Source organism: Marmota flaviventris, chromosome 18, assembly GCF_047511675.1.
Source record: "Marmota flaviventris isolate mMarFla1 chromosome 18, mMarFla1.hap1, whole genome shotgun sequence".
Lineage (NCBI taxonomy): Eukaryota > Metazoa > Chordata > Mammalia > Rodentia > Sciuridae > Marmota > Marmota flaviventris.
This window is the reverse complement of record NC_092515.1, coordinates 2,451,276-2,516,636: the sequence shown is the minus strand read 5'-3', so window position 1 is coordinate 2,516,636 and position 65,361 is coordinate 2,451,276. Positions and strand designations below refer to the sequence as shown.

General features: G+C 57.9%; 3 protein-coding genes and 1 long non-coding RNA gene across 10 annotated transcripts in view; 2 read left to right on the top strand and 2 right to left on the bottom strand.

Moving 5' to 3' along the window:
* Window positions 1–4,941: 4,941 nt before the first annotated feature.
* Window positions 4,942–29,223, top strand: LOC114079841 (leukocyte immunoglobulin-like receptor subfamily B member 1). Its single transcript, XM_071604912.1, has 17 exons — window positions 4,942–5,052; window positions 5,208–5,243; window positions 5,410–5,697; window positions 5,835–6,137; window positions 6,337–6,633; window positions 6,903–7,202; window positions 10,973–11,023; window positions 11,164–11,298; window positions 14,720–15,171; window positions 17,577–17,704; window positions 25,039–25,214; window positions 25,284–25,319; window positions 25,482–25,766; window positions 26,644–26,922; window positions 27,079–27,129; window positions 27,811–27,858; window positions 28,213–29,223. Exons 1-17 carry the CDS (start codon window positions 5,019–5,021, stop codon window positions 28,434–28,436), a joined length of 3,123 nt encoding a protein of 1,040 aa, XP_071461013.1. The 5' UTR covers window positions 4,942–5,018; the 3' UTR covers window positions 28,437–29,223.
* Window positions 17,421–22,975, bottom strand: LOC114079821 (uncharacterized). Of its 7 annotated transcripts, XR_011705320.1 has the most exons (5): window positions 21,088–22,975; window positions 18,737–20,292; window positions 18,519–18,597; window positions 17,749–18,413; window positions 17,421–17,618 (listed from the first exon to the last, which is right to left on the bottom strand). It is a non-coding gene; the product is annotated as an uncharacterized lncRNA (long non-coding RNA). The 7 variants fall into 7 exon arrangements; XR_011705316.1 differs by having other exon boundaries at window positions 18,519–20,292; XR_011705319.1 differs by having other exon boundaries at window positions 17,749–18,597.
* Window positions 29,224–46,996: 17,773 nt separating the features above from the next.
* Window positions 46,997–61,341, top strand: Nlrp2 (NLR family pyrin domain containing 2). The gene is made up of 10 exons (XM_071604911.1): window positions 46,997–47,024; window positions 48,500–48,571; window positions 48,673–50,263; window positions 52,626–52,796; window positions 54,299–54,463; window positions 55,857–56,027; window positions 56,331–56,501; window positions 57,619–57,789; window positions 59,471–59,641; window positions 61,203–61,341. The coding sequence occupies exons 1-10, from the start codon at window positions 46,997–46,999 to the stop codon at window positions 61,339–61,341; spliced, it is 2,850 nt and encodes a 949-aa protein (XP_071461012.1).
* A 3,487-nt stretch (window positions 61,342–64,828) lies between these two features.
* The window catches only part of Gp6 (glycoprotein VI platelet), a 14,688-nt gene continuing 14,155 nt past the window's right edge, over window positions 64,829–65,361 (bottom strand). Inside the window, exon 8 of the mRNA XM_071604910.1 lies at window positions 64,829–65,070. Coding sequence (XP_071461011.1) covers window positions 64,829–65,070 — 242 coding nt within the window. The remainder of the gene's footprint in view (window positions 65,071–65,361) is intronic.

Below are 65,361 nucleotides of genomic sequence, written 5' to 3'. Positions count from 1 at the left end.
CTGCTGCCTTTACTAGGGGTGCAAGACCCAGGTGGCAGTCGACCTGGTTCCTGTCTGTCGTTAAGAGTCAGCGGAGTTCCCACAGGGGTCACCTGGGGGAGCAGCTTCTTAGCTCTCTCAGGGCCGTCGGCTACCTAGGGTTTCCTTGGTGAGGTGGCTTTCCTTAGAAGCATCGCGGTGTCCCCTCCTCCAGTGACCCTGCCCTTCCCAGCCGGTGCCCAGATTGTCTTTCCCTTCTCCAGTGTCGCACTAGTCTCCCGACCAGGAGCTCCTGTGGCTCAGCGTTGTCAAGCCTCTTGGGAAGTCCCTTGTTCCCTGGGTTGGCTGACTCAGGGGCAGAGCCCACTATTGGTCTTCTTGGCCCTTTTGCTTAGCCTCAATCTTTAAGTCCTGATCTTAGACTTCCAGCAAGCCAGTCTCACCAGCCTTAGAGTAACAGCCCTGGGCTTTAGGTTCAATGTCCGTGACCTCACAGTCATTGACCCCTTGTGTTTAACTGGGGTCTGTATTAGTACCAGAAGTCAGCCTTATATCCTCTCCGTCCTCTAAGTGACGGCTTATTAGCTTAAATTAACCCAGGTTGTGTGCTCTTGAAGCAGTACCTCTGCAAAACATTAACAGCCAACAGTTATAAACTTTACAAGGAAAATACAAAATGAAATTAACAAGAGTAAAAACATATTGAGTTTGTGTAAGAGCTATCTTGGATTTTGGCTGAGTTATACATTACATCCCTGTTTGAGGTTACAGAATCTTTACAATAAACATCAATCTTGGGCTGGGGTTGTGGCTCAGCGGTAGAGCGCTTGCCTCGCACGTGCAAGACCCTGGGTTCGATCCTCAGCACCACCTAAAAATAAATGAATAAAGGTATTGTGTCCAACAAAACTAAAAATAAATTTAAAAAAAACCATCAATCTTCTGAATGTAACTTCAAATGAGCTGACGTGGCCTATCTTGGAGCCATTGTCACATGTAGTAAGGTAGGAGGCAGAGCCTTATCTCAGGGAGGTGGGCCTTTTTTATAAATCTTAGGTAAAGTGCTCTACTTCTGAAGTTGATCTTTGTCTCTTCCTTAAACTTCATTTTACAAGGTTTGCATTCACTGTTTCCTGAGTCTATGTGAACATAACTTAACAGAATATAACATTACATTTAAAACATGAATCAAAAAAAGGCTGAGAGAGCTTTAACTTCCCTTTTGTGTGGAAAAGTGGTAACATGTTTTTATGTTTTACAATGTTACTTTTAAACAGATGAAGCCCTCCTCATTATCTTTTAAAAATGTGTTTGAATTTAAATTTTAGTGTGAAGAGTAACACAACATTGTATACATAACTTATTGACAAGAGGTTACTTTATCCAGCAATAAAACATTAAATGACATGAATAAATATCAACCCAATTTGTTATTTTTATACAAATTTGAGACTTTTGCTACAGGTAATTTTAGTTTGGAGAATACCAACGTGGCAAAGTGTTCTCATAAGCTTTTCGTTAGTAACTAAGTTTTACTTTCCACGTATGATGTAAAATCCATCGTGTATGATAACAATGATCATAGGTCTTCCTAGGTTAACAAAAATCTCTTCTACATTTAGGAAGAATGTTAATGATCAGAACTGACTCAGTCAAATGAACAGATATAAGACAGATCTTCTAATGATAGAATGGCCCCTTCATAACCATGGGCAAGTACTTATTGGTTATCTAGAGGGTAAACTTACATGAACTTCCATTTTATAAACTCACCCAACACTTAGACAAGGCTTACACAGATATAGTAATCATTTATGACTTTGAAACAGGTACAAACCCCTAAATCCTTTAAGACTAAGGCTCCCTGACTAAGGAAATCTAACAAATACAGGATATGACTTGGATAGATAGGAGCAGACCAATGTTCTGGACTTTGCTTCGTATCAGTACATTAAAGCTTAAATAACTGGCTGTGCTCATTAAAGCCAGTGAAACCGAATCCTTTTGAGATTTACCTTCTGTAGACCTCAGTGACTGACTCAGACATTGCACCTCGTTTACATCCTCAGTTTTGTCCTCTCACCTTGAACTTTAGCACCAGAATATTACTTTATCAGACAAAATGCTTTCTTACTCAAAACATATTTTTAACCTTCTAATTTTCTGTACTAAAATATACTTCCACACCTAGACCTTCCTTTGATCTCTTTTCGGCTCAGACCCTTTCTCCTGGTTCCTTTGTCCTGCACACAGGAGGCAGTGCCCTTGGGGACCTCCGACTCAGTGCCTGTCTCCTCATCACATAACTGAGTACAAGTCTGCAATACAGAGTCCCTTTCCTACATTTAAACATCATATAAGTATCCAGAACACCATCCAAAGGCCTGATATGACACTGAGACATCTACAGTGCCTCACTGGGGGGGGGTCCTTCTTCCTGCCCAGGGGGGTGTAAGCTGCCTGAGAACTTAGAGATAATTAGTGGAGACCAAAAGACTATAAGAAGTTATGTAAGTCCCCAAGAATGTCAGGGTCCAAAGTGCTTTAGGTGGCCATTTGGAGCCATTGTCTGAATCACATTGGGTCATGCTTGGTTCCTTCAGGTCTGGGCCCAATGGAGAAGCTTAGGGGGAGTCAGCAGACATCCCAAAGGGAGTCAGGGAGGATGCTGGGTGGACTTCCTCCCTTGGGGAGCCTGAGTACTAGGGGATGGAGAGCCCAGCGTCCTTGGAGTCTCCAAATCCCAGAGACATGAGGAGAGGAGGCTGCCCAGGAAGGGCCGTCACCATCGCCAGGAGATCCAGATGACCCCAGTGGAACCCCGCTCCAGGGGAGTAGAGATCAAGATCCAGTGCTGGGGCGGGGGGGAGAGAGAGAGAGAGAGGAACTAGACCCCAAAAAGGAGACTCACCAGGGAAGAGCCTGTGGGGGACCAGTGGCCAGAGTTGGATGAGTGCCTGAAGCACTCCACAGCAGCTGGGATCCCCGAGGGACAGCAGGGGCGATGGTGAGACGCACCTGATCCGCGTCCCGGCACCAAGATGTTGGGACAGAAAGCTCGAGTGCAAGACAGGGTCTCACACTGAGTATGAAGGTTTATTGACTGGAACAGCCCGCCAGGCTGCCCGTCGGGGGCACAGCAGTGAGCGTCACCAAATGGAAGCCCATGTATGTTTTGGACAAGGAACAAGAGCCAGCAGGATTGACCTTGGGAGCAGGTGGTTGGGTAACAAAGGTCTTTTCTGTTCAGGGGTCATGGGGGAGGGGTGATAGCAACAGGGAGTCTTAAGTCTCTTTTTCTGGCAGTTTATAAGTTTTGGTTTGGGGTTAAGATGGAGTCGCAGAACCAATTTGGGGTTCTGAATGTCTAGGACACCCGTTCACAATGATGTGGTATTTAAATGTTTATTTTAATGTTAATATTTAAAGAAAGAAAAGCATAAACATGTGTTAAGAATGGGGGACTACAGGGGGAAGGAAAAGGAGGTAAACACCACACACGAGGAGACCCTCAAGGAGAAGAGGGGGTGTGTCTGCTGGGGGCCCCCTTGTTGAAGGGGGGTCTCTGCTCTTCACCTTGACCTGACTCCATAACCACAGGTGGCCATTCACTGCTGCAGGTGTGACAGCAGCACACCCCAGGGGTCCTGGAGCGCCTGGTCAGTGGGCGAGCCCTAGCCCTGACCCTATGGGTCCTGGGGGTCAGCTCTGGGCCTGCTACAGGGGACATCGGTCCAGGGTGGGAACGAGGAGGCCTCCAAGGGAGTGTCACCAAGAGCCAGACACACCTCTCTGGGGGAAGCCAATGGCGCCTCCCAGACCTGCCTCTTCCCTGGGAGAGCCAAGGGGCTGGGTGGGGCCCTGGGGAGGGACACAGCTCCTGGAGGAGCCTTGAGTGGACACGGGGAATACAGAGGCACCCCCACCCCTCATCACCCATCTTCTTCTGGTCCCAGGAACTTCTAGGGGAAGGAGGCCCCCACTCCCAGGGCCCTTCCCTAGAGCTGGTCACTTAGGTGTGGTTGTCCATGGTGGGAGGGGGACATGGGACAGTCACACCCTGCCTGTTCTGGGACTAACCTGGCTTGAAAAACTGACACGAATATTTCAGAAAATAAATCCCAAACCAAATACTCAGACTGAGTCAGAAGATGAACTTTTTAAAAACTGACAGTGAATTCTGCTATGAGCTGACCACTCTGCTCTCACAGGGAGGAGACCACCAGCCACAACTGAAATGACGGCACAGCAGGTGGGCACAGAACTCAGGTCACTTAGTCACAGCCCTGCCCGGGAGGTTGAAGTCAGAGCCCAGGACAAAGAGCGGACTTCAGAAGTCTGAGTAGGACACAGAGGAGGCAGGACATCCACAGAGGACAGTCTCCAGGGAGACGGGGTGCTGCTGCCTCAGAACAAGAAAGAAGAGCTCACACAGGACCTGCTCAGCAGAGAAGCCCACACTAGACCAGGAGCCCCCAGGTCCTTCCCTGGCCCCTGCGTCCCTCTGTCCCCCACACGAGCTCCAGCTGGCTCACAGCCAGGTGCTCAGGGTCTGCTGCTCTGCGCCCACCTGCAGCAGGAACCTGCACCTTCCCCAGAGCACCTCCAGGGCTGGGAGACGACTGGCCCAGCAAGGACCAGAACCCTGTGCCCAGGACGGGCAGAGGGAGCCCGGGGAGGCCCTGGGAGGAGGACCAGCCCGGGTCACCCTCACCTGGAAGGGGCCGGCTCAGGAGGGCACCAGGGAGTTTGTGCTGCGTCCTGGCCCTGGAGGGACGAGGACAGGTCAGGCAGACAGCAGAAGGGGTGAGAGGGCAGCACTGCTGTCTGAGCCGCCTGCAGGGGGCCCAGGCCCACCCCACCCAGTCCTGGGGACAAGAGCCAGGCTCTGGGAGGGCAGTTCCCCTTCCTGTGGGCAGCTGATGTGACATCCCTATGACAGGCAGAACCCGGCCTCCAAGTGGCCACACCCTCTGTGTGTCTGTCCTCCAGCTCCGTGACCTCCTCCATCTGGACCCTGGGACCTCGGGGAGGAAACCATGACCCCCACCCTCACGGCCCTGCTCTGCCTGGGTGAGATGTGAAGGAGGGAGGGGACACCCTGTTCTGGGGGGACCCAGCCCACAGCCAGGCCCTGGCCATCAGGAGACCCAGGGCCCAGGAGGCTGTGGGGGGACAGGGCCTGCTCAGGCCTCAGGGGCTCCCCTCTCACAGGAAATCTCTTCCAGGGCTGAGTCTGGGCCCCGGGACCCGAGGGCAGGCAGGTGAGTGTCCCAGCTGTCCAGGTCCTCCTCCTGGGGACCAGGAGCCACCCTGGGCAGTGGGTGGAGAACAGAGTTGGGGGCTGAGGCTGGGGAGCCTGGAGGGGGCTGGGCTGAGGGCTGGGATCTGAGGGGCTGTGCTGGGACCCAGCCTCTGATTCCCTTGCAGGGACCCTCCCCAAGCCCACCCTGTGGGCTGAGCCAGGCTCTGTGATCTCCTGGGGAAGGCCAGTGACCATCTGGTGTGAGGGGCCCCTGGAGGCCCAGGAGTTCCGTCTGGATAAAGAGGGAAGCTCAGGGCCCTGGGACAGACAGAGCCCACTGGGGCCCAGGAACAAGGCCAAGTTCTCCATCCCATACATGACTGAGCACCATGCAGGGAGATATCAATGCCGCTATCTCAGCCCTGCTGGGTGGTCAGAGCACAGTGACCCCCTGGAGCTGGTGGTGGTGACAGGTGAGAGGACACTCAGGGGCCCCAGCCCCAGGCTCTGCCCTCAGGAAGGGGGTCTGCTCCCAGGTGTCCCTCTCACAGCCCAGCTGGGGATGGTGTGGGAGGAGGGAGCCATGAACACCTGCCTCCTTCTCTCCTAGGAACCTACAGCAAACCCTGGCTCTCAGCCCTGCCCAGCCCTGTGGTGACCTCAGCAGGGAACGTGACCCTCCAGTGTGTCTCAGGGCAGAGATATGACAGGTTTGTTCTCACCAAGGAAGGAGGACACAACCTCACCTGGACCCTGGACTCACAGCGACACACCAGTGGGCAGTATCAGGCCCTGCTTCCTGTGGGCCCCGTGACTCCCAGCCACAGGTGGACATTCACATGCTACGGCTATTACAGGAGCAAACCCCAGGTGTGGTCAGAACCCAGTGACCCCCTGGAACTCCTGGTCTCAGGTGAGGAATTCGCATTCTCATCCATTCGTTTTTTAAGGCAACTGATGTGTTCCTGGAATATTGAAGTGTCCTAGATAAGAGCCTAGAATCAGGGTCTCCTCACCAGAGTCCCCAGGAGTGAGAGTGACCTGCAGGGAGGACGGGGGGAGGCCGGGGGTTGGCAGGGTCCAGCCCTCAGCCCAGGCTCCTCTTCCTCCAGGGGTGTCCAGGAAGCCCTCCCTCCTGACCCAGCAGGGTCCTGTCCTGGCCCCTGGAGAGAACCTGACCCTCCAGTGTCACTCAGACGTCACCTATGACAGATTCACTCTGTCCAAGGAGGGGGCACTGAACCTCCCCCAGCGCCCTGCCCAGCAGCCCCAGGCTGGGCTCTCTCAGGCCGACTTCCTGCTGGGCCCTGTGAGCAGCTCCCACGGGGGTCGGTACAGGTGCTACGGTGGACACAGCCTCTCCTCTGAGTGGTCGGCCCCCAGTGACCCCCTGGACATCCTGGTCTCAGGTGAGGAGCCCAGAGGGTGCAGTCAGGGACCCAGACTCTGCACAGCCCTGTTGGGGAGCCCCAGGAGGTGATGGCCAGGGTGAGGTGTGGGGTCTCAGGAGGGAGAGAGACAGGAGGGGGCAGAGAGGACAGAGACAGGGGGACACAGGGACAGGAAGAATCAGAGACAATGAGACACACAGAGAGCACAGGGTCCTTAGAGAGAGGCCCTGGGGAGGTCTCAGCTCAGAACAAGCTGGGGCCACCCTCACCCTCCTTCCTCTCTCTAGGACAGCTCCCTGACACACCCTCCCTCTCAGTGCAGCCTGGTCCCACAGTGTCCTCAGGAGGGAATGTCACCCTGGTGTGCCAGTCAAACTGGATGGACACTTTCCTCCTGTGCAAGGAGGGGGCAGCTGATCCCCCCCTGCGTCTGAGAGCAGAGTACCGAGCCCCATGGTACCAGGCAGAATTCTCCATGAGAGCTGTGACCTCAGCCCTCGGGGGGACCTACAGGTGCTATGGCTCTCACAGCTCATCCCCCTACCTGCTGTCATGGCCCAGTGCCCCCCTGGACCTGGTGGTCTCAGGTGAGTGACCCTGACCCCATCCTATTTGAGCTCCAAGAGTCACTCTGGGCCCTTTCCCCTACAGAGCTCTGTGACATGAAGACAAGAGGGGAGGAGAGTGGAGGATCCCGGGGAGGGTCCTGCCCCCAGAGGAGGTAGAGAGTGGGGACCTCCCACTGTGGCATGTCCACTGCTCAAGATCAGGCAGAACTAGGAGCAGGAGGGATGGAAGGAGACCTGGTGACCCTCAGAGGGGGCAGGATGGAGACTGGGGATAGGAGAGAGACCCCACCCTCCCCTCCTGAGTGAGTCTCCATCTCAGAATCAAAACCTGAGGGTGTCCACCCCCAGCGCCCACTCCTATGGCCACCAGACCCAGGCTGGGGTGGCCCTTGGCAGGGCCCTGCTGAGCTCACCTGGTGGCCCATCTCACTGCCCACCTGGGACGTGGGAAGGTCCTGCACCTGATCCCTGGGGGACCCTGGGCTCACTGTCCACTCTGCCTCTGCTCCTCACCTCTGTGCTGCCCATGGCCGCCCCTGAACACCTCAGCACACTCGCCTGACTGAGGTCCAGCTGAGTTTCTCAGGTGATTTGTGGTTTAAGTAATTCTACACTTATTTTTGCTGGGAGTGGGTTGAATTTGTCATTTATTATGCAGAATAAGTTTTCATTGCTTTTTCTATTTAATTAACACAGACAGAACCTATTTTTGAGGTCTATGTGATGGGGTTTCCATTGTGTTTAGTATCATGTGATAGAAGCTCAGCATGTGGCCCAGGTGGACCTGAACTCCCACCCCAGGCATCCTCCTGCCTCAGCCTCACAGGTGGTTGGGATGACAGGGACCTGCCACCACGTCTGGCTCAATGTGATGTTCTGACACACATTCCATAAGGACCCCGTTAAGGCCACGAGCATATTCCTGCCACCACGTCTGGCTCAATGTGATGTTCTGACACACATTCCATAAGGACCCCGTTAAGGCCACGAGCATATTCCTGCCACCACGTCTGGCTCAATGTGATGTTCTGACACACATTCCATAAGGACCCCGTTAAGGCCACGAGCATATTCCTCACCTCGAGCCGTGAGCAGTGAGCAGTGGTCACTTCCTCCTGGTAGGGACATTCAGGTCATCTCTTCCTGCTGTTTGGAGGGGTCCCTTGTACTGTCTCAGCTCCAAGAGTAGAGTGGTGCCCGCTGACCATCGTCCTCCCTCCGTCCTCCCTCCGTCCTCCCTCCCGATGGGCTAATGGCTGTTCTTTCTAGTCACCTGTTCTGGGGGCTCAAGTTCAGACGCCACATGGGAGTGAAACACTGTGGAGTTGGTCCTCAGGACCTGGTTCCTCTCACCAAGAACGTTACTGAGAAGGGCCAGCTCCCGCGTGGTTTTAGGGCTGCCCAGGACTCCTGTGTGTGTGTGTGTGTGAGAGTGTGTGAGTAAGAGTGTGTGAGTGTGTGTGTGTGTGTGTGTGTGAGAAGTGAGTGTGTGTGTGTGAGAGTGTGTGAGTAAGAGTGTGTGAGTGTGTGTGTGTGTGTGTGTGAGTGTGTGAGTAAGAGTGTGTGAGTGTGTGTGTGTGAGTGTGTGTGTGTGAGAAGTGAGTGTGTGTGTGTGTGAGAGAGTGTGTGCGAGAGTGTGTGTGTGAGTGCATAGGTGTGTGTGAGTGTGTATGAGTGTGTGTCTGTCCATCTGAGCTGCCCTGAGCACTGCTGCCATGAGCCTGGGAGCCCAGGTGTCCTTTGACGTCCTGACGTCCTGTCCTTAGTGTCTTCCCAGGATGGTGCTGCGGGTGGCACAGCTCTATTTGCAGGGGGAGGCCCTGCACTGCTGCCCACATGGGTGCCCTGTCCACCCCACCCAGCTCCTCCCCTCCACCGCCCACCAGCACTGGCTGCTTCAGGCCCGTGACTCAGCCAGTCGGCTGGGCGAGGCGGCTCCTCAGGAGCCTCTGATGGCGTTTCCCTCTAGTGGACGATGCCCAGTGCCCAGCCCCTTGCCCTTCACGTAACTGTTGGTCACATGCGTGTCTCCTTCTGGGAAATGTCTGCTCAGGTCTTTGCCCATTTTAAACTGGACCCCCTGTTTCCGTGCTACTGAGACAGTGCAGACGGGCACCTCTGGTCAGATGCACAGGGGACAACTGCTCCCCTCCATTCTGCCGTCCCTCTCTGCCCCCTGAGGACCTCTGCTGAGCAGGAACGTTTCAGTTGGATGCTGTTTTTGCTTGTGTTGCCTCTGCTTTGGGCTCTTATCCAAAAGTCCCTCCCACTCCCACGTCCTGAGCCATCTCCTCTGTGTTTCCGTCTAGTGCTGCCAGAGTCTGACTTTAGATTTAATAATGTTAATATTGATCTTATTTAGATTTTGGGTTGGTTTTGTAGATGGTGAAGACCAGGGTCAGGGTTCCTCCTCCTACGAGTGGATGCTCAGTCCTCCACACAGTGGCTAAGGGACTGTCCTCTCCCATGTGCTCAGCTCTTTCCAAACACGTTGGGGGGGGGGGGTGTGCACTCGTCTCTGCCTCCCACTGGGTCCCCAGGGCTGTGTCTGGCTGAGCCAGTGCCCTGCGGCTGTGCCTGGGAAGTCTTTGCCCTGTGTTTTGGATCAGGTGGTGTAATGGCCTGGCTGTGTGCTTCTTGCTCAAGATTGTTTAGCCTCTCAGTGTCTTCTGAGGCCCCACACAAATTTGAGCATTTTTTCTATTTCTGGGAAGAATGTCCTCAATATCCTAAGGATTGCACGGAATCTGTCCATTTGGAAAACATTATTAATTCCAAGACACAAACAGGGAATGTCTTTATATGTATTGGTGCCTTCTGTTTACAGTTTCTGTGTAGAATTCTTTCCAGTGTTGGTTGAATTCGTTCCTAGGTCTCTTGTTGTTGTTATTTTCACCTCTTATGATGGGATTTCCCCCAATTTCCTGTTACAGAATTCACAATTGTCACAGACACCCCACTCAGTTCCTATGCTGATTGGAGTCTTGAAACGTTGACTGATTGGTTTTTTGGTTCTGACAGTCAAGGGGACTCGTCAGGGTCTCCCTTGTGAGGCCGTGTCCCCTGCACATAGCGCTGCTTTGGCTTCCACTTCATGAGGTGGGTGGCCTTGGTGGCCTTCTTGCTGGTTGTCCCAACAGGACTCCAGGGCTCTGTGCAGTAGAGGTAAGCGTGGGAGTGCCCAGGTGGCCCCAGGTCCTGGAGGGGAGGCCCCTGCTCTTCCTGTTGACAACGAGGTCAGCTGGGCGTGTGTCCTGTGACCTCACTGCGGAGTGGTGGACACCCACCTGACGTGTTGAGTGTTTGTCATGAAGGGAGGTTGAAGGACCCTGATCTTCCCCTCTGCCAATGTGAACGATCCAGTGCTGATTTGCTCAGGTGACAACTTCCCTTTGCCCCCTTGGGAAGACCCCCCGGGCACAGTGAATGGCTTGCAGTGTGACCTGAGCTCAGTGGGTGCTTCCCTGAGCATTCTGCACCTGCTCTCCAGGATACGCGTCTGCAGTGTGCTGTGGTGTTGTGTCCTTGTCTGGCTTCTTCTGTTTCAACGAGAGTTTCCCTCTCTCCTCCCTTCTTTTGCTCTAGCTTCCAGATACGAGAGAAAACACTCAGCCTTTGAGTTTCTGAGTCAGGCCTAGTTCATTTACCATGACCTTCTCCTCTTCCACCCATTTACCCGCCAACGACAGGATTTCTCTGTGGCCGAGTACAACTCCGTGGTATATGATGCCACATTTTCTTTGTCCCTTCATCTGTTGATGGGCACCTGCTGTTTTCCTGTTTCTTAGAAGCAGCTGGTGCCACCAGCCCCTCCCACAACCTGTCAGACCCCAGCACTGGTGAGTAAGGGGCACTGGGTTATGGGCTGTGCTCAGGGGTCAGTCCCATCAAGATAGGTGGGCGATCTGTGGACCTGCAGGGGTCCCTGGGGTGACCTGGGTCTGCACTGACCTCCGTGACCCCTTGGTCCCCATTGCAGCCTCACCCCACAGGGACTACACCATGGAGAACGTCATCCGCATGGGCCTGGCTGGCTTGGTCCTGCTGGTCCTCGGGATCCTGCTGTTTGTGACTCGGCACAGCCAGAGAGGGACCCAAGATGCAGGCAGGAGGTGAACATGGAGGGAGCAGTGCATCTCCCTGCAAAATGGAGCTGGGGGAACACACCTGATGCTCCCAGGAGACGGGGAGGAAGTCGGGTGTGCATCAGGAGGGTTGGCTGAACGCTGGGTGGACGTGGCTTCCAAGGGAGACGTCTGGACTGAGGCGTGGGGTCCTCCTCCAGGAGGTGGGGGTAGAGCCTGCCTTGGCCCTCCTCCCCTCACCCCAGGACCCTGGGTGCACCCACAGCCCAGGACCCCCACATGATTTGGACCCTCGTTCTCTCACCAGGTTCCTGTGATACATTTTCATAATATTAAAGGCCACTCTCCTGCTGTGCAGTATTGACTCTCTCTCTCTCTGAACATGGATTTTGATTAACTGAACCAAAGGAAAAAGATTCCAGATTTCAAAAGATGAGTCCATATGATATGTGGCACCCCCTGAGGGCCCCAGGAGCCTATGTCTTCTGCAGGTGCCACTCTTGGTTCTCCAGAGACCCCACTGCTGGGCGTTGCCACCTGGGGCTGGGGAGTCAGGCAGCCTGATGGTGTCGGTCAACCGCCCTGTGAAAGTACAGTGTCCTGATTTCTGCCTTTCCTCATGACCATGGGGTGTATGTCCCCTCAGTCACCTTCAGGTGTCAGGGTGGCCTCCTGGATCACGGGCTGGGAGGCCGTGGGTGGGATGAGGGGGGGGGGGGAACCATCATGAGGGAGGGGGAGCCCGCTGTGCCAGCCAGCATGGCCTCTGCAGCTCTGGGCACCTACGCTTCCTTCCCTTAGAGGTCGTGATAACTGATTCCCAATTATTTGGTGCATTTCAATAAAATTGTGAGTCCAACCTAAGAGCCAAGCAGCAGCCTTGTGGGGGGAGAATGGGGGACAGTAAGTCTTAGCATGGGAGTGGCGAGTGCGGCTGGCTAAGGAAAGTGAGGAGGTGCTTGCTGGCTGGTGAGCAGGAGGAGACACGGCCTGGGGAATCAGCCTGGGGACACGGTCACAGGTGACAGCAGTGGGGATCCTGTGGGTCAAATGCCATAAGGTAGAAGCCCACCTACAAAGAGACAGGCAGGCAGAGCTGTCACAGGGAACCGTCCTCTGTCCCAGACAACAGCACTACAGGTCTGTCCCCTGGGTGGGGAGGACAACAGGAAATCCCTCTCCAAACCACCACACAGAGGTAGCCTCAGCCGCCCTGGGGAGGGAGGACACAGACACCCAGAGCCCCACCCTCCAGGCCGAGGCCTGTGACGGCTGAGGCTGAGGCTGGAGGAGGCCTAGAGAGCTCCTTCCCACTCCCCAGTGAGCAAGGGCAGGGCAAGGCCAGCAGGTGAGGGGCCAGCTGGACCACGTGACAGGTGCCCTGTGCCACCAGCTGTGTGCGCGGACCCCGTGTACATGTGACGGCATGGGAGCTGTGACCCTGGGCATGCAGGGGCACCGTGTGTGCAGTGAGCTGTGCGTGGAGTGACCCTGCATGAGGCTGAGGGGAGCTGGGGTGCAGGAAGGCAGGGCATCAGGCCCAGCCCTGGGGACGCCCTCTCCCCAGGACAGTTACCACCCTGTGGCTGAGCGTCCCTCTGTGAGCAGCTGGGAGGCCTGGCTGGGTGCTGCTGGGTGACCTGCAGCCACCTGGGGGTCCTGATGCACAGAGCAGGTCCAGCAGGAGGTGGCAGCACGGCCCCTTCCTGGGCTGAGCACGGGTGGGACAGCCCTCAGCTCCTGTGTGAGGACCCAGAATGTCCTGCTAACTTAAAGGGACCCGGCTGCCCCTCAGTGGATGGGTCAGGTGGCCATGCCACCCTGGGTGAGGACATGAGCACACCTGATGTGGCAGTGAGCTGCTCCAGGGTCACCTCGCCCTGCCGGGTGTGGCTGCTGTCCTGAGCATGGGTGACGAGCAGCCTGGAGGGGTCCCCTGCAGTGTCACCTTCTGTGGGGCTCTCTCTCCACACAGAACTAGGCCCAGATGTAGCAGTGGACACAGGCAGGACGTATGGGTCTTAATATCTAAGGTCCCTCCAAACCCATGTGGTAAGTGGTCACCATGGGGGGGGTGGGGGGGGGACTTGAGGGAGTGACTGAGCACGGGGCTGTGTCCCTGTGCCTGGGGCTGGTATGGTGCTGAGGGGAGCTCTTCCTTCTGCCCTTCTGCAGTGAGAGGAACCCCACCGGCTGCACCCCAAGGGCAGGCTGGCCAACTCCACGTCCTCTTGCAGCAGAGCGCTTGCAAGTGTCTGTTCCTTCTAGAAGCCACAGGGCACTCAGGCCACTGTGAAGGCTCCTCCCCAGAGCCGGGAGCTTTCCAAGGCCTCCTCCCCTCCTCCCCTGCTCCCCTCCTCCTCCCTCCCCTCCTCCCTTGCTCTCCTCCTCCCTTTCCCCTCCTCCCCCTGCCTCCCTCATCCCTCCCCTCCCTCCTCTCCCTCCCCCTCCCCCCTTCTCCCTCCCCCTCCCCCCCTCTCCTTCCCCTCCCTCCCCCCTCCCTCCCCTCCCCCTCTCCCTCCCACCTCCTCCCTCTCCCCCTCTCCTCCCCCTCCTCCCCTCCTCACTCCCCCTCCTCCCCTCCTCACTCCCCCCTCCTCCCCTCCTCACTCCCCTGTGTCCTCCCCCCTCCCCTGCTCACCTCCTCCCTCCCCTCCTCCCCTCCTCCCTCCCCTCCCCCTCTCCCTCCCCCTCCCCCCTCTCCCTCCCCCTCCTCCCCTCCTCCATCCCCTCCCCCTCTCCCTCCCCCCTCCTCCCCTCTCCCTCCCCCTCCTCCCCTCCTCACTCCCCCTCCTTCCTCACTCCCCTGTGTCCTCCCCACCTCCCCTGCTCACCTCCTCCCTCCCCTCCTCCCCTCCTCCCCTCCCCTCCCCCCTCCCTCCCCCCTCCTCCCCTCCTCCCCTCTCCCTCCCCCTCCTCCCCTCCTCACTCCCCTGTGCCCTCCCCCCTCCCCTGCTTACCTCCTCCCCTCCTCCCTCCCCTCCCTCCCCCCTCCCCTCCTCCCTCCCCTCCTCCCCTCCTCCCTCCCCTGATGGGGTTGTGCGGCTGTACACCTGGGTGCGAGTCTCTCTCTCAGTGTGAGGATTTTCCCTCTTGAGGGTAAATTCGAGGAGTGGTCTCGCTGGGTCACAGGCGGCTCCACGCCTGGTGCCTTGAGGAGCCTGGTGCGACTTCACGGTGGCTGTGCTGATTCACAGTCCCCCACAGTGTCCATGTGCTCCCTCTCCCCGTCCTCTCCGTGAGGTCCCGGCCCCAGCCCTTGCCGAGTCCCACCGTATACTTGTAGGACTTTAATTGTGCAGAGTCAGTTGGGTGCAGTGTGGCCATCTGATGTACGTACACCACGTGTGGTGGCCACACGTCCCTAGAGCACCTCTAAACCATGCACACGCCCATCTCCACGGCTGAGTCCTCTCCCTGTGTGTGCCTGTGACGCGCTGGTTTGGCCAGGGGACGGCTTCTCCTTGGGCCTGGAGACCTCGAGCCCCCCCCCCCCCATCAAGCCCGTCCTAGGACGTGCTGGACTGCGAGCCCCGTCCCCGTCCCCCGTGTGGGACACTGACCGGGTGCTCTACCTCGAGTTCTTGGTCCCCGCCACCCACCTCCTCCGACCCCATGGTGACCCCGGTTCCACGTGCCAGTTCTGCGACGTCCACCATGAGAGAGACACGGCCCTCGCGGGCTCCGGCCTCCTGGGAAGTGGCACCTCCCTCCTCCCAGGCACCAAGCCCTGTCCCAGCCTCGCACAGCTGCTGGGGCTTTGTCGCAGGGCGCTCAGCAGCCTCCCCGCCTCTGTCACTGGAGGCCAGGGGTCCCACCACCCAGCTGTGACGACCAAAACCTCTCCAGACATCTCCGTCTGTCCCCAGCTCAGGCGCGGCTCGCCCAAGAGCGTCGCAGAGGTGTGGAGAGTCCTCCGTTATTCCGAATGACAAGGACTGACAAGGACGGGTGTGTTGGTGGGAGCGGCTCTAACATCAGGACTGCGGGAGCTTCCCCGAGTGTGGGGGGCGCCCTCGGCAGCCACTGGACCCCCTCCCTGTGCAGCTGGCGCCCCCCACCCTTCTCGGAGCACCAGGTGGCCACGCTGCTGGACAGCTCACCTGGACAAAGGTGGCCAGCAGGCGGAGCGCCAAGACCCCAACCCTCTTGGTCCAGGGCGGTCAGCACAGAGGCACCAAGGCCAGGAGGCTCCCGGAACCTTCCTCAGCACCCCGCCTGAGCGGTTCCTGCGGGGACATCATCCTCGGTCCCGAGGCCCCCCCTGCCTGGGGAGCCACCCCTGGCACAGGGCAGAGTGGGGCCGAGTGGGTGTCCCCCCCCAGGCCTGCTCCTCCATCCTGAGCTGACTGGCCCCTGGGCGTCCACACACACTGCAGAGTGCGTCACAGGATTACTGTGACGAGGACACCAGGAAGCAGATGCCAGCAGCAACGTCCCTGAGGTCAGGGGTAGCAGGGGAGTGCGGGTGACAGCTCAGGGGGCAGGCGGGGCCCTGGGAGGACGGAGAGGAACGGGACACAGAGGTGACCGCAGCGCAGGGAGAGGGCCCAATGCCCCGAGTGGTGCCCTTTGAAGGGGTTGACTTCACGTCACGTGAGATTCACCTCAATAAAAAACAAGCCCTGGCCAGGAAGGGGTTTAGTGCCTTGAAGAGCCGGGCACAGAATTGCCCCGTGGTCCTCCTGTCCACCACACGTGGGGACGGCCACAGGGATCGCAAGAAGGATGCCCGCAGGTATTTGTGGGCACAGTCACAGCAGCAGCGCGCCCAGCAGCCCAGAGGTGGAAATAAGCCAGGTGTCGGCCGACAGATGATGGTTTCTACACACCACGGAATACTACTCAGCTGTGAAAAGGAGTGGAGTTCCCACCCGAGCTTCAAAACCAACAAACCTTGGAGAGACTTGTTAAGGAAACGAGCAAAAAGACAAACAACGAATGAGTCTGCCTTTATTAGGCACCTAGCGGAGTCAGTTTTTAGAGATTAGAGGTAATCTGAGACTGTGGGAGGAAGAGTGGCGAGTTACGGCTTCAGGATTACAGGGTTATTCTGGTCACGAATTTCAGGTCAACCTCAACAATTTAGCAAGACCCTGTCTTAAAATAAAAATTAAAAAGGGCTGGGGGTGTAGCTCAGTGGTGTAGTAGTGCCTGCCTAGTATACGCAAGGCCTGGGTTCAATCCCCAGGACCTCACACACAAAAATTCAGGGTTTCTGTTTGGGGTAATAATAATGCTATAAATAGACAATGCTCCTGAGATAAAGGAATCATATGAAAAAAAATGCTCATCATCTCTAGCAATCAGAGCAATGCAAATCAAAGCTTCTCTAAGATTCCATCTCACTCCCGTCAGAATGGCAGCTATTATGGAGACAAACAGCAATAAGTGTAGGTGAGGATGTGGGGAAAAGGCTCACTCACACACTGCTGGTGGGACTGCAAGCTGGTGCAGCCAACATGGAAAGCAGTATGGAGACTCCTTGGAAATCTGGGAATGGAACCTCCATTTGACCCAGCTATCCCTACAGGGACACAGCCACATCGATGTTTATAGCAGCACAGTTCACAATAGCTAAACTGTGGAGCCAACCTAGATGCCCCTCAGTGGATGAATGGATAAAGAAAATGTGGCATTTATACACAATGGAATATGACTCGGCAATAAAAGAGAATAAAATCATGGCATTTGCAGGTAAATGGATGGAGTTGGAGAAGATAATGCTCAGTGACGTCAGCCAATCCCCAAAAAACAAATGCTAAATGACTTCTCTGATTTAAGGATGTTGATCCATAATATGCTGGAGGCAGGGGAGAGGGTGAAATGAACTCTAGACAGGGCAAAGGGGAAAGGGGGATTGGGGAGGGGACATGGGGGAGGAAAGACAGTGGAATGAGATGGACATCATTACCCTGAGCACATGTGTGAAGACACAAACGGAGTGACTCTACTTTGTGTACAGCCGGAGACAGGAAAAATCGTGCCCTATACGTGTGATTTGAATTGTGGCCACATAAAACAAATTAAAAAAATTTTAAATGCCAATAAAAAAAAAAGAAAAGAAATGCTATATAAATAGATGGTGTGATGGTCACCCAGCGCGGTGAATGTCATTGATGTCCTTGAATCAATGTTTAAAGTGGCAATTTTTATTTCATGTATATTTTATGTATAAAAATACTCCAAAAAATATTTTAGACAGGAAATGTTGTCAGGTCCTCCCCCTTCCATCCACCTGTGTCCCCGGAGGGAAGGGAGGAGGCGGCGTCCACGGCTGGCTCTGACAGGGCTCTGGGTTCTGCAGGGGACTTTCCGCGGTGGCCAGGAACGGGAGCGTGAGGCCCGGCTGCCGGGGAACACAGGGTCCTTCCCGTACCAGCTGGGGAACGCCCCGCGCCTGGTGGGAGCCGAGGTCCCCCTCCCCGTGTGGCCGTGAGCTCTGCTGGGCGCCACCAGTGCCAGTACAGGCAACGTACCCTGGTCAGAGGGAGCCCAGCCCTGGAGCTGGTGGTGACAGGTAAGGGGCCGACTGTTTTAGAGACTTGCAGACTCGCTGAGGGGCCGCTGTCAGGCTCCCTGCCCCAGCACCAGCTCCGCCCGACTGCGCCCCGCGGCTCCTTCCTGATGGCGGCTGGCCCTTGGCCAGGGCCCACGCGGGCGTGGATGTCCTCAGCTCCTACAGGTCCTGCCCTGGGACCTCCCCAGGCTCTCGCTGCAGGCTGTCACCTCTGCAGCCCCCGGGGCTGCGTCTCAGCCCCGTCCCAGCCATCGAGACAGCTGGGCCCAGGGCCCCCAGGACTCCCCACTCCTGGGGGTCAGGGGAGGCTGCTGGGCCCCGGGTCACCTCAACAAGACCCGGGTGGGGACTCCGCCCCCATTGCAGCCAGGCCTGCTTGAAGCTCGGGTGGTGGGACTCTGGGTCCGTCGGCCACCACACAGTGGGACGGCTCTCGTCTCTGCTCTCGGCAGCCGCGGTCCTAATAAGGAGGCAGTAGAGAAGGGGCCCGTGGGATGGAGAAAAGACCAACAGACACACGCCCAGGCCTGGGCAGGCTGGCCACCCGGCGCTGGCCAAGCAGGCTGATTGAGCAGGTTCTTCATCCCACGGTGAACTGTGGGGCGTCTCGGCCACGGTGACGATCTGCAGGACACAGCGCCAGAGAGGCAGCAGGGTCGTCCCACTGTGCTCAGAACTCTATCCTGGGAGCTGGTGCCGGACCCAGTGGAAACTGATACAGCCACACACCTTCCACGTGGCCCCAGGGCTGGCGTCACCACAGCCACTGGGGCCTCTCGACCTGCACCATCCATCACAAGGCAGCTCCCTGCGCAAACACAGCCACGAATGTCACACAGGCCGAGATCTGGATGACCGTCGTCCACCATGCAGTGTCTCCCGTGGCCACTGCTGTGGCTCCACAGACGTGGACACCACCTGCTTTCTTGTTGGAGACCCGAGCTCACCCCTTAGGGATGGCGTCTCTCCGGAGCTCACGGGGGTGCTGGGACTTGTCTGCAGCAGAGTGTGGACCCCGCTCCCGGCCCGCGGCAGCTCCCATCCCCCGCACAGAGGCAACAGGGAGGGGACAGAGGGTAAAGAGAGGCTGTGACATCAGCACTCCTGGGCAGCCCGGCAGGGAATCGTCCAGGGGTCTGTCCAGGGATGCGTCTGCAGGACAGGGGCACACTCACGGGGACAGAGCTGATGAACAGGGAGGCTATCCTGTCCTTCCCTGCTGCATGGGTGAGCCCGGGGAGGACTTCAGGCAGGCCAGCCAAGCACTGAGAGACAGTTTGTGGCTCCCGCTCCCCTGTGAACTCACTCAGTGCACGACCCGGGAGGCTGTCTAGTGCAGGCACCGGGCGCCCATCCAGGACACCAACTTCACTGGCTCAGGAGGAAAAAGCTTCAGAGAACTATTGGCCGTCAGGATCTCGCTGCCCTTGACAACAATGTATCTTGTGTTTGAAAATTGCCCAGGGTACAAGAGCTCTGGCCACAAAATTTAAGGATTAAGGATTGAGCCACATTCCAAGCCCTTTTCATTTTTTATTTTGAAACAGGGTCTCACTAAGTTGTTCAGGGCCTTGCTCAGTTGCTGAGGCTGGCCTTGAACTCACAATCCTCCTGCCTCGGCCTCCTGAGCCTCTGGGATCACAGGTCCATGTGTAACATTCACACTCAATGTTAAAGTTTTAACATTTCTGTCCATCAAAAGAAACCGGGAAAGTGATGATAACAATTGAGCTCCCATAGTCAAGCATTCACCACGCCCGGCCTTCAGTGCATGTTAAACCACTCCCTGTTGGGGTACAGAGCTTCAGTTGGCAAGAGGAAAAAGTCCCGGGCATCCGCCTCATAGCAGGTGAGACTCCGAGCCCCCCTGGGCCACACTCAGTGTCAGCTTGGAACCTCAGAAACTGGAAGAACAGGCTTCGAATGTTTCTACCATAAAGAATTGGCAAGTGCATGAGGAGACAGTTCCCTAACCTGATCTGGACCTCGCACATGGACACGTCACCCCAGAATGCACACAACTTCGTGTCCTGAGTGTACCTGTTTAAAATAAACTTAACTGAAATTTTAAAAGTGATTATATGGCAAATCTTATGTATATTTCTGCGTATTTCACAGTTGTTAAGAGTACATTGTGGTCTACAAGAAAAAGGGAGACCGGTGGCTACCTGGGGCTCTGACATGGGGGACCCACTGCAGCCGGCAACACCCTAACGTAGACGTGGCTGCGGCTCTGTGGCTCTGGACACACGGTGCAGCCATCACGCTCCGCACTGTGGACGGGCAGAGTGCAATGCAGGTGGATGTCCTCCCCATTAAAGTCACATTTGTAAAAACACCAAGGCCAGGCACCATAATCCCAGCCACTGGGAGGCTGAGGCAGGAGGATCCCAAGTTCCAGTCCAGCTTGCACGACTTAGTGAGACCCTGTCTCAAAATCAAATTTTCTAAAAGGCTGGGGATGCAGCTCAGGGCAGAGCAGCCCTGGGTTCAATCCCGAGTCCTGAAAAATTAAACAAAATAAAATGCGAGTGACCAAGGTAGGGAAAGGGACCCTGTCACACGGTTGGTGGGGCTGAAAATTAGTGCAGTCACTACGGACATCAGCTGAGGCGCCCAAAGGACGGGGCGCAGAGCCCCCATGCGACAGCTGGACCACTGCTTGGTATCTACCCTGAGGACGGGACGCCGTCTAACTACAGTGAGTCACACACGCCGTGTTCACAGCTCACAGCCACCAGACTCGGAGCCAGCCTAGGTGTCCGGATAAAGAGGATGCGGTCTACACACGGAGCTGTATTCACCCATCAAGAACAAAACTGTGGAAATCTGCAGGATAATGGATGGAACTAGAGACCATCGTGTTAAGTCAAAAGAAGGTCAAGGGTCCTGCGTTTTCTCTCATATGTGGACGTCAGAGAAAGTTTTAAAAAGGGAGAGAGGGGAGCTCACTAAAACAGAAGGGAGAGCAGTTATTTTAGTCGGCTTTTTTGCTGGAGGAAAATCGCTCAGGACATGACAGTCAGCAAGCAGAGACAGAGCTCTGGTCATCAAGGACAGAATGTCAGCCCCAGCTGCCCCCGCGGCCCCTCCTCCAGCCACTCCCCACCCACCCACAGTCGGTTAATGCCCTGATTAGGTCGAGGCTCCCACACCCAATCATTCCCCTCTAAACCTTCCCACTTCGTCTGTCACATGAACTTCTGGGGGACACCTCACATCTAAACCACAGCAGCAGGGTAGAAAGGACAGGGGACATGGTTAATGAAATGGACCAAATCATGCTGTGCGTACAAACCTGTCACGATGAAGCCCACGACTGTGTGTGGTCATAATGCACTAGAAAAAATAAATGGCAGAAATGAACAGAAAAAAAAAATGAAATCACCAAAGCCACCTCCTGTGTCAGTTGTGATTGAAGTGGTCACTCAGGACATGAAATCCATCCCTTGCAGCCTGCTTCTGGACCTCCCTAGGGTACAGGTGTGCTCTGAGGTAGAACTGGAGCTGAACTAAGTAGATACAGAGACCCAGCAAGACCCAGAGAGGAGCTCAGAGGGGAGGGGAGGGTTCATTCCACCTCAGCACCCGGCGTCCTGGGAAGATGCTTCCCATCTGCAGGCACCGTCTGGATCCCAGGTCCCCAGACACCTCTCAGTAGCCAGGAACACCTCCTGCCCCATCTGCAGGCACCATCTGGATCCCAGGTCCCCAGACACCTCTCAGTAGCTGGGTACACCTCCCACGTGCCCCATCTGTAGGCACCATCTGGATCCCAGGTCCCCAGACGCCTCTCAGTAGCTGGGTACACCTCCCACGTGCCCCATCTACAGGCACCGTCTGGATCCCAGGTCCCCAGACACCTCTCAGTAGCAGGGTACACCTCCCATGTGCCCCATCTACAGGCACCGTCTGGATCCCAGGTCCCCAGACACCTCTCAGTAGCCGGGTACACCTCCTGCCCCATCTGCAGGCACCGTCTGGATCCCAGGTCCCCAGACACCTCTCAGTAGCAGGGTACACCTCCCATGTGCCCCATCTACAGGCACCGTCTGGATCCCAGGTCCCCAGACACCTCTCAGTAGCCGGGTACACCTCCGCATGGGCTCACCTTTTAGTGCCTCAGTTCCCTTATTTGCGAAGTGCAGAATATCATGGCCAACCTCTCTGGGTCACCATGAGGACTCAAGGTCACCACTGGAAGCTGCTCAGAGCTGGGCTGGACGGCAGGAGGCGTCTTTCAGGTCTGGTGAGCACAAGCCGCCCCGAGGCAGCTCTGCCCAGGTCTCTGCCCGGTGCTGGAGCCAGCTCCCCGCCCCCCGCCCACCACGAGGGTCCTCCAGCACCAGGTCAGCACTGGGGAGCTCCAGAGGAGGGGGGAAGAGTCTGCCTGACGAGAGCTGGCAGGACTCTGGCTGCACAGGGGGCTCCCGGCTGTGACCACAGGGGAGGGGACCAGTGAGGACAAACCTGGGCACCCCTGGTCAGACGGAGGGGGTCCCAGATGAGGAGCGTGGAGGAATGCAACAGTGGTTGTTCTTTCCTCCTCCTGCGTCCGACTACGGAATAGGCTTTTTGTATCATCTCCATTAAAAAAAAAAGGGAAAAGAGTGAACATAAACGTATCTGGTAAAACGCTCTGTGTCTGTTTGTGTCAAGCAGGGAGGAGCAGGCTGCACCGCTCTCTGAAGCTGCCCTGGGCAGGGTCTTGATCAGAATAGAGGGTCGGGGCTCTGAACTGGGGGAATCCACCCCCACACCCCCAAATCGCTGTCAGGAGGAAGGGAGACGGAGGGACAGCAGCCACCTGGGGAGCCCTGTCCCCAAGGTGACACCAGAGCTCAGGTGGAAAGGAGATCAGAGTGACCTTCAGGAAGACGAGCGTCGGGTGGGTTTGCTGTGAGCTACGGGGAGATGGGGAGAAGACCGCGTCCGGGGCCATCACGCATCAGGGTCAGGCGTCGGGAAGGGTCTGTGTAACCAGAGGACCCTTGGGGTCCAAGGACGTCTGCAAACTAAGCGGAGCAGGGGCCGAGGCGACAGGATCCATCCTAGACACCTCCAGGCAGGACCCGAGGAGGCCAGGGCGGCAGGGTATCCTAGTAATGAACCCGAGAGGACACTGCCCTGAGGACGCCAGGGGCAACCTGCGTCCCTGGGTGCTGACCTCGCATCTCCATCCGCCCTCTGAGAGGCTCCAGGGGCCTGACGAGGTGCCCACAGCGGCTGAAGCTCGCTGACCATGACCCTGGCCTGGGCAGACGCTCCGTGCCCGGATGGGACGCAGAGTTAGAGTGAATAACTGTCTGCTCTCAAGGGACAAAAATCACCCTAGAACTGAAAGCTGAGCGTAAAACCTTTCTGATGAAACTGATAACACAGGTGCCTGTCGGTGGGCGGCCACCTGTCATCTCTAAGGGCCTGGGGACGTGGTTTCAGCACCTTAAACAGGAGCTGCTGCTGTGGAGGAGAAGCTCGGAGGGAGGCTGCGCCTCGGGAAGGGCTTCCTTCACGAGAGGGGACCCTGGAGCTAGCAGGGCTGGTGCAAAACCCACCTGTGAACAGGGAAAAACGGAAGCTTCTCCCTGAATCAGGGATCCACGGGGCGCCCACTCCTCCACTCCGACCCAACCCAGGCCTTGAAAGGCCAGCCCGAGGGCCCGAGGAGGGACTCAAAGGGACCCAAACACAAAAGGAAGAGGCCAAACTACCTGCTGGCTGACAACAGGATCCTGTGTCTGGAAGACCCCAAAACCCACCAGAAACGTACGCTAAGTGAACTGAGCCAGGCTCAGAAAGGAGGTCGAGGGTCCTGGGTTTTCTCTCGTGTGTGGGAGCTGGAGAGAAAAACGCGGGGAGGGGGCCTCAGGAAAACAGAAGGGAGAGCAGTAGAGGAAGGGCAGGGGACCAGGGGGCAGGCGAGATCGGGGCATGAGAAGCAGCCAGTTCAGTTACGTGTGTGGAGAGCACAGCGAGTCCCACGGTTGTGTGTCATGTGACAATAACAAAACCAAGACACGAGAAGAGGAAGACCACTCGTAAGCAGTGTAGGACCCCAGACCCCATAGGTTCAGCCACAGCCGCAGAGGCCCCGGCCGCGCTGGGAATCAGGGAGGACGGGACCCTCACCACACACAGAGCCGGGTGCGTCGGGCGCCGGGCAGCAGGGCGGAGCCCAGGTGCCACTAGCCACCCAACCACAGGGCGGCCCAGGGACCGTCCACCCCGATGTCACTGGAGCAGAGGGAGAGAAGCCCTGCCAGGTCGCACAAGATCCCATATCCTGGACGCACACTCTGCTCCTGTCCCCCAGGGCCCTTCACACCCACAGATGGACTCCGCCTGGTCCTTGAACGTGAGCCCTGCCTGGCTTCCTGCTCCACCTTCCAGAAGCCAACCCTACGGGGGTGACCCAGGCTGAGCACGCCGCCTCTTCAGGACCTGGTGGGCCAGGGCAGACACCTCTTCCACCTGGGGAGGGTCCTGTCCCCTGTGCTGGTCATTGCCGTGGCCCAAGGGCGATGGTGGCAGGAGACCCAGCACCTAAGGCCTGCACGCCCAGCTGCACGCTGCTCACGGTGTGAGTTAACACAGCGTGGGCCCAAAGAAGACAGAGCCAGTCTCGAGTTGCCCTCGTGGGGACAAAAGACTCCTTAAACAGCAGAGACACAGGCTGTTGTCCCCACAGGCCATGGGACACTCAGGAGGGGAACAGGGGAACCTGCCTTCCCTTCTCCCAGGCTGGCCAGCGCGGGAACCCCTGGGGACCCAGCAGCACCACGTCTGGGTCTGGGGAAGCTCCCTCCCTCTGCCCACAGAGAGCACCCAGGCCACCCTGAGCTTGGGCGGGGTGTGAAACTCCCTGACCCATCCCCGACACCCCAGAGGTGGCTACATCTAGGCAGCACCCTCATGTGCCTGTCACTCACCCAAAACCGCTGCACGGACTTTCCCATGGTCTGGGTTGGAGCCGTTCTGCGTTTGACCGGAGCGTGGTCCGTGACCACGTGCACTGACCGGAGCTGCTGGAGTGGAGCGCCCCGTGAGCATTCCCCTGTAAGGAAGAGGGTGGTAAATTAGACAAAGGGCACAGGCTGGAGAAAGGGGCGTCTCCCAGCACACGTGGGGTGGAACCCAAGGGCAGAACACCTCACTTTCAAAATTGTCTAGACACTTTGGGGAAGAAAATAGAGAAAAAGAAAACCAGGCCCAGGCCCAGAGGGGGAGGAAGAGCTGTGAAAATCTGGTAAAACCTCGGTGTAGAAGTCCCGGGGCACGGGCGCCGGCCACACCTACCACATCCTGTGCCTGTCCCTGGACTGCCGGCTCAGTCCCCATCCGGCTGCCCAGTCCCCATCTGGCTGCCCCGCATCGGCCTGCAGAATCGTGCCATGCCACCCACACCGGTGGCCCTGCTGTGCCTCGGTGAGTCTCTGGTGGAAGGGCCCCGGGCCAGGTGTGGTGGGCACTGTCCTCATACTGCCTGCGTTCCAGGGCTGCACCTGAGCCTGAGGACCAGCATCCAGAGTGGTGAGTCCTCCCCTAAGGCCCAGAGTCGCCCAGGGTTCAGCCGTCCACCTAGAACTCGGGGGAGGCAGGCTTGGCGGTGCTGGGGGGGCTTGGGCCAGCAGGTGGGCGGCAGCGGGGGCAGGCCGGAGGCTCCCCTGCACCACAGCCTCGCTTCCCTTCCAGAGGTCCTCCCGAGACCCGTCATCCAGGCCAGGCCCAGCTTCATGGTTCCAAAGGGACAGTCGGTGACCCTGTGGTGCTGGGGCACCCGGGAGGCTGAGGAATACCGGCTGCATTTTGAGGGAGGGGTTGCTGCCCTGAAGAGACCAAGACCACCTGGACTCGTGGACAAAGTCAAGTTCCTCATCCCCACCATGACCTCCAGCACAGCAGGGCAATACCACTGCTTCTACCGCAGAGGGGAGCACTGGTCTGAGCCCAGCAGCTCCCTGGACCTGGTGGTGACAGGTAACCCACCCACTCCTAGCAGGACCTGGTGGTGACAGGTGACCCACCCACTCCTAGCAGGACCTGGTGGTGACAGGTGACCCACCCGCTCCTAGCAGGACCTGGTGGTGACAGGTGACCCACCCGCTCCTAGCAGGACCTGGTGGTGACAGGTGACCCACCCGCTCCTAGCAGGACCTGGTGGTGACAGGTGACCCACCCGCTCCTAGCAGGACCTGGTGGTGACAGGTGACCCACCCGCTCCTAGCAGGACCTGGTGGTGACAGGTGACCCACCCGCTCCTAGCAGGACCTGGTGGTGACAGGTGACCCACCCGCTCCTAGCAGGACCTGGTGGTGACAGGTGACCCACCCGCTCCTAGCAGGACCTGGTGGTGACAGGTGACTGACCCACTCCTAGCAGGACCTGGTGGTGACAGGTAGTGGCGGTGAGCACTGCCTGAGCGGTGAGCAACCAGTGGCTCTAACTGTCCATGGAGGTGGCTCAGGTGGAAAGGTCACACTGTGAGCGTCTGGCCACAGTGGGAAAGTAACATGTTTTAAAAACACCACAGAGTGTCCCATCCCTGGGTCTCTGCGGTGGTGGCTCTGGAGGGGACTGTGGTATGGCATCATGCTGCCGATCCTACCCTCAGCCCTGAGGAGCACAGGCCGAGGGCCACTCCCAGAGACATTCCTACTCAGTCCTGGAAGCCGGGCACTGAGAGCCTCGGTCTTGAAGGAGTGCTTGGTAGGACATGGCTGTGACCAGGGCAGATCTGGGACAGGGGAAGGGGGACAGATTCCCGAGAGTGGCCTGTGGCCTTGAGGACTTTGAGACAGGAGGTGGGGGAGCAGGGTCAGCGTGCTGTCCTCCCACCAGCCACCTTTTCTCCCAGGAATGTATGACACACCCACCCTCTCTGTTCAGCCCGGACCTGAGGTGGCCCTGGGGGACAACGTGACCTTCTTTTGCCACCTAGCGACAGCAACCAGCACTTTCTTTCTGCTCAAAGAAGGGAGGTCAAGCCGCACACAGCGTAGCCTCGGGAGCACACAGGCAGAGTTCCCTGTGGGCCCGGTGACCGTGGCCCACCAGGGGACCTACAGATGCTTTGGCTCCTACAACAACCACGCGTGGTCCTTCCCCAGCAATCCGGTGATGCTCCTGGTGACAGGTGAGGACACCCAACCTCCCCTCTCTTCTGGAGCCTAGGGAACCGCAGGTAGAGACGGGGCCATGTGCACGGGACCTCCATATCTCAGCGACCCAGCTGGTCAATGACCGGGACTGCAGAGGGGAAGACCCCTAACCTTTCACCTTCCCTCTCCAGGAGGTGCGGGGAACAGCAGTCTTGCACCCACAGACCCCGCGGATTCCCCGGGTATGTGGCGGCACTTCTGAGCAAAGGGGAGGCGGAAGGCTTCTGCACCTGGCACATGTCGAGGTGTCCACTGAGCCCGGGACAAACAGCCTTGCCTGGGTGGCCCTGGCCCAGGGATCCTTTGAAGGGAGTCAGGATGGATCAGGAATTCCTTATAACCCCTGGAGGAGAAGAGGGCGTGCAGAGGCCGAGTTAAAAGCCACTGGGGGGGGGGGGGGGGTGGCGAGATGGAGTAGGACCGCCCAGGGGGCCCCACAGAGGGAGGCCTTTGAGGAAATGCCCAAAGAGTGGACGGAGAGGGTCGAGAGCTCTGTGGAGGGAGAGTGGATGGCCGCAGCTCCGGGCTGGAAGGTGGCCAGGGTGATCGAGGAAGTGCAATGGGGTCAGGATTGGGAAGGACCTAAGGAGGCGCGGGGGACAGGGACGGGCAGCTCACTCACCAGGGGCAGAAAGGGCGGGTTGGCACCTGCCTGTGTGCGGGGAGGTGACGTTGCCTTCACCAGGAGGCCAGGCTCCCCGGAGGAGCTCCTGGCAGAGGACGGCTGAACTCGTCCAGGGGTGTCCGTCCTCCTCTGCTCCACCTGCCAGATGAAGCCACTGGGTCTCCAGCAGGGAGGGGCCTGGGAAGCAAAGGACCTCACAGCCACCAACCTCACGCCTCCCCTTGCCTGTCACCTACAGATTCCTGTGACCCCTACCTGGTGACCACAGAGTCGGGGTCCCAGAAAGGTGATCAAAGGGGGGGGTGCACAGCCACGCCCTGGAGGAGGAGGGAGGGGCACGGCCACACCCTGGAGGAGGAGGAGGGAGGGGCACGGCCACGCCCTGGAGGAGGAGGAGGAGGAGGGAGGGGCACGGCCACGCCCTGGAGGAGGAGGAGGGAGGGGCACGGCCACGCCCTGGAGGAGGAGGAGGGAGGGACACGGCCACGCCCTGGAGGAGGAGGAGGGAGGGGCACGGCCACGCCCTGGAGGAGGAGGAGGAGGGGGAAGGGGCACGGCCACGCCCTGGAGGAGGAGGAGGAGGAGGAGGAGGGAGGGAGGGGCCTGCACTGCTGCAGCAGCCGCTGCTCTTCTCCCCCAGACCCCACCCGCTGGGACCACACAGCCCAGAACCTCCTCCGGATGGGCCTGGCGTTCCTGGTGCTGGTGGCTCTGGCGTGGCTCCTGGCTGAAGACTGGCTGGGCAGGAGGAGGGCTGCAGCTGGGAAGGCCGGAGGCCGAGAACGCAGAGCTCCTGGAAGAGGGGCCGAGGGACAGTGCCCACAGGTGGCACTGAAGCTGGCTCCTCGGCCTCAAGCCATGTGAGCTCGGCCTGACCCCTAGAGGACAGGTCATCGCAGGAATTGGGCACCAAGGAGGTGACTGCACAGGGTTTGGCAAGGCATCCCAGGGGAGGCAGCCAGTGGGGCGGAGACGCTGGACGCCCCCCTAGACCACCCGGAGCTCTCCGCAGGCAGATGTTCAGGCACCTCGAGAGGACCCAGTGACTTTTTAAATCTGAGTTTTCTGTGGAATATCAGGAGATGTCAAGTCCGGGCTGACAGACAGCCCAGCCGGAGCTCCGGCGTCACATTACCCCCGGTGGCCACGATGCTATTCTCTGTACCATGGAGATGGGGCTGGGACCCGCCCTCTTCACTCCCAGGTCCCCATTCTGGACCTCCGCTCCTCCGTCCCTGTTGACCAGGTGTTCTAAGGTCCAAGAATTTCTCAATTCTTATCAAACTGCAGTCTCCCCACACCAACTTCATCCCGAGCTGAGAGGGACTTGTTGGAGTGAGTTTGTGAGACTCGGATGTTTCATATCCTAATTTACGGCAGGGAGAGACTCTTGGGAAAATAAGGTACAAGTTTTATGTCCCGAGGCTTACATGTGGGCCCTGACCACCAAGGCCTGTGTCCCCTCCAGTCCCACCAAAATCTCTCCCCAAACCTCACAGGGTGAGCCCAATTGCCACAGTTGCGTGACGCATTTTGAAATCCTGAACATATTCTATATCCCAGCAGAAAATGAAGGGTGAGGAGGAAGAGCACCAAAAACCTCTGTTGCCAAGCTAGATAATATTCAATAAAATTAAATTAAAATTCAAAATGAATGCCGACAATGTCCATGATGAACAAAATCTCAGAACTGTAAATGACGATGCACGTTAGTCTGTTAGGGTTGTCACGGCAGGGAGGTGGCCGGTCAGCAACACCTTAGCTCTCAGCTCCGAGGACCAAAGTCCAAAGTCAAGGTCAGGCAGGGCTGGCTCCTCCCAAGGCCCCTCTGGGGCTCCCTGTGGCCTCACAAGTTCGTCCCTCTGTGTCCTGATCTCTTGAGGACATGAGGACATACATAGCAGCAGGCCTCTTCAGCAGCCTCATTAACCTTAATCACTTTTCCAAGTAACCTGGGGGGCCACATTGGGGTGGGGAGGGGCCACAACTCAGCCGTCACAGGACCTGGCTGTGTGTGGAAGAGTAGCTGCCCCTACTCCTGCTGGCCAGACACCAGGCTGGGTGCCCAAGTCGTGGGCTGGGGGCTGCCCCCTGCTGGGTCACAGCATCCTGAAAAGTCACAGAACGGGGGTGAGAGACACAGCTCTTTCAGGGAATTAAGGACCCCGAAGCTCTCTGCCTTCACCCAGGAACGGGCTTGTGTCACATTCACCTCTGAAGCCCGCGGGTTCCTGAGCTCCAGAGCCCCCCATCCCAGGTCCCGCCACCCGTGAACTTTCAAAACGAGCGGAAGAGTGAGGAAGGAACGTATCCGGAGCTAGTTCTGTGGGCACATGAAAGAACAGTGTGCTCGTGATCCTGTGGAGATGAGAGGGGACTCACGCAGCCACCACCAGGAGGTCACCACGGGCAGGAGGAGTGTGACCATGCGTGGAGAGCAGATCACCCAGGGCAGCGAGACCTCGGCAAGGCCTAGGCCTCCTCCCGAGGGCAGACAGGGGCCACCAGGGGCTCTAGGGACAGATAGGATCACACATGTTTGCATGTAGGCATGGGGGGGGTGATCCCTCAGGTGACGTGGGACACTTGGAAGAGGAGGACAAATTCACTGAGACTGTTAGGAGGCTCCTGCGTTATTCCAGGAGAAGTTGGGGACCGCACAGAGAAGTGTTACCTTTGACACTGTTTAGGCACAGAAACCATATTTTATTGTTTGGAGGGACGGCTGAGGAGGTGGCAGGGTCCCTGGAGCTAACAGAGTGGACCTCTGGGCAGACAAAGGGGACCTGACCTCCCCTCCTGCTGCCCATTGGTGTGGATGTCGTGGGGAACCCTGACAGGCGCAGAAGGGGACCTGCCGGCAGAGAGCACAGCTAGCGGCCCCTCTTCACACACTGCCCTTGAGTTTCACCCCAGCTGCGTGGAGAATGATGGACAAGTGCAAATTGTGTCAGGCTGGGCGGCTCAGTGGAGGGCACTCGCCGGGCACATGAAGGCCCTGGACTGGACCCCCAGGACGGGAAAGCAACTGTACCTTCTCAAGGTGTGCGATGAGGTGACTGGATACACACACACACTCTAGTGACACCACCAATCAGCATGCCGGCACCTCACAGGTGACCGTCGGACTGGGAGAGGAGGGCACACCAGGAATCGGCTCTGCACGGTCCAAGGGAACTGCGTGGTGCTGCTCATCAGCCGCCAGGCTATACTTGCGGTCCCAGGACTTGTTCCTCGTACAACTGAAGTTGTGCCTGTGACCCACCCGGCCCCAGTCCCCTGCCGCCACCCCACTCTGCTCTGTGAGCTTGGCTGCTCGGATCCCCCCGTGCGAGATCACGCAGCCTCTGTGCACAGGAACGCGCGCACTGCCTGTCACAGGCTCATAGAACATTCCTCCCTTATTCTTCTCCTAGTTTTGAAAGTTCTTGGGGTGGTGGGGACCTGGGATGGGGGGTCTGGAGCTCAGGGACCCCGTGGGTGAATCTGACACAAGCCTGTTCCTGGGTGAAGGCGGACAGCTGCAGGGTCCTCGAGTGGCTTGTCCACCCGGCCGTCATCTCCAGCCCAGCAGTGCTGCGGCGAACGCTCCCCCTTAGCTGATTGCACCCCTTGCAGGGACACGCCGCCGCTCTCTCTTCACTCGCCCGCTGACGGGCCACAGGTTGCCTCTGAGTCTTGGTGGTCCTGAGCCATGCCGCAGGGGAGACCAGGACAGGAAATCTTCCCGTTCCATACCACAGGTCCACCACAGAGGCAGGAGGTAAGGACCAAGACCCAAAGTCCGCCCTGGGACAGCTCCCTTCCCGGGGTCAGACACCCCAACCTCCGCCTCCCGCTGGGCCATGCTGGCGTCAACTGAGATGAGCGGGTGATCCACCGCAGGCTGAGAGGGGCTGGGATTCCAGACCAGGAGGCACTCTGGGAAGAAGGCCCACCTCGCCCCACCCCACCCTGCCCGGGGTCGCCCGCCCTGGCTGACTCCTGTGCCCACCCCAGCCCACCCCAGCCTGGGTCTTGGCCCTGCACTTGCTTCCTTGGTGCCCTTCCTGTGGCCAGCACCGCAGGGCTTCCTGGAAGGCGCAGCAGCCTCCTCCGCTGTCACCACCCCCTCCATCAGCAGATCCGCCCTCTGACCACTTCCTCCTCGCGGACACCTCGCGGGCTCTCAGCCCTCCCGCTGCCTGGGCTCTATGGTGGCCACAGGTGCACTGCAGGTCTTCAGGGTTCTGAGTCCAGCTGCCCGGGATAGGCTCGCGGCACCCAACGCCCGGCCTTCCGCTTCTCTAAGACTGAAGCCCCGAGCTGCTCTCTGAGCCCTCAGAGCCCTTCATCCACTTCCCTCGTTCAACTGGACTCACCAGCGGGACGATGTCACACCTGCTCGTGACACCTGCTCTCTCCACCACCCACCTGCTCACACCACTGCTGGAAGGTCCCACACAAACCAGCCACGCGAACCAGAGGCCAGGTGGCATGTCGTGTGCATAGGGAGTGGGACTCCAGGTGACCCACGTGCACTCCTGGGTACTTACCCAAATCCATATCCTGTAGTGACACAAGTCACACAGCCAAGTCATGGAACCAGCCCAGGCGTCCTTCAGCAGATGAGCGGATGAAGAAGATGTGGTGTGCGTGGGTGTGCATGTGTGTGCATGTGCGTATGTGCATGTGTATGCGTGTGTGTGCATGCGTGTGTGCGTGTGCGTGTGCGTGTGTGTGTGTATTAGTGGTTCCACTCAGCTACATAGGAGAGTGAAACCATATCCCTGTTGGTACGTGGCGGGAATTGGGGAACATCGTGCTGAGTGAAATGTGAAGCAGAAAGTCAGGGTCGATCGTGCTCTCTCATCTGTGGAAGTTGGAAACGAGGAGGGAAGTGGTTTTCATAAAATAGCACAGTGGGTAGGATGAGAGGGAAAGGGGGACAGGGAAATGAAACTGACCACAGTGTGCGTGTGTCGTCACATGACCTGCCGTGAACCCCACTGATCATGATGCACCGATCACAGGACTTTACAGAGGGACACAGATGTCTGTTTCCTGACAAGTCATGTCTGCTGGGACCTTGAAACTCCAACCTGGGCAAATGTCTTCTAGGTAAAGATTTTCACGGCTTGTTTGACTCTTACATGACGGGCAGACAGACACGGGTAACTTCCGTGCATTTCTTTTGTAGTTGGTAGGAATACCAACTCACGTTCTGTGCGCAGTCATTGGTGAACACTTTTTTTCCCGGTGCCGGGGCTGGAAACCAGGGCCCACATGTGCCATGTGAGGCTCCACGGAGGAGCAGCTCCCCGGCCCCACCAAGCACTTTAGGCTTCTGAGTTCCCTCATATCCTTTAAAACCTCTCACCAACCCAGCGGCATCTTCATCCCTCCTGTTTAACTGGGTGCTCTCTGCCTATTTTATCATGAGTTCATGTTTACAAGTTGTTTCATTTTCTTCCATAGGGAAAACCAATTATGGCCGGGCATAAGGTGCACACGCCTGTAATCCCTGCACCCCAGGAGGCTGAGGCAGGAGGATCTCAAGTTCAAAGCCAGCCTCAGCAACAGCAAGGTGCTAAGCAACTCAGTGAGACCCTGTCTCTAAATCAAATACAAAATAGGGCTGGGGATGAGGCTCAGTGGTCAGGTGCCCCTGAGTTCAATACCCCACAAAAAAATAAAAGAAAGAAAAAGAAAACCAGCTATGGAAACACAAGCTGTTCCATAAACCACCCTGTTCCCCGTGGATGAAGGCCAGTGTGGCCCTCAGATAATCACAGCACCCTGGTCCTCGGCTTCATTCCCAGGGTCCAAGTTACCTGCAGGCAACCACAATATCACTATGGTGCAACCGCGGTTTGAGGCGTTGCAAGAGAGCGGGTGGCACGCTCACCCAGCATGCCTCAGGATTGCTTTATGGTTGCCAGTCCTACTGGGCCCGACGTATAAACTCAGCTCTCTCTAGAGCTGCAGGCACAGGGAGACCACATGGGGTTGGGTAGCAGCCACACTTCATGCCACACGGGGTCTTGGGATGGCTGTAAATGCAGACATTCACCCAGTTACTGTGCTCTCACCTGTTCAGGAAAAGAAGGGGTGCTTCCAACCTCACCCCACCACCCACCTCCCTCCTGGCTGAGGTAAGCGAAGCCCCCGCAGTGACACCCGAGGACGGCCCCTCCCTCTGTCATGGTGCTGGGGCCCCGGCCTCCCCAGTCTGAGCCCCATCTCTCCCACTCTGCACCCTCCTCTTTCCGTGCCACCTCCTCTCCTGCTGCGACCTCTACACCTGTAGGAGTCACTCCTACTTCAAAGTCCACTTTCACAGGTGCAGTAAGCGGCTGGGGGTTCTGCCCCTGGGCACACCTGGGATGCCTGAGCCCTCGCTGCGGTGGCAACACACACACATCCCACTTCCCACTGTGACCTTCTCAGGGGAGGAACGGGGCCGGGACCTGACCCTCACAATCACAGGCAGCGACTTTCAGAGCTTAAGTCACCGAGGGACATTCCGCAGCCACGGAGCAAGTCACTCTGCGTCCCCTCCCCCGGCCCCGGAAACACCCATCTGTCCCTACGCATTTCACTATTTTCTATTCCCTTTTTAAATCTCACTGGTCTTGCTGGCCCCAGTGGGCAGGAAACAGGGATACAGCTGCACCCCCGGTGCACAGGGGACCCCACCTTGAGAGGGTCTGACCCTAGGTGTCAGCCATTCTGGGGCTGAAGCCTGTGAGGGGGTCTTGCCTGAACAGTGTCCCCAGGGTAAGGTCCCCTCCCCCAGTCTCCCCACTGGGTAAATAAAGACCGGGCAGGAGGTTTTTCTCACCTACAAGAGAGGAGCTGTTAAAACCTCAGCCCCAGGATGTCCAGAGCCCCTGTCCCACATCCTGTGCCTCCTCAGCACCAGGACAGCAGGGCAGGACCTCTCTGGGCTGGGGGTGGGCACGCCTTTCTGATCTTTGCAGGACGCCAGCAGCTCCTCCTCAGGTGACAAACAGCAAGTTCTCTCAGCACTGCCCACGGTCCCGAGGGCATCAGTTCACACTCCAAGGACACCCGCCTCAAAGGGGCTCTGTGCTGGTCCTCCTTTGCTTATGAAATAAATAAATCTCTTTGGGGAAATCTCTGCCAAGTTTCACTAAAATATATTTAAAGGGCTAGGGATACAGCTCAGTGGTAGAGGTTCGCCCCGCACACGAGGCCCTGGGTGTGATCCCCAGCACTGCACGATATGTAGATATGTCACCCAAGTGCACGGGGGGTTTGGAGCACTGTGGCCCAGGGCCAAGCCCCTGTTGGCACAGGGTCCTGCCCACCTGTTGACCTATGTGGCCACTTCCCTGCTCTGAGCGCAGGGCTGAGCAGCGTGGCGGGGTCTACGTGGCCTTCAGTGCCTAAAAGTGACTATCTGGCCCTTTGGGGAAAAAATCTGCCAAATCCCAAGTTAGGATATAAAAACAATACTGACCCTGTGGCTGCCGCTCAGGGGTGGAGCGCTTGCCTGGCACACGTGGGGCACTGGGTTCGATCCTCAGCACCACACAAAAAGAAAGGTATTGTGTCCATCTACAACCAAAACAGTATTTAAAAATACATACATACACCAATCCTGTAGTCACCAGGCAGCGACTGAATCAGGCCAAGGACAGAGGAATGGACTGTCCTGAGCACACTCCCAGGCCGCCCTTTTCCCAGCTAATACGCCAGCCACGCCCCTGTGACCCCCCCCCCCAGCACATGGACAAAGGCAGCTCCAAGCTCAGGACCTTCCCTTTATTACCCCCCCGCCCCGAGGTGCCCGTGATCAGAACTCACTGTGAAGAAAGAAATCGATGCTCAAGCCTACGTTTGACCCCCAGCCCAGGGACCACCACCACCTGGCCCCTTGACCTCCACCATGAGAGCGAGACCAGATCCCCCTGGGACACGCAGCCAGGAGGGAGAGAGACTCAGGGTGTCGAGAAAAAGAACTGGCAGCAGGAGGGAGCCTTCGTCCCCACGGCACTGTCCAGGGTCAGGCCAGGGTTGCTCTCCTTCACCTCCCTCAGCACCTCCTGGACCTTCGAGTTCCACGCGTCCATCTTCAACCTGGGGGACCAGAGGACATCAGCGTTTACAGAAAAGCTAGTTCTGTTGTCCCAAAATTCACTGCAAACAGCCCAAGTGCCCAGGAAGGTTTCAGGACATTTGCGGCGGGAGACATTTTTGGATCCACAAAATAGTGATCCTGAGAAACGTCCAAGTGCAGACACACGTCCTGCAAAGACCTCAAGAACCCAGCCACGGGCTCCCCCAGCCGCAGTCGTTTCTGTAGTCACCACACAGAGCCTCGCTCCCGTCCCCTCTGCTGGCACACCTGTCCTCAGGCAGCCCCTCCCACTGACCTTCCTGTCCAGCCAGGTGGGAGCAGCCCAGGTGCTGCCCGCTGGAGAGACAGGCGCTCACCCCAGCCAGATGACCTCCCAAGAAGGATGGCTAAGACAGACACGTCCACGCGTCTCCCCAGCGCAGGAGCTGGAAGTCCATCTGGATGCAGAGTAGAGATTCCCAGAGGGCGGGAAGGTGCAGGAGGACAGAGGAGACTGGACAGCACCAAACAGAAGGCACAGCCCTGGCGTTCCACGGCACAGGGAGGGCACCGTGGTTCACAGCGCCTAGTGTACATCCTGAGTCACTAGAAGAGGAGCCCAAAGGCTCCATAAGGTAATAAGGAGACGGAAACGTGAACCGTGCCCACTGGGTCAGCACTCACTGTATACGCGTAGTGCAGCGTAGAGCCAGCCAGGGCGGGCGCACCCGCGATCCCAGCTACTCACACGGCCAACCGGGGAAACTTGGGAAGACCCCACTTCAAAATAAAAGACAAAGGGCTGGGGTGCAGCTCAGTGGTAGAGCACCTTTGGGTCTGATCCCCAGCACCTCAAAAAATATGATCACTGTACCCCATAAATACATGCAATTATTACAGGTCAATTAAAATCATTTTTAAATGTTCAAGGAGATAGAATTATTAAAGACCCTGATGTGATCAGCACACACTCTATACATATATCCAGTTATCATACTGTGCCCCATACCCACGTGCTATTAAAATACAAAATATTTGAGTGAATGAATACATTTTTTCTAAAGCCAAGAAGATATTGGATAGTCAAACATTCAGTAGAGCCGGACACGCTGGGGCATGCTTCTAATCCCAGCAGCTGGGGAGGCGGAAGCAGGAGAATCACAAGTTCAAGCCAGCCTGGGCAACTTAGCCAGGCCCTAAGCAACTTAGTGAGAACTTGTCTCAAAATAGGAAATGAAAAGGGCAGGGGGTGTGGCTCCTGGACAAGGGCCCTGGTCCCGAGTCCCAGTGGTGGGGGGACGCTCATAGAACCAAGAATGCCAAAGCGAACCCCAGGGTGAAACATCAACTTGGATCCACGTGGCCGCCATGTCCAGCCCCGCTCATGTGAGGTGGGATGGCGGAGGGTGTCGCTGAGGGATAACAGGGGACAGAAATGGGTCCAGACCACAACATGAGGCGGGAGGCCACAGGACTCGAGGTCCCACCATATTTCTTGGTGGCATTATGGCTTGCTCCAGCCCTGGAGACACCCCTGCACTGCAAACCAGGTTGAGGGGTCACCATGTCTACAACTCACAGCCCCTGAATGAGGCCAGCTTGGACATTCCTGTGAAGCAGGAGTTGCATTCCTGGAGCGAATGACAGTGGGCTGGCCACCGGGGATGTCACAGATTCCACAACTTTTACAAGGGGTGAGAAATAGGAACACTGCTTACTGGTCCCTACCCCAATCCTCCCCGAAAAGAGATGGCAGTGGAGGTGGGGACGGTGCACAGAGGACCAGAGCAGGGTTGGCCAGCTCCCGGCCAGCTCCTGTCCTGCCTGTATCTTAAATAAAGCGCCCTCCTCCTCTGCCTTGCTCCACCTGGCAGGTGGGGACGGCCACTCTCCTCTCCCTGGGCCTCTGGTAACAGTGTGCACACCTGTGGCCCGAGAGCAGGAAACTTGGGTCTGCTCTGCTGGAAGGGAGGAGCCGTCTGCGGGGAAAGGCCCGAGGAAGCCAAAGACAGATCAAGGTACTGGAGGGCTGCAGATGTTCCCCCGTCAGGGAAACCCCTGGAGAACCAGCTTCGCTCAGCGGGGACCCAGGCAACCCTGGGACCCCGGAGACGGCAAAAGCAGGAACCACGCGTCCTGGCTGGGTGTGCGGTGCTCCCACGCCAGTCCTGCGCACCCACAGGCAAGCTCCAGCCTGTGCCCCAGGGGGTCTGAGCATCCGCGTGCCCAGTACCGCGTGTGCTGGACAACACTGCACAACACTCGAATCCAAGAGAAGCGCTTAGGAGAAGCGGGCAGTGGGCAGAATCCCCCAGGCGAGGGGCTGCTGGGAAAGGGGTGTGTCACCCCCGCCTCCCCTTCCTGGGCAGCACTGATCTCTTCGAGGGAAGCCCGCGTGTGGAGCAGGAAGACCATACCTGAGTGTCCTCAGGGGCCCGCTGCTGTCCCTCAGGGCCTCCAGGAGCACGGTCACTCCACTCAGTCCCAAGGCGTTCTGGCCCAGGTCCAGAGTCTCCAGCATCTGGTTGCTCACGAGGGCAGATGCCAGCTCCGGACAGTGCAGAGGGGTGAGGGAGCACCCCCAGAGCCTGTGGAGGGCAGAGAGCTGCTCACTTACTAGAACCCAGTGCGCCGCCCGGTGCACACGCTGTCCTGGGATCCAGCCGGGAGCAAATGGGGCAGGTGATCAGCTCCGTGGTTGGGGTGGGGGGTGACGTGGACGGTCTTGGAACAAAACAGGTGAGTGGGCCAGAGAGGGCCACCGGTGTTACTTACACTGAGACGGCCGGTTGCCGGCGACCATGACGAGTCCTGCTTCCTCCAGTGTTGAAGTTTAACACCAGAGAAGCTCACCCAGGCAAGCGTCCAGTAGAAAGTGAGACGCTCAGAGAGATCGTGAACGGACTTCTCCCAGTGGAAGACGAGGACCCAAGGCGGAGTCCGTGGGGTGAGGAAGTCCTGTCCCTTTGGCACGTCCCAGTTCCCCCTCTTCTCCAGATTCTTGTCTGTTACCTCGTCCGTTTCCCCTCAGCCTGCACCGTGACTGGGGGAGGTGTGGGATGGCCTGGGGGAGCAGGTGGGCAGCCCAGGGGGCGTAGATCAGCAGCGCTCTGCTCCGAGATGCTTAACTAACTACCTTAGTGGCAGGCGGAATAGCAAAGGGTTTCGGAGATATAAATGGTCCAGCCTCCCAGAGGTGATTTCCAACTTCCCAGACTCAAACTGGCCTCTGTTTTCTCAATTTGACCCTATTTACCTCACTACACTGACTGCCTGTCTGGCTTCAGTAGTGGGCAGGGAAGTCCACATGGGAGAGTGACGTGAGAACCACCTTCAAGGCAGGAAGACCACACACAGCGCGGACATGAGACGTGCATAGGATTACGTGAAAACTAGTCACCTCGGTCCTGCATGTGAGGAATGTGTCCTCCGTCCACAGCTGTGTGTCACCTGGTCTAGCAGGTATGGATATACAACGCCATATACAGATGGGCACAGAACACAAGTGTGCAGTCGTGAGTGACAGTCACACCACATGCACGATTTCAGGGAAGTTTTCTGTTTGCTCAAGTACATGACTGTCTATCATCTCCAAGGCCTACTTTTGTACACTTTGGTGTGTGTGTTATTTGTGTGTGCATGTGTTTGTCTTAGGTGTGCATTTGTGTGGCTCTTTAAAGATCTGGAGCTGGGCGTGGTGGAGTGCATCTGTAACCGCAGGTACTCAGGAGGCTGAAGCAGGAGGATTTCAAGTTCAAGGCCAGCCTCAGCAACTTAGTGAGAGGCCCTAAGCAACTTAGTGAGACTCTATCTCAAAAGAAAAAAAAAAAAAAAACTAAACAGCACTGGGGTGTGGCTCAGTGGCTGAGTGCCTTCCTAGCATGCATGAGGCTCTGGGTTCCATCCTCAGCCCCACAAAATAAAACAAACATCCCGGACAACAAAGGTCTGCATTGGGGGGTCCCCAGGAGACAGTTCCACATCATGACGTGGCCACTCTTGAGGTCCATTTCTGCCTGTGGCACACCTCTCGTGCTGAGGCACCGGCTCTGCCCTCCAGAAGCTCTGAGCCGGGGGACACGCGGCCAGCTTCCTCCTCTTGCTGATGCAGGTCTCCTCAGGTGCCCTCTGTTCTGCTCTGACCTTCTCAGTGGCTCTTTCCAGACCCCAAAGAAGAGCATGGACAGAAAACCTCAGGACTCTGTGCTCCTGATTGTTTACCCCGAGACACGTCACACCTGCTACGCGCTTGGACACAGTTAAGGACCCGAGGACATCGCTTTGTCCTAGAGAGTAGTGCCACGCAAGTGAAGAGCGACTGCCACACCGGTCACCAGGGGGCCATGTCACCCACGAGGCAGGCACGGCCCACACCTCTCGTGTCTGCACGCAGTGGGGACAGCTTTGTCTCACCCGAACGCTGTGCTTGGGGCTCCCGCCCGGCTGCTGCCTCTTCCTGGGGCCCCGTGAGCTGGCTCCTGGCTTCCGGAGTCTGTCTAGAGGCAGCCAGTTCAGACAGGATCCTCCGAGGCAGACATCCCCCTGCCTGCGCTGGGAGCCCCGAGCTTGCGGAACTTGGTGGCCTGGGCACTCTGCTGACCTGCTCTCCCCCCGGGCGTGGAAACCCAGCCTTTGCCGCTGAGCACCCTCGGCCCCGTGGATGGCTTTGGATTGTGGCTTCTTACCAGTTCCTCAAGGGCTCTGTTCAGGCCACACTCTTCCTCTTCCACACAGCCGGTCACCTTCGCAGGCTCTGTCTACCCACCCCAGGCCACTCATCCCAACAGAAGTCTGTTTCAATCTGTCATCCTCCCCAGGGAATTACGTAACCATGGGGATGCTACCCGACATTTCAGGCCCGATTCCTGGGAAGAACAGAAGTCAGAAAGAAGCAAAAGATAACTTCTCAATCTCCACGCATTTGTATATTTTAAAACCTCCACAGGCTGGGGTGGGCTCAGCGGTGGAGCGCCTGCCCAGCGTGCCGAGGCCCTGGGTCGGGTTGCTAGCACCACAAAGTGTAACAGATAAAAATGTCTTTTAAAAAGGCTGACTTTGCCAGTGCATCTGTGATCCTAGGGACAAAGGAGGCTGAGACAGGAGATCCCAAGTTCTAGGTCAGCCTGGGCAACTCTGTCAAAGCAAAAATTAAAAAGGGCTGGGGTGTAGCTCAGTGGTAGAGCGCTTGCCCAGCATGTGCAAGGCCCTGGTTTGATCCCCAGCACGAAAAAACAAAATGTGGAAAGACCTTCACTGGGACCACTGCCAGGTTCACTGCCTGGTGAACCACAGCCCGGGCTGGGGGCAATTAGAGTCAGCCAGGGGGTGGGCATGGATGGAAAATAGGAAGCAGCATTAGGGATGGGGTCCTCACTAAGTGGGGCTGGGGGTTCTTGCTGAAGGCAGGGGTGACCAGCGGTCACCTGGGGGTGGAGGATGGGACATGGAGTGCGAGCAGGTATGGCGGTGGGGTTCTGGCTACACTGACTTGCTACAACTGGATTTCCCGGGAGGCACACACGGGCCTAGGGGAAGGTTCCTAGGGGAAGGTTCGGGAGCCTGACAATTTGGTCAGAGAATCTTTGCCACCCTCCCGTCCCCCTTCTCAGTTCAGATGCCAGTCGAGTGCCCCAGGCTCTGCCCTGGATCTGACCACCTGCCTCTGAACTGGGGGCTTCCGTGACCCCTCCTGGTGTTCAGTTAAGTGGCTGGACGGGCTCGCAGAGCTCCGGGACACGTTCTCACGTAGACCCACTTCTTACAAAGCTGTTTTAAGGTCCAGGTGGACAGCTGGAGGCCGAGGTGCTTGGGAGGGGCTCCCTGGAGCTCCCCTGCGCCCAGGGAGTGGGGGGGCTGCGTGCTCCTGGACACATGTGAGTGTTTTCTCCAGCAAGGAGGCCTGTTTTGGGAGCTTCCTCAGGTGGGCCTGGTTAACCACATTATTGGTCATCAGAATTTCCCAATTTCTACCACTGGTTCCCTGGTAATAACCCCACCTCCCGTGGCACGTGTATCTAGGGGCTTTCCAAATAGCACCCATTAACACAAACTCAGGTGCGCCTGATAGAGCGTGTTCACGAAGAGCAACAGACATCTCCACTTTGTGTGTGTGACCGACCAGGGATCAAACCCAGGGCCCTCTGCACGCTAGAAAAGTGCTCTTCTGCTGAGCCACATCCCCGGGCCTTTTTTTTTTTTTTTTTTTTGGTACTGGGGATTGAACCCAGGGACACTCGACCACTGAGCCACATCCCCAGCACTATTTTGTATTTAATTTAGAGAGAGGGTCTCACTGAGTTGCTTAGTACCTCGCCTTTGCTGAGGCTGGCTTTGAACTGGTGATCCTCCTGCCTCAGCCTCTCAAGCCGCTGGGATTACAGGAGCGCGCCACCACGCCCAGCTCCCCAGGCCTTTCGATCTTTGCTACAGGTCTCTCTGAGTTGCCCAGGCTGGCCTTGAACCTGCGATTCCCCTGCCTCAGCTCTGCCTCTGCCTCAGGCGTAGCTGGGATTATAGGCGTGTGCCACTGTGGCCGGCTTCTTTCACTGTGTTCAACCTCGGGAGCTGTTTCTGGGAGGGGGGAGACAAAAGGTCAAATATTTAACAAAAGACACACCTATTAGAAAAATCCTAAAAGGGCTTTTGAGAGAGCCAGGGGCCCTGCACAGAGCTCAAAGTGTATGTCTCCTATTCCTCCTGATCGCCCACCGGACCCAGGGGATCCAGAAAGGGGCTTGGACCAAGGATCCTGATTCCCAGTCCCCCAGGCCAATTAAGTTAGATGGGCCCAGGGCAGGCCAGGTGCCTCCTGTGAGTCCCCATCAGAGGTGAGGACCACCCAGCAGCAAGGCCTGGGGTGGGAAGGAGTCCTGCCCACCCCGCCCAAGGGCCAATCGCAGAGCCAGGCTGGTGGAGCGCCTCATATAGCCCCATCCTCTCCCTGGTGCACGCGGGAGCAGGTCCTGGCCCTGGGGAGTCAACTCCTCATCTCCTCTGGGGAGCAGCAGTTCCCGGTGGGATTCGACCCTGGAACTTCTGAGTCTGGAGCATTGCTGTGAGCCTTGGAGGATTTGCGAGGGCCCTGGAGCTGAGCTCTCCCCTGGTGAGTACAGATTTGGAGAGAAGAGCCCCCAGTGATTCTGTAGTTTTTCCTAACATTGGTCTTGTCTGAGTTTTATAAAATGCACTTTCTTCTAATATTTTTAGTTATTGATGGACCTCTATTTCATTTATTTATATGCGGTGCTGAGAATCGAACCCAGGGCCTCACACATGCTAGGCAATCACTCTATCATTGAGCCACAGCCCTAAAGTGAAATTTCTATCCCATTAAGTTTACCCACTTTAGATGAAGAGTAGCTTTGATTGGGTTTATGCAGTGGAGCAAATACCACCTGGGTTAGGACAAAGGGCGCACTCCTGACAGAGGTGGGAAGCAAACCTCGGGTCAGCAGGCTTTTCTCTATTCTGTATTTAGTGGCAGAGTCAACCGTGGACCCTGGCATGGCTCATTTTCAGGGCAGAAAATGGCGGCCGGCTGAAGCCAGGGTCTGGGTTATCTAGGCTTCCTTTAGGGTGGAACAGGAATGTGAATAGGGAGTTCCCTGCGGCTTGGCAGCGTCAAGTGACCCATTAGGGTGGAGGGTCTGGTGCCAGTCAGGTGACGTTCCTCTGTGTTCCTTTGCTCGGGCTGAGGCCTGGGGTTTTAAATGACAAAAGCTTAGGAAAATGGCCTCAAACTTATTTTCTATACCCTTCAACTCCCCCCTCATTGGGCAGCATTTGCACCTCCCAGAGAAGGTCCCTTGGCCCTCCACTGCAGCGGAGGCCTGTGCCTGTAGTTTTGAGCTGGTGCCCTGTCTACAACTTGGATGGTGAGATCTTGATCCCCCAGGACTTGGGTAGAGTGTCACAGAGGCTGGGGGCGGTGACCTGTGCTCAGGAAGGTCACAGGTCTGTGTCCCACGCCCCACACCTGTGGGACTGTGCTTGCAGGAAGGGGAAGGCTGAGCAACCAGGTGTTGTCCAAGGGCCCTGCCATCCCAGGCTAGAGCAACCAGGTTGCTTCCTGCGTCTTTGCAGCCAGAGTTTAACCTGCAGGCCCTTCTGCAAAAGCTGACCTGAACGAGGATGAATGAAGGAGTTTTAATCTCCATTAAGGATCCTCCCGAGCCGGAGGATGACCTACAGAGGCCCTTGTGGTGTGAGTGGAAGAGGCCACCAGCAAAAAAACTGACAAATTCTGATCCACAGATTCCCAGACAATTGGCTACAGAACGCGACCTGCACATCTTGGAAAAGATGAGTTGCACAGAATCGTCTCCAATCCCAGGTAAGGACACTGGGCTTTTGTAACCCAGATCCGTCCTCCCCAGGGGGTTCAGAGACGCCTGGAGTGTTGTTGCAACTTGCAGCCCCTGCTCTGATGTCAGGAGGTGTGAGGGCCACCTCGCTGGGGGGTCCTGCCACACGTGTTTCTCTCCTCTTCTGACTACCCCAGGCTTTTCCCCGCTCCGCTCTCCCTGTTGTGGTAACTTGATGATTGCGGCTGTATTGCACCAGTATTTGTGATTTTATTTTACCTCCTTTGATGGCATGTTCCACATTTTTAAAACTTCTTGTTTGGGAATAATTTTATATTTATAGAAAAGTTGCAAAGACGGTACCAAGAGATCCCATGCACCCTTCACCCAGCACCCCCTAATGTCTGCAGCTCCCCTTGGTCAAAACTAAGAAGTATGGGGCTGGGGCTCAGCAGTAGCGCACTTGTCTGGCATGTGTGAGGCACTGGGTTCAGTTCTCAGCACCACATATAAATACATAAATAAAATAAGGATCTATCAACAACTAAAAACAAAAAAATTAAAGAAACACAAAAACTAAGTAAACTTCATGGTGCTGTTAATGAAACTCTAGACAGAGATTCATTGGCCTCTCCCTAATAACGTTGTGAGAGTAAAAGCAAAGGTGACTCCATTTTGTTTTGTGACTCCATCCTGTAAAACAACCATGCCAAGGAGAAGGGTCGTGACTGGGGCAAGATGTTCTTTTCCTTTTGCTATAGAAACCTTTAAGAACACGGAACTACCTAATGGGGCATTGTTTCTGTAACTAGGGTAACAGGGCTCTGTTTCTGTAACTGGGGTGACTGGGCTAACTGGGACTGGTTAGGCTTCCCGCCGCTTGACTGCACTCTCCTGCTTCTGTAACCTGGCTGGCTTGCATTGGCTGGACCCCCGAACATCCCTTTTGTGGTTTTCAGGCTTATAAGGAGGGTCCTTGCAATTGTTGGGGGCTGATCAAGGGAACAGCTTTCTGTTCTGGTCAGTCACCACTGGTGTGCTTCAATAAAGGGTTGATTCGATTATACATGAGTGGTCTGGATGTCAGTTTAGGAAACCCCGTGACGAAGCTTTAACTATAACATCGTGTTGGTTTCCAGGTCCAAACCAGGAACTCCCCGCGCATTTAGAAGAAGATGTCTCCCCAGCCATGAGTACTCACTTTCCCTCTTTCACGAGTTATGTGGGGTTTTAGGGTTTGTTATTTTGTTTTTCAGTACTGGGGACCAGACCCAGGGCCTCATGCATGCTAGGCAAGCACCTACCACTGAGCTGACCCCAGCCCTTCAAGTTGTGTGTTCAGCGTCCTTGAAAAATGAGTTCCTAATTAGCTTCCATTTAAATCAGCATTCTGTGGATGTTCCAGTACCCACATAGAAGAAACCCACCCAATTCTATTTCTTCGAAAGAAAAAAGTCCACTCAGCATCTCCTCCAGGGTGGGAAGGGAATTTCTTCTGTAAAGTTCCAGTAGTAAATTATTTCAGGCCTCAGACCGTGTGGTCTATGTCAGAATTGCACAACTTAATTCTTGTACCGTTTATGGGTTGCAATCGCTGCACAATTCTGTCTTCTGTGGTGCTGGGGTTGGAACCTAGGGACTTCCCGGGTGAGGCAAGTGCTCCACCACTGAGCTGCCCTGGCCCTGCTGTTGCGGTTGGTGATAAATGGGTGCAACGTTGTACCAATAAGACGTTATCTGTAAAAACGAGAGGCAGACCACACCTGGACTGTGGCCAGTTTTCCAATCGCGCTCTCGGGCAGCTGATCTGCACAGGCTATCAGAGAATCCTAAATACTGTTCTGGTCCTACCCAGAGAGATTCTGGGGAGTCCGGGAATTTGAGTGCTAAAAGCTCCTGTGTGGGGCTGACGTGTGGGTGAGACAGAATCTCAGCTCCAGGTAGGTGCGTCTTACCTACAGCCGGGACACCGTCAGCTCCCTGCTCCTGTTTAGCAGGAAGACCTCTTCCAGCCAACGGGAAGTCTCAATTTCCCATGTGACATTCTGTAGGGCCTGGGGCTTCCACTGAGCAGATACTTGGTACCAGCTGGTCTTTTCCTCTTCCCTTAATCTTTATTTCTACTTTGTCTCCATTACCCTGTCTTCATTCTTTCTATAGAACACTTTTAAAAGTTAGAATGTTCCAAATATGATCATTTCAACATGTAAATCATATAAAAATTATTAAAATTATTTAAATGGGGGCATTATAATTACACAATAGTGGGATACGTTGTGACATTTGTAGGTGCACCTACCACAACCCGCCAGTTTGCTTCCAGTCCCTCCCCTGCCCTCTCCTCCCACCTCCTGGTTCCCCGCCACCCCTCACCTGTTTCTCTTCCAGTGCCGCCCCCTGCTTCTCTTCCCCCCCCTTCTCTTCCCCCTCCCCCCCCACCCTGCCCCCTGGTTCTCTTCCTCCCTGTAGAACGCTCCCTAATCTCCAGACGTGCAGGTTCTTTGCCTGCTCTTCCTGACCTGGCAGCACCCGGTGGCCAGCGGGCTGCTTTGCTGCCCTTGTCCCAGTCCATCTGTCATTGAGCTACCTGATGCCTCCCCAGGCCCTGCAGCCAGTCTCTCTCGCAGGCGGCCCCTCCTGTGATCCTCTCAGTCCCAGGGTAAGTTCAACTCTTCCCCATCAAACCCCGCCGGCCGGCCGGTGTGTGCCTCCCCTGCCCTCTGTGCTCAGCCGCCTGCACCTCCCCAGGCCCAGGTCACAGTCCCTCTCTGTGACAGTGGAGAGGACCCCTGAGGCCTTTTCTCCTTGCGCCGCCTGGTGTTGAGTGGCATGTGAATTCCCTCCTGGCTCCCTCTAGAGTAGGGCGCCACTGAACCCTGAAACGGGGTTCCTCCGGCTCTGATCTTCAGCAGTCATTAACCCCGTGCTGGGGACTCAGTGATGGGCTCTGGTGCCACAGTGACACTGCCCCCAACTGTGTATCCGGTGTCCCTGGAGCCTGGATTAGCTGCTGTATAAAGGCTGGAGGGAGCAGCTTTGGTCCTCCCGTTTGCGCCATGGTGAAGCGTCAGAAGCCGGCGCCAGGTGAGGGGACCTCCCAGCACCTCCCTCTTGGACTTTCTAGCCTCCAGAACTGAGAAGGTCCCATTCTGTATCAACCACTGAGCCTCGGGTATCATGGCACAGCAACAGGAGGGGATCGGACCCCCAGAGCCGGATTCAAGATGTCTTCCTGGTGTGCGTTTCAGGGGTGCTGTGACAAAAAGCCCCACTGCCCTCACTTTCAGAGCTCCCTGGGGCCCCAGACTCTGGAAACCTCTGCAGGAGAACAAAGATGACTCAAGGGAGCAACGGGCTGGGATCATGTTACCGGGGGCTGGGGCGGCGTGATAAGTGACAGCCCAGGCTCCGGTGCTCTCTGCCGCCACCGTCCACAGTTGATGGTGTCCCCTGTGTGTCATGGGGCTTGGTTCCTCATCAAACCAAGAGGCCTCATGAGCGGGAACCCAGCCTCCTGGAAGCCCAGCAGTGCCGGGCCTGTGCTTCTGGTGGCTACTGAGGGTGCTGGTCTCCTCTGCGCAGGCTGCCAGCGCCGAACACCGCGGACCCGGTGCCTTCTGCAAAAGCTATTTTCTCACCATTCTGGGGGCTGGATGCGCCAGATCAAGATCTGCGAGCTGGCCTCTCCTCGTCTTGCAGGAGAGCTGCCTTCTCTGTGTGCCTCCTGGGCCCCTTGTTACCAGGACACACGTCCTGTCGGCCTCATTTGTCCTCCACGGCTTCTCGTCTTCAGAGTGTTGGGGTTAGGCCTTCAGGGTCAACCCCTGGTGCACAGAGTTCAGCCCATGGTGCCTGCTTTAGACTTCTGATTTTTCTCCTGGTTAATTAGCATGTTTTCCGGCAGTTCGGTGGTTCTACAAGAATAGAATCACGTCTAACTCGGCAATTCTCCTAGGTATATGTGCAAAAGGGTTGAAGATGGGTATTGAAACAAGAAATTGTGTGAGTATACGTTGGCAGCATGAGTCACAATTCCCAGAAGGTAGGCACAACCAGATGTCCCCCGTGGGTGAGTGGACGAATGAAATCCCTGTCCATGCCATGGGCATTCCCCGCCACAGAGGGCAGGACACTGCAGCTTGGAAGGGCAGCCAGCGCTGTTCAGGGAAGGGAGTCACAGAAGGCCACTCCCTCAGGAGCCTGTTTATATAAAACTCCCCAAATAAATCCAGAGACGAGATGAGGGTCAGTATGTACCAGGAACTGGGGAGGGGTGATGGGTGGTTCTAGGTGTGAGGGATCGGAAGGAGTTTGGGAACAGACGGTGGTGATGGTCTTAACACTGTGGAAGTACCAATTGTACACGTTTCCATCTTTCATGGTGCTGGGGACTGAACCCCAAGTCCCCTGCTGAGCTGTCCCTCCAACCTGAAAGTGGTCGGTCTTGTGCATTTTGCCACAATAAAGCAGACCCGTCCCGGAGGCCTTCTTTGCCTCCTTTGACTGTTGGTGCAGGAGAACCCATGGCCCCGCAGTCCAGCTTCTTCTGTGTGTTACAGAGGATGCCCAGGGGCTCACGATGGAGCGCACCATGCTGCGAGACCTGGAGGAGTCCTTGCAGAAAGAGGCAGGTGGGTGAACTCCCTCTGATGCCACAAATTTGGTGTTTGAGGGCACACAAGGTAAATGGCCTTCCTGGCTTTTCTTGTTCCTGGCATTCTATGTTTTTCAGGAGAGGAGGATGGGAAGCCCAGCGTTCTCAAGGATAAGCCTGCTTCAGCCTGGAAAAGTACATTTTGGCCTGAAGACAGTGACATTTTCTACGACGTCACCCAGAGAAACCAGAAGCTGATACCATTCTTGAGTCCACTTATGGGCCCTGAGGCCAGGCCGCACACAGTGGTGCTGCACGGTGCTGCAGGCGTTGGGAAGACCACGCAGGCCAAGAGGACTTTGCTGGACTGGTCGGAGTTCAGTCAGAGTCCTCTGCATTGCGCCTTCTACCTCAGCTGCAGGGAGCTCAACCGCATGATCCCATGCACCTTCGCAGAGCTGATCTGCAGGGACTGCCCCGAGATGCAGGACCTCGCGCTGGAGGTCCTGACCCGAGCAGAGAACGTCCTGTTCGTGGTGGATGGCTTCGAGGAGCTGAAGGTGCCGGCGGGGGTGCTGATCCATGACATCTGTAGTGACTGGAACCAGAAGAAGCCAGTGCCCGTCCTGCTGAGCAGCTTGCTGAAGAGGAAGATGGTGGCCAAGGCCACCCTGCTGATCACCACGCGGCCCGAGGCCCTGCGGGAGCTCCTGCTCCTTGTGGAACAGCCGCTGCTGGTGGAGGTGGAGGGCTTCTCGGAGGCCGACAGGGAGCTGTTCTTCCTGAGACACCTTGAGGACACGGACCAGGCCCGGCGAGCTCTGGACACCGTGAAGCACAGCCCAGCCCTGTTCCACCTGGGCACTGCGCCCGCCGTGTGCCAGCTGCTCTGCGCAAGTCTAAAGCTCCTGATGGACGGTGGAGAGGACCCTGGCTTGGCTTGCCAGACCACCACATCACTGTTCCTGAGGTTCCTCTGTGACCAGTTCCCGCCAGCGCCCGGCGGCCATCCCCAGCACCACCTGCGACGCCCTCTGAAGGCCCTGTGTCTCCTGGCTGCCCAGGGCCTGTGGACCCGGGTGTCCCTGTTCGACACAGAAGACCTGGAGCCACTTGAGGTGGAAGAGGCCGACCTCCGTCCCTTCCTGGACAAGCATGTCCTCCAGAGGGACAGGGACCACGAGGACTGCTTCTCCTTCATCCACCTCAGCATGCAGCAGTTCCTGGCGGCCGCCTTCTACATCCTGCGGTTCCCGGGGGACAGCGAGTGGCCGGGCTCCAGGTTGGACATCAGGGGTGTGCGGGAGCTGTTCTCCACGGAGGCCAGAGCAAGGAGTCCCCAGCTGGCCCAGGCCGGCCGCTTCCTGTGGGGCCTCCTGAACGGGGCCAGGGCCAGGGAGCTGGAGGCCACTTTCGGCTGCCGAGCGTCCTTGGAGGCCGGGCAGGAGCTGCTGAAGTGCACGTCGGAGGGGGAGGAGCCCGTGCTGTGGGCAGTGGGCCTTCTGGAGGTCTTGCACTGCCTCTACGAGTCTCAGGACCCAGAGCTGGTGAGCAAAGCCACGGCCGCTCTGAAGGACGCATCCCTGCACCTGACCACCAGCCAGGACCTCCTGAGCTGCGCCTTCTGCCTCCGGCAGTGCCAGGACCTGCAGAGGCTCTCGCTGCGGGTGGCCAAGGGGGTGCTCCCGGAGGAGGAGGTAGCGCTGGAGCTGGATGCTCTGGACGGAAGGTGAGTGCCCTGCCACGGTCCACTGGGCCTCCAGGGAAGGAGGCCAGAGCCTCCTGTTTAACCCTTGAGGGGGGAAGCATGACACTGTGGCTCTTCTCTGGAGGTGAGCCATCATGGCCAAGGGGGCGACCTGCATGGGTGGGCTGCAGGAGGTGAGGGAGGATCACCATGCTCTGGCCCTACCATGGGGAGGGCTAGTTAATCCCACGTTCAGGAGAGGCCACCCCATCAGGACCAGGGAGGCCTTCTTCACCTGCTTGCCACTGTCTGACCAGTGATGGCCTCGGCCAGCCACAACTGGGGCACCTCCGTGGGTTCATGTGAGGGCAGCCGAGCTCCGTCGGCTCCCAGCTACAGCTTGGTTCTCCTTTAGGGCTCACACGTGTTTGTGGATCTGTGGGCCCAGCGTGGTGCCTCTAGAGGAGCCTGCCAGGTGCTCTCCCCAGACCCCGCCCACAGCCTTCCACAGACCCCGCCCACAGCCTTCCACAGACCCCGCCCACAGCCTTCCACAGATCCCACCCACAGCCTTCCACAGCCTTCCCCAGACCCCGCCCACAGCCTTCCCCAGACCCCGCCCACAGCCTTCCCCAGACCCCGCCCACAGCCTTCCCCAGACCCCGCCCACAGCCTTCCCCAGACCCCGCCCACAGCCTTCCACAGCCTTCCCCAGACCCCGCCCACAGCCTTCCACAGACCCCGCCCACAGCCTTCCCCAGACCCCGCCCACAGCCTTCCACAGACCCCGCCCACAGCCTTCCACAGACCCCGCCCACAGCCTTCCCCAGACCCCAGAGATCGCTGTGCTGCCGCCGGGGTCCCCTATGCCTCACATAGGAGAGGACATGCCATCCTGACTTCTGGTCTGCCTCTCATCCTTAACTGCCCTCTGGCTCCATTGGTTCAGTTGCAAATGGTAGGATGACTCCTCCCTCGTAGCTGAGCGACCTGTTGTGTGCATGGACCTCTGTGGCTTTACCCGCCCACCACAGTGAGCACCAGGGCCCTCTTGAGCGGTGCTGCGGCATCCCCATGCCGTTCCCTATGGTCCTCCGGGTTCAGAGGACATCTGGCTTCAGAACACCATGCCTGGCTGGGCATAGGGTTCGAGTCTCCTGGGTCATAATGTCCTGCGGTCACACTCCGAAGTCACTGCCTGCTGGTGTGGGGCGTTGCCTCTCGCGCCCACCCTGGTTCTGTCACCTTGCCACCTCCTCACTTTTAGGTTGGCACCTAAAATCAGTCTCTGCAATGGTTAGACACAGGGTTGGAACCAACGCGTGCTTCCCTGGGGTCAGAGGTGGTGCCCCTCCAGAATGCTCCCTTTGACCTGGAGTCGGCTCGGCTCCCACCCAAGCAGAGACTGGAGGAGGGGGAAGCTGAGCCTGGCCTTGAGGGACCTGGAGCTCCGACCCCGAGTGGCGTGGGCAGGTCTCCCCTCCCAAGTCGGCACCTGCGTGGGCCGTGAACACTGAGCCTGCCGCTGTCCACGTACCCCGCGGGCAGGAGCCGTTCCCTTGCACTGCGCTCTGGCTCGTCTGCTCCTCCCATCCGACAGGCCTGCTCTTGGCTCTGAGAGCCTTTGCGTCCAGACCACTGTCTGAGTTCCAAGTGTTCGGTCCCCCGCCAAACCCCGTGGGCTCTGATGCACTGTGGCTTCAGGGGCGCTCTCTCCTTGAAGTCAAAATCCTATTTTTGTGATTCCAAAGATACCGTGCATATGCGGGGAAATTAAAGCAGGACAGGGATCACAGACACCATGTCCCTCCCCGTCCTGCCGTCCGCGGCAGCACAGGAGGAGAGGAACCGCCTTTGAAAAATGAGCACTTGGAGATGAATCTAGTGGCAGGTTGTTTTCTCCAGTGTTTTTTGTGTTTTTATAGTTGTAGAGGGACAGAATGCCTTTGTTTTTGTCTTTAAGTGTGCTAAGGATCAAACCCAGTCCTCATGCATGCTTGGAAAGCACTGCACCACTGAGTACACTCTGCTCTGAGCGACAGCTGCAGCCCGTTTTAGAGTTTTAGTTGAACGAATGAATTAGCTTGAGAAATGGCCAAATCGCCCTCTGTGGATGTCAATCAGGTGTTCAAGTGTCCCGTATTGGACAAGGGGGTCGCCATCAGTCCTTCACCAGCAGGACCCTAGGCTTTCCCTCCTATAGTGAATGGTGACGTGGGACATGCAAGCTCTCCCCCCATGGTGCCTCTAGGGTGGGTGCTCTCACGGGGTGCTCAACGACTAATAAATCACGTGTCAAAGGGGAGCACCTAGAGTGACCCTGAACACCTTGACTGTGAAGGACACATGTCGATTTTTCTCCTTCGTGACATTGGGTCGGTGACTTTTTCCTTCTCTCGGGTAGGTCCCAGAGTTATCAGGACCTACATCTTTCCTGGAGCGAGCTCTGCTCTGTGTTCAGCTCCAACAAGAGCCTGGTCTTCCTGGACATCAGCCACAGCTTCCTGAGCAGCCAGTTTGTGAGGACGCTCTGTGACCAGCTGGCCTCTGCAAACTGCTGTCTCCAGAAAGTGATGTAAGTCCTCTGTCCCAGGCTAACATCCCAAGGGGCACAGCCAAGCTTCTTACTGTTGGATGTTGGAGGAATATTCAAATTCCTGTCCCAGACTCCAACCAGGCACCGAGATGCAAGGGGCCGAGATGCTCCTGTCCTTGGAGAGTACAGTGGGAGGATCCCATAAAGCCATGTTAATGCCGTGTGCAATGTCACCTGGGCATTCCTCCAAAGGGCAGGAGGTAGAGAACGTGCAGACCCCTCGCGCTGTTGGTCTACCGTGAGCCCCGGTGGCCACACATACAGCACATCTCTGCCTCTGCCGACACCCAGGGCTGGGCTTCTTTGTTGGAAGGAGGGGCTGCCTGTTGCGCTGTAGGACACTGAGCAGCGTCCCTGACCTCCACCTGCTACATTCCAGCAGCACCCTCTCCCCAGACGGTGATAACCAAAACTGTCCCCAGATGTCACCCAGTGTCCCGGGATGCTGAATCTCACCAGGCTGGTACCCGCCGATGGCGGGGGGGGCGGGGGGGGGGGGGGAGCGCAGGCCCGAGAGCTGAGTGCAAGTTAATGCAGGTGGGGAACGGTACCTATGTGGCATAAGTACTGCCATTCAGAGTGACATGTGCCCTCCAGAGCATCCCTGGGCCAAGTCGCGGCCGAGGGACGGAAGTCTTGCAGGTCTACACCTGGTAGGCGGTGTGGGGCAGGGGACCGCACAGCCTGCTCACCAGGTGGCCAGTCGGAAGCTCTCGGCTTAGCTAGGACGTCCTCAAGTGGCATCATGTTTTTCTTTCTTGATGGAGGGAAATGGGAGCCCTTGCCCACTAAGGACTGCGCTGGCCACACGGTCCCGATTCTAGACACAAGAGAATTCCAGAGTCGAATCCTGCAATGACCTTCTGTGTCTGACCCTCCTCCAACAGCCTAAGGTGGCTAAAGGAACTAGAAGTCAGCATCTGAGATGCTGGTCAAGGGGCAGAGTCTGTTATGAGAGATGGCTGCAAGCCAGACACCTCCTGACGGCAATGTGAATTTAGTTCATACTGTATCATGCCCTCAAAATCTGCTGAGAGGGTATCTCGAAAGTCTTCTCACCCCCAGACACAGAAAATGGTCAGTGTGAGATGATTGGTATGTTAATTAGCTTGATGGGGCAATTACTTTACATAACGTTCCTATATCAAAACATGGTTGTGCACCTTAAACATTATATAATTTTTGTCAATGATGCCCCAAAGATGGGATTGGGGATTGAACCCAGGGCCTTGCACACGCCAGGCAAGTGCCCTACCACTGGTCACACCCCAGCCCTTCTTATTTGGAGACAGTCTCACAAAGTTGCCAAGGCTAGCCTCAAACTTGCCATCTTCCTGCCTCAGCCTTCCGTGTCGCTGGGACTAGGGAGTATTTTTTAACGTGAAAGAAAGGTTCCAAAATGTCCCCATCCTGCAACTCTGTTTCTGTTCATGTGCAGAAGGATAGAACTCAAAGCCTCATCTTTGTTTTCTGTTCCTTAGCCTCAAAAACATTTCCCCGGCTGGTGCTTATCAGAACCTCTGCCTCGCTTTCGGAGGACACAAGACCCTGACACATCTGACCCTTGAAGGCAGTGAGCTGGACGATGTGCTTTCCTCCTTGCGTCAGGTTTTGAGTCACTGGAGATGCAAGCTGCAATGTCTCAGGTATCTCTCTGTCACCAAGACCCCTCCTGGCACAGAGCTATCGCAACCTGGGCTGCAAATCTGCATAAATTGGAAGAAAACCTTCCTTCTTTTAACTGGAAATGGCAGCACCCGGGGTGCATTGGCCAGAATAGCACATGGGCTGGAGTTCCGTCTCCTCCGGCCTTGAACACTGAGTAACCTGAACCACCACACAGGGAAGCCCCCAGTCCCAAGGGCTACCCAGAATCTGGAGAGCATCCTATCAGGCCACTGGGGGTTCACGTTCCTCCTGGGTCACGAGGCCAAAGGCCTCCCCTGTCCAGGCAAGGACCCCAGGAGCCCCAGGCTGCCCTCTCCTGCAGCACTCTGGAGATCTGCCTTGGGAAGTTCTCTGCAGGGTTGTGCTGGTGTTGGCCACCCCCACCTGGAGTGGCAGCAGGGACAGTCTACAGTGGGCATTAGCCTCTGCTGAGGGAGGGGTTGCTGGGCTCTTCAACAAAGCAAAATGGGGCAGCCAGCCCGTCACCAGGGCAGAGGGCAGGGGAAACCAGGTCCCAGCACATGCGCTTGATGGCCATCGCCATTGGCCATTGCAAAGGACCCTCCTTGCCCCCTCCTGGGAGCGTCAACAAGGACAGAGTCGTGTGACTAGAGACCTGGGTCACTGGCTGATTTTTGGCCAGGAAGTTGGTACCCAAATCGGAGGCCCATAGGAGGCCACGCGAGCCCAGCCTCCTGTCCCTCCGGAGGCACCTGACCTTGCACCTGGCTCCCCCGCTCGGTGGGCTCCTGCTGTGACTTGGGCTCTGAGAGAAGGTCTTCTGTTGTTCCTCTTGGGTTTTCCAGTCAGTTCAGCCATGTGGCAGGCACCCCACTTGGGCCCCAGTTGGGGTACCGACCGGTGACCCTCAGCGTGAGGACACTCTTGGCTCCGATTCGCAGGTGCCAGAGGGAGATGGCGTTCGCACACATACTCCACAGAAGAGCCAGGCCCAGGCCAGATGCCAAGGGCTCCTCCTGCCCACAGTCGGGAGCAGAACAAGCCCAGGGTTTCTGAATGTCGTTCTAGACCTGTGGTCCAGCCAGAGGCTACTGTGTCTCCTGGGAACTGCTGAAGTGCGGATTCCTGGGTCCTGTCCCAGGTGGTCTGAATCGCATCCTGTGGACGTGGCACAGGAATTAACACCTCCCCTGGGGGACACTGGACTCTGCATCAGAGCCAGGCGGGGTGATGCAGACCTGCATTTCTTGCTGGCTCCCAGAAGGTTTGGGCTGCTGGCCCTGGGGAACCGTGACAGCCAGGGCGCTGGACCGCACGGGCTTTGGGGCACTGGCACAGCCGAGTGCCAGACCGGAGGCCATCCCACCGAGCTTGGATTCTCAGGAATGACGGGCTCCGTCTCCCCCACAGGCTGGGGCCCTGCTCTGCCCCTGTACCGGAGTGGGCGGACCTCTTCCTGACCCTCCAGTTCAATCACTCCCTGACGTGCCTGGACCTCTCCGACAGCGAGCTCCTGGACGAGGGGGCCAAGCTGCTGTGCGCAGGGCTGAGATACCCCACGTGCCCCGTGCAGAGGCTGTCGTAAGTCTCCCCACCTCCTGGGTGTCCTGTGGGGTCTGGGGACGCAGGGGAAGAACGGTGGCCCTGGACATGCAGGCAGCCCTGTGGAACCACCCAGTGACCCTACGCCTGCTTCCTTCTCTGGTCCAGGTGAACAGTTCCAGCCAGCATCTCACTGCTGTCCTTTCCGTCCCCACGGCGTCACCAGCAGGGTGGGAAGAGGACGAGGAACTGAGACGGGCTTTAGGGACCCCCTGTTTGGAGACGGCTGGGAAGACTGGGGTGGGGTGCTCTGCTCACTGCCCTTTCCTGTGACTCCTGCAGGTTGGAGAACTGTCAACTCACAGAAGCCTGTTGCAAGGAAATGTCTGTCACTCTGGTCGTCAGCCAGAGGCTGACACACCTGTGCCTGGCCAGGAACGACCTCGGGGACGACGGGGTGAAGACCCTGTGTGAGGGCTTGCGCTACCCCTCCTGCCAGCTGCAGGCACTGGTGTAAGTCCTGGGGCTGCCGCGTGCGTGAGGCCCGGGGGTCGCTGTGCCTGAGGCCCGAGGGGCTGCTGGCAGCAGACAACTCCTCAGAACTCCCAACTATAACTGGCGAGACCAGGGAGATGGTGACAAAGAAAACTGGTGCCAGCCAGGGACATAGGTCAGGGAGGGACGCACCCTTAGCCTGCGTGAGGCCCTGCGTGTGGTCCCAGCACAGAGTGTCGCTGTTACACGGGCCCTGCGGGGTGTGGCGGGTGCCCAGGTCTGGTGTTTAGAACCGAGTCACAGAGGCCACATGCAACTGGGCACAGTGGAAGTCATCTGACGCCAAGGACAAAGCCTTAGAGAGGAAAGGGGCTGCCAGGTCCGGGCACACGCCTGTCGTCCCAGCAACCCCGGGCGGAGACACAGGATTGCAAGCCCCAAGCCAGCCTGGGCAACTTGGGGGCCCCCCCGCAGCTTAGCAAGACCCTGCCTCAAAATAACAGTTCATTAAAACGCTGAAGAGGTCGCTCGGTGGCAAAGCGCCCTGGGCTCTGTCCCCAGCACCAACAGTTGGGGCTGCGGTCCCAGGTCCTGTTCAGAGACTGTCGAGCACTGTGGTCCGGGAAGTCACCTCCGACAGAGAAACTGCTCGCTCGGCTCTGGGGACGTGACTTGGGAGGAGCACAGGCTTACACACGCAGGGCCTGTTGGGCACCCACCCCACAGTCACACACTCACACTCCACACACAGTCACACTGGGTCACCCTCTCACACCCACACACAGTGTCTGTCTCTCACACACACAGTCTCACACACACACCCACCCACCCACACACACACACCCCGTGTCGGCTTCTCCTGGAGTTCCCACCTAGGACACGCTCTAGGTGGAATCTGAAATCTGCTCGCCTTTCAAAGCCCTTAGTCTGCGGGACAGAGGTGACGTGCCAAGACCCTGTCCACACAGTAAGCCTCCGAACACTAAAACGAGTGCCCTCCCCGCCACCCTGCCTGCAGGCTAGTCTGGTGGTGGTCGAGGTCAGCGCCATCCGGGTGACGCCGTGGCTGGCCGAGGGGGAGTGCCTGGCTCGGGTGGCCCCGGGACTGACGGTCCGCTCTCCTCGCTGTCTCCAGGCTGTGGTGCTGCAGCATAGCCAGCGAGGGCTGTGGCCACCTCTCCACGGTCCTCCGCCAAGGGTCCAGCCTGACGCAGCTGGACCTGGGGCTGAACCACGTTGGGGTCCCCGGCCTGAAGGCGCTCTGTGAGGCTCTGAAGGCACCGCAGTGCGGCCTGCAGCGTCTGTGGTGAGTTCCTCCTTACTTACTGCACCGTCCCGGCCGGGGAGGGAGGCGTCACCGGAGCGGGCGGCTCCATGGGGATCCAGAGGTATCTTAAAAGTCACCAGGACGGTTGGGGGAATGGGCTCTAGTCTGCCAAAGGTCATCGGGAGGAACTTGGAAGCCGCGATGCTAGACATTGAGAAGCAGCCCCTGCTGCCCAGTCCCAGTGTCCAGAGAGGTGGGAACTGGCGGCACCTGTGAACACACCCCAGAGGCCAGCGAGTGGGTGCCCCTGGGGGCCACCTTACAGGTCCCGCCAGGGCTGGGTCCCCTCGGCCAGATACACAGGGGTCTCCACATGTGAGCAGGGCCTGTCCTGCCGCTCCTCTTGTCCCGTGTAGCGTCCTCCTGGTTCATGCAGTGCCCACAAATGCCAGGGCCGCTGCCTCCTGTGCCAACACCTCCTCTGCTGGGGACACCTGCGTGGTTTCCTGCCTTGGCCATCGTCAGCTGTGAGGAAAACAGACGAGATGCAGAGGCAGACTGGCCAAGCGGCCAGCTTGATTTCCCCCAGGTCACTGGCATCTGGAGTGCCTTTGTTCATGGTGTCATTAGGCAGTTCAGAGCTGGCAGCGGTACACAGCTGACTCCTCGGTTGGTACTAAGTTGCAGTGTGCAAGGTCAGGAGCTTGGTGCGGCTCCCGAGGCCACTGTTTAAAGTGACAGTTAGTGGACAGGTGCAGGTGCGGCGGAGCTTGGGGAAACCCTGGCTGTCTGACGAGAGCCCCTTTATTCCCGGGAGCCGAGTGTCAGATCAAGGTCGAGGCTGAGAAGACTGGCACAGTGGCCTCAGCAGGGCGCTGCCCCAGCAGCCAGGCACCTGTGTCTGCGCCGACGCTCGAGCCACCAAGCAGGCCAGCTGTGGAGCTCCCAGACCCCATCCCAAACAGAGCCCTCAGTCGGCACGGCTGCGGTGACGGGCATCTAAAAAGCCAGACTCACACCAGCAGGAGCAGGGTGGCCACTGAGGGAATGAGATGGAGTCTTAAACCAGGACTTCTGGGCACTCGGAGCCCACGGGATCTCTGGACAGATGATTTCACTCAGAACAGAATCCTCCAGTTGCTCTTTCCTCCTCTTCCAAGTCCAACCCACCCTGGAGCCCCATTGCCCTCTTCCTGGTGTCTGGCCACACACCTCCCCAAACTGGTGGCACCTGGGGGTTACGTGCCCTCAAACAGGTCAGGTGTCTTTGCTTTCCACCCAAGCAAAAAGAATACCTGAGGTGTAGCTCCTACCCCGTCTCAGGGCCCGAGGGGGCACCCGTCTCAACCCAAGCAAGACCCGAGGATGATGGCAACCTGGGCTCTGCCGAGCTGCCCCGTACCTAATCCTCCCTCCTCTTGTCTGGTGCCTTGACCTTTGGTTTTGAGATAATCGTATGCAACCTCGGGGTTCAGAGGTTCAGCACAGCGCTTCTCTGCCCGGGAGCAGCTCCTCCAGGTCTCCACCCCCTCAGGTCACCTTCAACCAGCCACTCGGCCACTACCGTCCTCACAGCCCCCCTGTGTACTATGTGCCACACTCTTCTCTCCCTTCTTAGGGGACAGGCCCTGATGCTTGATGCCCAGGGTCGGATCCCCAAGGCCCACCGGAGGCCTGAGGAGCACTGTCCGGGGTCTCACTTGCTCCTGTGTCCCCGCAGGCTGTGGGGCTGCTCCCTCACTCCCTTCAGCTGCCAGGACCTCTCCTACGCCCTCAGCTGCAACCGCAGCCTCGTCACCCTGGACCTGGGCCAGAACTCCCTGGGCTTCCATGGAGTCAAGATGCTGTGTGACACCTTGAGACTTCAGAACTGCCCCCTGCAGACGCTCAGGTACGGGCCCCAGCCCTGTCCCCCAGGTGGGTTTTGAGGTGAGACAGAAGCCTTAGGATTCCCTCATAGGGGCCCTTGCCCATATTCAGCTACCTGCCTGGGCAACTGGTCACCAGAGACCCTCCTGTTGACCCGTCCACTGTATTGGCCAGTCGGAGAGGAGACCAGCACTTGTGGGAGGCCAAGAAGCCAGGATTATGTGAGGGCGGGCTGCAGAGGCCAGCCATCACCTCCTTGGGTCAGCCCTGGACGGAAGCTGTCCAGAGCGAGGCTGCTTCCAAGGTGCCCTCGCCGTCGGCGGCGCCAGCTTGCCCGCTGGGGGGAGCTGCCTTGGGCTCTGCGGTCTGCTTGTGGCAGGCCCCTTCGTAGGAGCTCTGGAAACGGCCGTGAAACGGGGAGGAAGCAGACTGCACGCTTACCTCACGGGAACCTCCACCCGGAGTCCCTGTCGGTGGTCAGGACCCGGGGGCCATAAGCCCTGCCTCCCCTACCAAGCACCCTCATGAGTCACCCCCCCACGGTCCCCGATGTCGGTGAGGTCCCCAAAAGGCAGCGTGGGCTGTTGCTTTGGACAGTTGGACAGCCGGACGCGCCCTCCTGGGTCTTGGAGTTCCAGGACGGTGACCGGGTGAGGGCTTCTTCCTGGCTCCAGTCCTAGAGCCGCGTGAGCACCAGGCCCTGCCCTTCCAGAGCGTGGATTTGGGCCCTGAGATTCTATCGGCCACCCAACCTTCCAGTGACTCCCAGGTGGACTACTGACACCTTCTGTGCTGGACACCAAAGATCCTGATGGCCACCCTGGTCTTCGGGTCCGCGGGTCTTGGACCTGCTTCTCGCTCGCCCCACGGGTGTGCAAGCCCTGGGTTTGGCTGGGCAGTTGGCTTTGTCCTCTAGGCGGACTGTGACTGAGCTCCCGCAATCACCCTTGACCTGGAGGGTCACCTCAGTCCACCCCCGTGCTAGCTGGGCCTGCGGTAGCCAAAGTGCTTCAGGCTGCTGATGAGACACTGACCTAGCCAGCTTGGGGCCCCGCGGCCAGTCGTGAGCCCCAGCCCGAATCAACGATGTGCTGGCCAGGTGGGGCCTCCCTGCCAACAAGCAACCTGGCGGCGGACGCCTTCAGGGACCCCTGTCCCTCTGTCCCCACGTCTACCCTCACATGGTTGAGTGGGATTACCTCAGGGTGAATCCTAGAAATGAGACAAAACCAGTGCGGTGGCCGAGGGGCTGGCCCAGACAAGGGGTGGTCACCTCGGTTGGTCCAAGATGTACGTCCCTAGGGACAGGTGCTCCTGGGTCCACCAGGCAGGACAGGGGCTGGCAGGGGTCACTGAGGTGGTATCAGTTGTCACATGTGCCATTGGTGCCATCTCATGCCCACCGTGCCAGCACCATCCAGGCACACACTGCTGCTGTCCACCCTGTGCCGCTGCCTAATGACCTCTCCTGTGCAGCACAGACCCTGGGAGAGGGCGGCCAGGGCCTGTGGACCCCTCAAGCACAAGGCCCTCGGGCACTTGGGAATCAGGTGACCAGCGTTTTCTCCCGCTTCGTGCCCCAGGTTGAAAATAGAGGAATCCGACACAGACATCCAGAATCTCCTGAGAGAGATCAAAGAGAGCAACCCGCGGCTGGCCATCGACGGCAGCCGCCGCGACCCCCAGAGACACAGACCCTCTGCTGATGACTTCCTTTTCTGAACCTCCCTGCGCCCCAGAGTCCCCCTCCCAGAGTCATGGCCCTCAGGCTATCGGGTGCCTCCCGCAGCGGCTGGGCTGGGCGTCCCTGCGGCCCTCGCCTGCTCTGGTGTACACGAGCATGCGCAGTCGCTCACCCCGAGCTGCGGAGCGTTGGTGTCACGGTGTATGGTGTACGGTGTAGAGGGATAAAGGTGAAAGCATTCATGGCAGCTTTGTGTTGGTGGCTCTCGCCAGAGCAGGGAGGAGCCGCTGTGTCTGGGGAGAACCGGGACCAGGCGAGGGGGCAGGGTCCTGTGCACGGGCTCCTGTGGCCCTGCTCCGCTCTGCTCTGCTCGGATCCGCTGTCTGCTGGGGCTGGGGCTCAGGACTGGCCGCGGGGCCCTGAGCTGGCTAGGTCAGCTTCCGACCCCACAGTATTACAGGCACAGATTCCTCTGCACAATGCTGGGAATTCCAGTCCACACTAAAGATGTCTGGGGGCTGGGAATGTAGTCGGTGGTAAAGTGAGCGCTTCCGTGTGCAAGGCTCCCCCGAAAGTCACCCAGTCAAAACAGAACTGGAGTTCCACCCTTGGTAAATGGCCAGTGGGTAAACAAATGCTGTGGCAAGAAGGTCACGTGACCTTGGAAGGACCTGAGGTGGTACTCGGCAGGGGAGCCCCACACAGTGACCTAGCGGGTGGGCAGGACTCGGTACTGTGGCGGCCACGTTAGCTGCTCTACCAAGAACCCAGGGAACTTGCCCTCCTGCCTTTGGGGACCAGCCTGTGGTAGCCACATGCCGTGCTCTGCCGCCGTGGGCCCAGCACCCGGGGTCCACACACGGGGCCTGTGTGGGGTTCCTCTTTCTGGCTCATGTCACTCAGCAGTGTCCTCTGGGTTCAGCCGTGCCTCTGCGAATGACGGCTTTCCTGGGATTTTTGGTTTGGGGCTGGAGGTCCAATGTGGGACCTCACACACCCAAGGCAAGAGCCCCACCGCTGACCCACGTCCCGGCCCCTCCTGGTTTTCTGAAAGCCAGACAGCACAGCACTGAGCCATGACAGTGCCCCCACTGTCCCCGCTGCTGCGCGCTCGTTGGTGGCCGCCCTGCGGCTCCTCCTGTCTGGACGCCCCCTACCTCCAGGTCCATGCCTGGCTGGTGCTAGTCCCTCAGGCTTCCTGCAAAGTGATGCTTCCTCCTAAAACTGCTGCCCCCACGGACTTGCCCAGCGGAAGCCGTGGGACGTCAAGGCCACCTGCGTGCCCCTGACAGGCGGGCGAGGCGGCACAGCCCCCACAGCCTCGCAGTCCCCTCCTCCTCCCGCAGCTGCAGGAGCGGGGCCCTGTCATGGGAGACTCAGGCCACCTACCACTCGCCTGGGAAAGCACCGGATTCAGGACGTGACGTGGGGCTCCTGAGGGGCTGTCATTTCCACACACTGCGCACTGGGCTGTCCGCACAACCTGCCCAGTGAGCGACCCCTGATGCTCACCTCCTCAACCTCCCTGGAGAGCAGATCATCCCCTGGACGCCCCACCATGCCAGACGGAGGCTCCCCGGACCCACCTAACTCGGCCCACAAGCACTCTCCTGTCCTCAGGCTGCGGGTGCCCTTCTCCGCCTGAACCTGGGCTGTCACGGAACTGCCCGGTGGCGCTCCCTATCTGTGAATGGAAGGTGGAATTGCAAGCTTCTACTTTCCCATGGTGCACGTGGCTGACCTCACAGGTGAGATAGAGGGCACCCGGGTCATAAGGGACTCATGGGTCCATGAGGGCCGAGGTGTCCAGAAACCAGAGAAGGAAGAGCTGCCTGTGTCCAGGCCCCAGGGAGGAGGCCACTGTGGAGGACAGGCCGGGTGGCCAGAGGGCCGAGTCGTCCACATCCTGGTCACCTGCCTGGATGGCTCTGGTTAGGACTCCTCTCCCCCAGCCTCTGGTCCAGGCTTGAGTTTGGGTATAAAATGCGGAGAGGCCACGTGAACCTGCAGTCCCTCTCTGGCAGCGCCTGAGGCCAAACCCCACCAGGAGCATAGCTCACCCTCTGGGAAGTCACCCCCAGGGCCGGGTCCCCTGGCTCGAGGTTCCTTCTGTGGGAGCTGGAGCTCCGTGCATTCAGGGGTCGCGTCCCTGGAGGCTGGGGTGGATGTGGGCTGATGCGATAGTCCACGATGCAGATTAGCGGTAGACACTGGGGCAGGTCGGGTGTGGCGGGGAGGTGGGTCACTGGGGCGAGTCCTGGGGTGTGTGCTGGGTCCCTGGTGAATGGGGCGTCTCCTGTGGCCCCGCCCTGAGTGGCTTTCCCCCTCTACACCCTCTGCCATGAGCTTCTCCCCCGCCTTGGGCCCAGAGCCACGGAGTCGGTCACCCGTGGACTGAGGCCTCTGGAACAGCCCCACATAAACTTCCCCCACCCCCGATTGCTCCTGTCCCGTGTTTTGGTCACAGTGGCAAAGCCTACTGAGACAAGGTAAAGTTCACATCACGTCAAGTTAACCTTCCCCTAGATCTATGTTTCACGGACATAAAAACACAGGAGTTGTGCGCGTCGACCACGTGACAGTCCAGCACGTGCGCACGCCGAGTGGTGCTCAAGGCAGAGGGAACGGCTGTCCTCCCGGCTTTCTGAGACATACAGCACACTGTTGTCGATAGTCACCTGCACGTCTTAAAGGCACCATGGTGGCATCTAGTACGTCACAGTGTGTGCCGCCGTCCCTCTGTTCCAGTTTTCAACTCTGTAAAGGACAACCCCACTCTGAAGCAGTCCCCTCCCCGCTGTCCCCACCCCGAGGCACCAGTCAGGGCCCCTGTAGACCTTCAGGCTCTCTCCCTGCCCCCCAGACATGGGTGCCTTCCACAGCTCCATTACCAGCAGTCAACCTCGTTCTGAAATATTAAATGGAAAATTCCAGAAACAGACCGCGGATAAGGTCAGGTCCTCTGTCACGGTGCTCATGGCCAAGTCACCCTGAGTTTCCCTAGCGGCTCCAAGGCACCAGAGTGTGTTCAGAGAAACATGATGCGTGGCCTCAGGCTCTGTCCGTGGTTTCAGTGTGGACACACAGGGTAAGGATGACCCCTCCTGGGGCTGGGGGGCACTGTGACTTTTATTGTATGCTAGTGACAATAAGAAGCGCATCCGACTGCCTGAAAGAACCAGGACCATTCTAAAAACAGATTTATCAGACCACAGCTGAAGATGGGTGGGGCGGGGCCAACCTGAGGACGGGAGACAGGGAAGGCGGTGCACAGGGCGGACAGTGAGCCGTGAGTGGGGGATGGACGTGGAGCCCGTATTAGGAGGCCTGAGGGAAGGCCATCAGTGCCTGTCCAGGGACTTCGTAACCACAGGTGAAGGTGTCTAGGACACGCAGCCTCCACTGGACTCCTTGCAGCCAAGGGGACAGAGCCCCGTAGACACGGGCTCTGCGGCTCCCTGAAGAGGCCCAGCCTCCTCCCGCCCACAGCCTGGCCTCCCACTGGTCTCCGAGCTCCGCAGGCCTTCACACCATCTGGCTCTTGGACGCGGCCACACCAGGGTTCTGACGGAGGTGCTGCTCCTGACAGCCACGCTGGGTCTGTGGGAGGGGCGGGAGGGGCCTGTGCACGGGCTGGACCCTGGGCCGCCGGGCTCTCCTCTGACTGTGCCAGTCCTCTGCCACCACACCCAGCAGCAGAATGAGGACCACGGCACCGAGGCAGATCCGGAGCAGGTTCCCCTGGGTGTGGTCCTGGCGGGCGAGACCTGGGGGGACGGTGGGGTCGGAGCAGGGGACAAGAGCCCATCCCCAGGACACCCCAGGCCCTATCTGGGCTTCTCACACTGCTGCCTGATCTTGTGTGGACCTGTTATTCTCCACCCGCTGGGATGCCCGACTCCTTCCTAGGGCGCCACAACCAGTGTCGGGGCCGCGTAGGACAGACTGTCTCACCTCCCACACGTTCAGACAGGCGACTGTCACCTCCCCCGGGGCAGAAGAGAGCTACAAGGAGTTTTTCTCTCTCCAGCCCCTTCGAGAACCAGCCTTCCCTCCTG

What these genes read in the sequence shown, in the direction of transcription:
- Nlrp2 (XM_071604911.1), top strand. Translation starts at nt 46,997, where the DNA reads ATGGTGAAGCGTCAGAAGCCGGCGCCAG. An exon ending in TGCAAGCTGCAATGTCTCAG is followed by an intron (nt 54,464 to 55,856) that starts GTATCTCTCTGT and finishes TCTCCCCCACAG; the next exon opens with GCTGGGGCCCTGCTCTGCCC. An exon ending in TGCGGCCTGCAGCGTCTGTG is followed by an intron (nt 57,790 to 59,470) that starts GTGAGTTCCTCC and finishes GTGTCCCCGCAG; the next exon opens with GCTGTGGGGCTGCTCCCTCA.
- LOC114079841 (XM_071604912.1), top strand. Translation starts at nt 5,019, where the DNA reads ATGACCCCCACCCTCACGGCCCTGCTCTGCCTGG. An exon ending in CGGGACCCGAGGGCAGGCAG is followed by an intron (nt 5,244 to 5,409) that starts GTGAGTGTCCCA and finishes ATTCCCTTGCAG; the next exon opens with GGACCCTCCCCAAGCCCACC. An exon ending in CGCCCAAGAGCGTCGCAGAG is followed by an intron (nt 15,172 to 17,576) that starts GTGTGGAGAGTC and finishes TGGGTTCTGCAG; the next exon opens with GGGACTTTCCGCGGTGGCCA.